We start from the raw sequence: 72089 nt of genomic DNA, 5'->3' as shown, positions 1-72089 counted from the left end.
TAACAATGACCTATTTGTTCCATTATATAAATTTAACTTATTGTATGTTTCATAGTAGATAAATATATATTGAATTTCTTTTCTTTGGAGACAAGATTCTGCAGTTTAGACCACGCTTTCTTCAATTCCTAATTCTCAGGTTTCAGGTTCCTGAGAAGTTCAAACAGTCAAGGGAAGACTGGAGTATGAGTTATTATCTCAAGAGTATTTAAGTTAGAGCGGTTGGACATTAAACGATTAAGACTTTGGAGACAAGATGGATGTCTGTGCTATGGTTGTAATGACTATTGCTCCCTTACGCTCTCTAACAAAAAGGGATTTAATTATCATTATGTATACAAACAATACGTCATGTTAATAGTTGTAACCACAAGCTAGATTGATGCCTTAGTTTGTGGACATACCTGTAGGCACTGATCACCTCCCAACCCTGTAGTAGAATGAAAATAATGCATGTTAAGCAGGATTTTGGGATCCAGAACCTGGCAAAGAGGCTATGGGTCCTCTGGTGTCTTCTTTCCTATCACTTCCTGTGATTTCTCAGATTTTTGGCCAGGTATCCCATCATCTTTGCTGTTCCATGGTTGTTGTTAGTTACAGTATTGATATTCTGAACACCTCAAAACAAACTATGGAAAAACACCTCCTTGAACAAGATTCAGAAGTGTATAGGAGCACCTCGGAAGATCCCAAACATCAGCAGTCATCCTGTGATTTTCTAGCAAGAAAGTACAATTCAGATGTATCTTTATTTTTGATAATATAAAGAGATGGATAATTGTCTTTTTGTATATTTTGTACTTGATAGTGCATAAATTTTCAGAAAAATATATACATTGTGAAATAATGTTATTTTTTCCATGAGTCAGAAAACCTCGTAACTGAAGTAATGACCCTAATGTCTTATCTCAGTTGACTGAATCAGATTTAGATGAGTATGAATTGCCTAATTATGAACATTTCTGCATGAAACTCAACAACATAGAACGAAGTGTGAAGGTCAGGCCATTCTATACCTCTAAGGATTTTACATATGTTAGACTAATATACACCCACACTGCTCAGCACTAATGGCACATTGTTGTGTCATAATTGTCTTTATATCAGAAATACGCTAGAGCTTAAAGTAGAATGATGGGCTGTACATTTTCAAAGCAAGAGTGATGATCACCCCCTGCAATTACTCTCAGTGTTGAATCCTTCCTATACATTTTACTGACTTAGCTTCTATTCTGTGCTTTACTATTATCAGGGAGGGTCACACTGTATCAAGCTACAATACTGCGGCAACCTTAGCTGCCTTTGAATTTTACCTCCAATCTTGATCCCAAGGTGAACTCTGCAACTCTAATCACATGGTTAGTGGACACCCGAACTTTTCAAGCCTGGTTAAAATTTCAGCTATCATTGCTCATTGCCAGGGTTAAAGATCTCACTACTTTAGATTTGTTGTTTATCTTCTTGTAGTTCCAACACTGCCTTTGAAGTTGATTTTTGAAGTAGATCTTTTAGTTTGCATTTGATTTATGGAGGTGATAGTGATGCCAGTTGAACTGCATATATTATAATGTAAGTAATTTGATGTTTTCATATATGAATTTAATTTTGGCATTTGAGGAATTGAATACACATCACTCACAAAACTTTATTTATGTGTATTTGTATTTCTTTATTGTGAGCTTCCTAAAAGCCAGTCATGGGAGAACATGTCCCTAATCACATCACTTCTGTCACTGAGACAAGGTTTGCAATGTCCAGACCACTTGGCACTTCATAGTGAGAACCTTGCTACAAAGAAGGGGAGATAATAGCAAAAAGAGAAAATGAATCTTCCATCGGTTTTGTTATATGTGCTTTACACTTAGCCATTAAGACCACCATAATACTATTTTTTATGACTTCTTACCTACTCTTTTCCTGTTCTGAGCTGTTTTATTTATGGATCTCTAAGAAATCATGTAAGAATCATATAAAAAATCTATATGTCATATAATAAATCATAAAAAATAGATTGTTAGGATTATATAATCCAAAAGGAATAATTTAGGCAAAACTACTTCAGTGTAAAAGCCACAGGACAGCCCTAACATTACTTTCATTTTTTCATATGAAGAAAAGACTTTTTTAAATAAAGACAAATTTTCACAGATATTAATATCAATTGGGTATATATTTCTTAATGCCTTCAGGAAGTATGCTGTGACCATGCTGATGGAAGCTGACTTCTCTGTGCAGACACCATTCCAAGCACTGCACCTGCATTAGGGTAATTAGTGCTTATGACAGTCCTTCAAGTTAGGAAATTAATTATTTTTTATTTTTTATTATTACCTTTTAGTCAGTTGTGGAACCGAAACTCTGGGTGCTGTCCCTCAGCTCTTCAGCTCAATGCTAGCACTCTACCACTAGAGCCACAGCACCATTTCCAGCTTTTTCTGTTTATGTGGTGCTGAGGAATTGAACCCATAGCCTCATGCATGCAAGGCAAGCACTCTACCACTGAGCCACCTACCCAGCCCTAAGTATTTTATTAAAAGCAGAAGTAGGCAACAAGGCCAAACAAATTTCCCAAGTACCTAAGAGTGACCAGTTGTAGACCCATAATTCAAATCCAGGTTTTTACCAGGCATATCTGAGAATATTCTGACCTTTCAAGAGCTATTGAGTAGATGATCTCACATTTTCTTCCTAATTATGGTTATAACGGCAATAACATTGCTACAGAATATAAGTATTTTAAATGAAAAGGGTCTGGGTAATGACATTGTAAGTGATTTTTATTCCAAATGAAATAACAATGAACATCATTCAGTTTCCACTGTTTATTATTCCAGGAGTAATTGCTTAAGGAGAACAAATCCATGTCAAAGACTCCTGTGCTGATGAACACAGGCTTTTATTATTCAGTACCTTGAATACACAAGGAATAGTTTGTTATGGATATATAATACAAAATGAATAATTTTTGTGACTAGTTTCTTCCTTGTTGTACCAAAGAAAATTTATTCCCTATTCTAAAATATATATCAATTTAATGGATATTAGTGTTATCAGTATAAAATTGGTGTGCATAATATATGCAATATATTACATAACATAAAAATGATATATATATAATATATGAATAATTACTGATATTTTATAACTACTATAAAAATACATGTATAAACTGGTTTTAGTATTATACTGTGAAGGATACAAGAAATGACATCTTTATTTAAATACATATATTTGCATGTTTTAGTCACATAATTTATTTTTGTACCAGTACTGAGGCTTGAACTATGGTCTGGATGTTGTCCCTGAGCCATTTCACTCAGAGTGGCTTCACATATCTGTCCTCAGATCTTGGCCCCTAAGTAGCTGGGATTACAGACATGACTGATGTTATATTTTTTAATTCCATCCGTGACATGTTCTTACATAATTATTTTTGAATGTTCAATTATATTGCAATATTCCATTTCTAAACCAATTGAGGAACAAATTAATTATTGGGTTAAACTATATGTTACATAAAATTGTAAGGACCATACTTTGCTATCAATTTTCAAAGATATTCCTAGTTTAATTCCTGGACAGACAAGTAGAAAAATTAAATTATGTGTGCATAATGTATGTATTGTTATATTACATAACATATGAATGATATATTTGTAATATTTGCATAATTAGTGATATTCTATAATTACTATAAATAATATTTGTATAAAACTGGTTTTAATTTAATACTGTGAAAGATACAAGGAATGTCAACATCCCTATCTTGTCTCTTTTTCAGCAGTATACAAACTATGCTACAAACATATATCTTCAAGGAAGCTCACCTTTGTAATCACATATGCACCTTCAAATATTCTCCTCATCGCTATAAACATCCTCTAAGATTGGCTATACTTATCCACTAGAGTCATCCTACGACAGCAAACACTGTTATACTTTCTGGATAAAGTTGCTCCTCCTCATCTTCATCAACTTCCAGTAACTTCAGTAAAGAGCATTTTCTCCTGCTTTGCCTTAGACGATAGCATCCTTTTTTATTTCCCAGCAAAGAAATTGTGGCTTGCAGGCTTGAGCATTTGTACATTCAGAGCTTCTTTGGTTGTGAATTTTTCCTTTCCTTTCTTGGTAAGATAGCTAGAATAACAAAAAGCATTTAAGGCAATGTGTTTTAGTGTAAATGAAAACATACTGATGTGAAAATATTAGAAATATTCGTTCCTTTTTTATTGTGAAAATACTGTACAGAGGGGTTATAATTAGATGGTAAGATAACGAGTACATTTCTAATCAAGCATTGTAGCCTCCTCCTTTGTTTCCCCTTTCCATCCCTTCCCAGCCTCCTCCAGCCCCCCACCTAATGCTCCCCCCCATAAAAGATGTAAAGTTCGTTTTCGACATGACAACTTGTACTTCTCATTGTTGCAACGGGTCCACCTTTATCCTTATTTAAACGACTTGTTTTTCCCCTTTCCCTCCACAAATTATATCGATATCAAATACAGTGAAAGCAGGGGATATACTGTGGGGGATGGACATACAAAGCAACAAAGAAATAATCTTATAAATGCGTTAGAAACAAATGCATGAAAGAAAAAAAAAACATTTGAATACATAGCTTAGAATTCATTTTCCTAACATCACCTTATCTTACCTTTTCTGCTTGACTCATACATATACTAGATATTGCAAATAAGGGAAACCATGGGATGCCCCTCAGTAGATTAATGGATCAAGAAAATATGGTAATTATACACAATGAAATTCTATGCCTCCATCAGAAAGAATGGCATTGCCTCATTTATTAGGAAATGGAAAGACTTGGAAAATAATTATATTAAGTGAAGTAAGCCAACTCCAATGAAACATAGGTCTCATGAAATATTCATTCTTTAAATTTATTTTTCATTCAAATATAATAGGGGTGGTTTTAGTGGTGCATGCCTTTAAATCTAGCTATTTAGAAGGCTGAAAACAGAGGATCATATTTTCAAGCTAGACTAGTTAAATGGACCACGACACACTTATCTTCAACTAAGAACCAAAAAGCCAAAAGTTGAGCTGTGGTTCAAATGGAAGCCTGCCAGCCTGAGCAAAAAAAAAAAAAGTAAAAGAACCTAGGCTCTGAATTTAACTCATAGTACTAGCACACATATTTTATGTATGTATTTATGGTTCATAAAATATTCCGTGAGTTAATTTGTTGAAACCTGGTCATTGATTAAATATGAGGAGTGGAAAGTATGTAAGTCTGAAATGACTGCCAGGTATTTTGACAAGACTAGAAGAATTATCACTTAATTAAATAGTAATGAGGACTAGGTATGTATATAAAGATCGAAGCTCACTTTGGGATCTTTTTAGTTTGTTAAAATCAGTAGCTAGTTGTCAGTAGACAGGATGCTATTAAGGACTTGAATTAAAGAAAAAAACAGAGCTGGAGAGAAAAAAAAAGAAATAATTACATGTACTCAGTGATAACAACCATAAGAATGAACATTACAGAACTAACCCCTGGGATATTCAAATATGTATAACATGACAAATGAAGAAAAACAGTAATAAGTATGTAATGCAGACTTATATGGATAGGTATTTTTAATGTTTAAGGGCTACGAAGTGAGTATGTGATGACCTAAAATTTAAGAAATTGGTAAGGTCAATTATCCCTTGGGCCAAACATAGCTAATAAGTTTAGGTAAAACAGGGCCACAATATTGTGTCTTGATTTACCAAAGTAAAAACAGGTCAATATTTGGAAAATTATTTTTTGGACATGTGGTTGGAGTGACAATTACTGACGTTTGTTTGTTCAAGTGTCAGTAGAAGGATACAGTTTTAGCACAATGATAGAAATCTTTCAGGGATCTGGTAATTTGCCCTCTGTTTTCAATTTCCTTTTTTTCTGAGAATTAAAATATCATTACTGGAACCCAGTCCCAAATTGTGCCTTTTCCAATTTATCAGATATTGTCTATCACATGCCCAAATAATAGAGAATGGGAATAGGTCTATATTGAGCACTCACAGTAGACAGGTCTCTGGACTTTCTCAGGAAGAGCTTTCTGCCATTGTGGGATGGATAGGGCTGGATAATATACAAAAGAGACATCATAGATTGAAAGTATTGTGCTAAGTTGACACCTGAGATATAGGATGTTTTAACTGCATAGTATTGTTTTTCATGTATCAGTTAATCAGATTCTTTACACAATATGATATTACTAGACTGTGGAATGCATGTTTTTTGCATTTACTTTGTATTACATATTTTGGAATTTGGTATAAATCGTTCATCTTTTTTTTTTTGATATGGATTACTCCTAGTTGTCAATAGTGAGAAAATGCCCTGGAACTTTGTAACTTGAAGTCTTGTGTTGCCATGTGTCATATCCTATTTTCCTTTTACAGGGTTAATAAACAATTATATGTAATTTATTTTTTATTTTATTTCTTATCTATTACAGAATTTGAACTCAGAGCCTGGCCATGCTCCTGATGTCTTTTGCTCAAGGTTAGCTCTCTACAACTTCGAGCCACAGAATCAATTTTAGTTTTCAATGATTAATTGGTGATAAGTGTCCCGCGGGAACTATTCTCAACCTGGCTTTGAACTGTGATCCTCATATTCCAGCCTCCAGATTAGCAAATATTACAGGCATGAGCTACCTCCACCTGGTTATACATAATTTAAACTGTAGTTTTCTGAAATGTTTCATCCTGCACTGAATATTTTTTCTTACAAGTATTCTAATAAATATGTAATCTATTCAATTTTGAAAAGTACTGTGTACCTCCCACTTATTTGTGGCATTTCTGAAATCCAAGTTTCTCTGTGTGACAGGGTGGATACTTTTGCCTGTAACAAGTATGTTGAACATATAACATCTGGGTACTTACAGAACAAAGCATGTGAAGCTAGAGTAGCCAGATAAAGAACTTCCAGGACAATTCAATGGCAACTCATATACTCTCTCTGTAGGTGAATAGGCAGCATAGAAAAGAAATTCTTATATTTGAAAGTGATTGAGTGTGTGTGCACATAGGTGTTCACTTATTTATCTGTTATTATAGTTTTAGATATATTCACTATTATAAAACAATATTTCAGATAGATAGATAGATAGATAGATAGATAGATAGATAGATAGATAGATAGATAGATAGATAGATAGATATGCAATAACAGTTTCCAAAATCCAGGGAACCACCTCCATGGGCATCGCTTTCCTATGTTGCTCTTTGGGTAATAAGAATGAAACTTGGAATTGTCCTGTGGTAGAGAAATTACTCAGAGATTCAAGCAATTTTCCTTTTAATATGTTGCTTGTTCCTAACTCTAAAATTAGGAAATCTGTTAATATATATGTTATATTATAATATATTTAATATATTATATATAATGTATAATCTATTGTTTATTATAAAATATATTTCATATAATACCTGAGAATATTATATATTTATGAGGAAAAATACAACAAACGTATCAGTCCATACTTTCCTAGCGATGATTAGCTTCAGTAGAGTTAGAAACATTATATCTCAACAGGAAAATTCTACTGAAGTTCTGATCACCTTGAGCTAGATAAGAAGAGTTCCTGTAAAAAAAGCCTCTCCTCAATTATGAGTAAAGATATGTTTGGAAGTTTAGTTTAGTTTTTTTTGTTTTGTTTTGTTTTGTTTTGTTTGGCCAGTCATGGGGCCTGAACTCTGGGCCTGGGCACTGACCCTCACCACTTCAGCTCAAGGTTAGTGCTCTACCACTTGAGCCATAGCTCCACTTCTGGCTTTTTAAGCTTATGTGTGTTAGGTTTTTAAAAAGAGGTGGCCGAGTAAGAACTGCACCACGCACGTGGTATTCAGGTAAGGGGTAGGTTTATTCAGTGGACCTGCTGGTACCAGGCAAGGTTGGCACTCCACGCGGCTGGCAAAAGGAAAAGAGGGCGGTCTGGCCGCGGTTTAGGCCTTATATAGGGTAGGGGGTGGGGAAGGGTGTGTCCAGGTAAAGGGAAGTGGGATCAGGTGGGAGAAAGGTGTGGCCACATCAGGTTAAGATGTGACCTCAGCGGATGCGGATGTGACCTCTTCCAGGTATCCCAGTTGCCTAGGTAACGCAGGTACTGGGTGAGGTCTGTTCGCCGTCCAGGAATGGACCTTACATTCCAGCCTTTTGATAATTATGAAAAAGGGCGAAGACTCTCTCTGGCTACTTCCTGCTGGCAAAGGGCGTCGTAGGGGTAAAAGGCTGGGATGTGGTCCATGCTGGGAGAAGGCAGCAGGCTGCAGCTGTCACTTGGGTGTTGAGTCCTTCGATGAAGTCTGGAGGAGGCAAGTCTCTTGGACGAAGTCTGGAGAAGTTTTATGAGGCATTGACGGAAACCTGAACAAATAGGAACTCTGACAATTTTTTTTTTTAAACCTAGAATGGCTAGCCTTTGAGAGGGAACCTAGAGGGGGGTCCCCGGGACCCAGCCTGCGTCGCACTCTTCAGGGCACAAGCCAAAAAGTTGTAGAGTCAGTCTGGTGAGTGAAGGAGAGCTTACCAGGCAGAAGCGGCGTCCCGACTTCCCCCAGAGCCCTCTAAAGAGAAATGGCCAAGCCCCCAAAGCCAAGCGTCCTCGGCTTCACAGGTGACCGGCCTTTCAGCTAAAGGCCGTAGGAGCTCTCTGGCGTGGCGCCACGTCTGGACAGAGACTGAGCAACAGAGAGCCGTAGAGTAGTTTCACTCACCAGAGTAGAGAAGTGGTGTGGACGTGGATGTGAAGGCCAGAAATGGTATCGGTGAAAAATCTCGCATAGTGTCAAGGGCAGTTCAGTTCACAAAAAAAAAGGGGTGGTTAGGAAATTAGCTGATGAAAAGAACACCATGCACTATTCAGGCAGGAAAAGAAGTTAATTTGACTGAACTGTTGCCCCCACCCAGCATGGTGGAGAAGCATGGCTGAAAAAGGAAAGGGGGGGGGGAGGAAGAGGGGTGACCTAGTAGAAGGTGACTGCTTCCAGGTCTGCCAGTTCCATGATGTCTGCAAGAAGCGAGTCTCTTAGATGAAGTCTGGAGGAAGTCTTCTCAGGCAGGGGGCTGAACAAAGATGAAAAGCAAATATATTACTGGAAAGAAAAGATTGGATGTCCATGGTTTGGAGGTGTCCTAAGGGATGAGATAGTGAGGTCTTTGGGGAGGAGAGCAGTTAGCTCAGTTTTACTCACCCGGATCTTCAGGGATGCGAGACAGCCTTACCTTGGTAGGCCTGAGGGGGGAACAGGTGTACCTGGAGGTCAGGGTTGGTATAGAAGGGGCAGGAACAGGAGCCCTTTTTATTCTTGACAGGTGAATCCACTGGGGCTGTCCCTTGAGCTTGACTGCGGTGGGGGTTGTCAGCAGAACCTGGTGAGGGCCTGTCCACTTAGGGTGTAAACCAGATGGATTAAGGGTCTTGAGAAACACTTGATCACCAGGCAAAATTGGGGGAGTGGGAAAGGGGCCTTGATGAGGCTGAGGGAGACACTGGTCAGCATGTTGGCGCAGCGTGTGCCTAAGAAAGGTTAGGACGGGAAGGTAGTCTATTAGTGGAGTCTTGGCATTGTCAGTAGGGAAATTACCTAGGAGAAAAGGTCTTCCATACATTAACTCAAAGGGGCTGAGGAAAGTAGGGCTGCGGGGAGAAGCACGTAAGCGGGAGAGCGCCAGGGGTAACAGTTCTGGCCAGGATTGCTGGAGCTCTAGAGAAAGTTTAGTAAGTTGTGTTTTGAGGAGCGCATTAGCTCTTTCAACCTTTCCAGAAGACTGAGGTCTATAAGGAATGTGAAGATTCCACTGGATGTTTAGAGAGGATGCCACCTGTTGGGTCACTTTGGAGATGAAAGCAGGTCCATTGTCAGACTGAAGTGACCTGGGTAAGCCAAACCTAGGAATAATTTCTTTAATAAGGACAGAGGCAACAGTGTCAGCAGTCTCCAACGTTGTGGGATAGGCTTCAATCCATCCTGAAAAGGTATCAACCATAGTTAGAAGGTATTTGAGCCGCTTACATCTGGGCATGTGAGTGAAGTCTATCTGCCAGTCTTCCCCTGGGGTATGTCCCCGAGCTTGGTGTGTGGGGAATGCAGCTGGTCGGAGACCACCCTGTGAGGAGGTAAGAGAACATGTGGGGCAGGTTTGGGTAATAGCCTTTAGTCGAGTAGTTAGGCTAGGGCAATGGATTAAAGGTTTAAGAAGGTGGGAGAGAGGCTTGTATCCAATGTGCAGCGCCTGGTGAACCTGGGAAAGAAAGCTGTCTGCTTGTGCCTCGGGAAGAACAACTCGTCCTTCCAGGGACCACCATCCCTGTGCTTCCTGGGAGGCTCCCTGGTGCGTAAGTTCCTCGAGCTCCTGTGGGGTATAAGAGGGTTGAATTGAAGGCAATACCAGTAGCAAGGGAGCTGGAAGTTGTCCCTGGAGTTGTCTCTGGGCTGCTAGCTTTGCCTCCCGGTCTGCTTTTGAATTGCCGACTGTAATGGCATTCAATCCTGTCTGGTGTCCTCTGCAGTGGATGACTGCTACCTGCTGGGGAAGGGAAGCAGCTTCTAATAGTTTAAGAATAAGTGAGGCATTAGTAATGGGAGTCCCTTTGGTGGTCAGGAAGCCACGCTCCTTCCAGATTGCTGCATGAGAATGGAGAATATGATAGGCATATTTTGAGTCTGTATAAATATTAATCTTCCGACCCTTTGCTAGAATTAAGGCCCTAGTTAAAGCTATAAGTTCTGCCTTTTGTGAGGTAGTGCTAGGGGGCAGAGGGCTGCTTTCAAGAATGGTAGAGTTATTAACGATGGCATAGCCTGCAACTCGGCTTCCTGAAGAGGTAGATATGGAACTGCCATCGATGTACCAGGTGTCTTCTGGGTCAGGAAGAGGAGTTTCCGAGATACCTGTAAAATGGGGTGTGAATTCCTCCAAGGTCTCTGTACAGGAATGGGAAAGAGGGTTAGAATTGGATGGAAGCAAGGTAGCTGGATTGAGCGGGGAGCAGCTTTCCAGTGAAAAGTCAGGGTTTTGAATAAAAGTAACATGAAACAGCTGTAGGCGGGAAGGGGAAAGGGAAGACAGGGATTTATGAGACAAAAGGTCCTTTAGTCTGTGGGGAGAGCGAATGGTAGTGGGTTGGCCAAAAGTGAGTTTTGTGCTCTCCTGTGCTAAGGTGGCTGCTGCTGCCAAAGCTCGAAGACATGCTGGCCAGCCTTTTACCGTTGGGTCTAGCTGTTTTGAGAGGTAGGCCACAGGTCTAAAGGAGGGGCCTGACATTTGTCCAAGAACCCCAAGGCCAATTCCCCACTTCTCAGTGACATAGAGTATAAAGGGTTCCTTGAGGTTGGGTAGAGCCAGTGCTGGAGCCCGAAGAAGCGCTTGCTTCAGAACTTTAAATGGGGTGTCAATGGGCTTTGTGGGGTCTGGCGGCTCCAATAGGGAACCTTTGGATGCCTCATAAAGAGCTTTGGCCAATGTGGCAAAACCGGGTATCCAAATACGAAGGAAGCCTGCAAGTCCCAGGAAAGACAGAATGTCCTCCTTGGTCTGTGGGACAGAGAGAGACTCAATGTAGGCTTTTCTATCAAGAGTAATTCTTCTCTCTGTAGGAGTTATGGACAAACCCAAGTATGTTACCTCTGACTTCGCTATCTGGGCCTTTGAAGGAGAGACTCTATATCCTTTTGTCAACAGGAAGTTGAGGAGGTCAGCTGTATGTTGGCGAGCCAACTCAAAGGAAGGGCTGCAAAGCAAAAGATCATCCACATACTGGAGAACAATGCTAGGAGACACCTGAAGAGAGAGGAGATCCTTTGCTAAAGCCTGTCCAAAGAAATGGGGACTGTCTCGGAACCCTTGAGGGAGGACCGTCCAGGTCAGCTGTTGTGCCCTTGAAGTGTCTGGGTCCACCCAAGTAAAAGCAAAGAAATCTTGGCAGTCGGGATGCAGGGGGATTGTGAAGAATGCATCCTTGAGGTCCAGCACTGAGAAGTGGGTGGTACCAGGAGGTATCTCTGAAAGGAGGGTATATGGGTTAGGCACAACAGGATGAATGGGAAGGACTGCAGCATTAATAGTGCGCAGGTCCTGGACTAGGCGGTAGGTCCCATCAGGTTTAACTACTGGCAGGATAGGGGTGTTAAAGGGGGATTTAGTGGGTCTGAGAAGTCCTTGTTTAATAAGGTGAAGGATGATGGGTTTTAAACCTTGCCTGTGCCTAAGGAAAATGGGGTATTGGGAAGTACCAGGAAAAAGGGGAGGGTTTTTAAGTTTAATCAGGACAGGAGTATGGTGTCTAGCCATAGTAGGAGTGGAAGTATCCCAGATAAGAGGGTTGACAAGATCTGGAGGTAAAGGGAAAGGATCTAGTTGGGAAGTTACAGGTGGAGGTTCATCTAAAGATAAAAGTAGAACAGGTGTAGGCTGTTTGGGGATATGGAATGAAAGGGAGACTTGAAATTTAGAGAGCAAGTCCCTTCCTAGGAGTGGGGTAGGACAGTGAGGTAGGATTAGGAAGGAGTGTGAAAAGGGAAAGTCTTCTATTTTACATGATACTGGTCCTGTAGTTGGGGGACAGGTAGGTAGGCCATCTACACCCACCACCGAGATCTGGGAGGGAAAAGTCTTGCCTGTATATTGACATAGCACCGAGTAAGTCGCTCCCGTATCCAAGAGAAAAGATATTAACTTACCGGCTACATAGAAACACACCCTGGGCTCCGTCATTGTGATGGTCTGGTTGTTGGGAGCAGGTGGCCCTGGGCACCTTCATTCTGTAGCCAAGCAGAAAATCTCCGACCTGTCTGGCTCCGCCTGCCTGGGTGGGCGGGGTGGGGGAGGGGCTGGCCTACCTTGTGGAGGTGAGGAGGGGCAATCGACTCCCCAATGTCCTTGCTGCCCACACCTTGGGCAGGGTCCAGGTGGAGGTCGTGGTGAAGGACAGAATTTCGCCCAGTGGCCCTCTTGCCCACACTTGAAGCATGCTCCAGGTGGTGTATGTTGGGTGCGTCTCCTCAGAGGAGGCCGGATGGCAGCAGCCAGGATTTGATAGTTCTCCCTCTCACGGGCAGTCTTATCGGCAATCTCCTGTTCCTCTCGATTATTGAAAACTTTAAATGCCATACTCACCAGATCTCGTTGAGGGGTCTGAGGACCGTTCTCAGCCTTTTTTAACTTTTTCCTAATATCAGGGGCTGATTGGGCAATAAAATGAGTATTGAGAACCACCTTAGCCTCTGGTGACTCTGGGTCCAGCCTTGTATAGCGCTGGAGCGCTACTGTAAGGCGCTCAAGAAATTCTGCCGGGTTTTCATTGGGCCTTTGAGTAATGTGGTTTAATTTGTCATAATTAACAGGGAGATAGGCTGCCTTTTGAAGGCCAGCCACTAAGCAAGTTATCATCCTATTTCTGCTTTCCCGCCCAGGAGCATTATGTTGATAATTCCAATTGGGCTCTTCCCTAGGCACAGCTGTTGCTCCCACTGGAAAGTTAATATCTAGGCGGTGAGCTTCATCGGCATGTGCCTGGGCTGCAGTCCACACCCTTTCTTTTTCCTCAGCAGTAAGGGTAGAGGATAGTATTAGATATATGTCCTGCCAAGTAAGGTCATAGGTCTGAGCCAGGTTCTTAAACTGCTTAACATAATTATTAGAATCTTGGGCATAAGATCCCAGCCTCTTCTCAATCTGAGCAATATCAAACATTGAGAATGGCGCATGCACCCTAATTACACCTTCAGCCCCTGCCACCTCTCGCAAAGGGCACATGGGGTCTGGTGGAGGTTGTGTGCCACCAGTGCGAGACCGGGTGTGAGCTGCAGGGGGGGAAGAGAGAGAGGGTGAAGGAGAGGAGAGTGAAGAAGGTGGGGAAGGCACCAGATGCTCAGCAGGAAGAGGGGCAGAGTCAAAAAGAGGGTCAGCCACATCAGGCTCCGGATGGGGCCCTGCGCTATCAGAGCTGGGTTCTCCACGTGCCAGGAGGAGTGGAAAGGCCGGGCATGATTGGCATAGGGCAGGGTTGTCCCGGAGAGCAAAGAATGGCTGAATATGAATGACCTCAGACCTTTTACCATTACGACGGCAAAAATCGTCTAAATCTCTGAGAATGACGTAGTCAAAAGTCCCGTCTTTGGGCCATCGAGAACGATTATCCAGTTGGTACTGTGGCCAAACTTGAGTGCAATAATAAATCAGTTGTTTCTTGTTGATGCAGTCAATAGACAAGACATCCAGGGAACACAGGAGGCATTTCAATGGAGTTTCCTCCTTTGGGCGTGACTTACAACCACCCATTGGAAATGTAAAAGAGAAAAACTTAATTGTTTTGTTGTTGTTGTATTTCTGATCCTGAAGCTTGAACTCATGGCCTATGCAGTGTCCCGGAGCTCAATGCTTGTGCTCTACCACTTGACCCATGTACCACTTCTGGCTTTTTCTGTATGGACATGCTTTGAATCATAATACTCAGATCTCAGCCTCCAGGGTAGCTAGGAACACAGGTGTGAGCCACCAGTGCCAAGCAAGTTCCTCTCTTTTAGATATTATTCTAAAAGCCTCCTATCCAATGTCACTCCTAAGATAGTAAATGGAACTATGCCAATAGTTTCTTCACACTCTCATCTCCTGTTATGGCTATGGTGTATCTTTTGCAAATTATATTGAAACTACTTCACTGTTCTCTTCCTAATCCATGATTCTACATGTGTTTGTAATAATTACTTAAATTTAGCGGCTATGAATCCTAAATCTCTCAATTATTAATTTCACTTAATTCTTTCAGTATGATTATTTTTCAATACAAATATGAGCTTATACTCACCTTCTTGAATTTACCCCTTGGCATGAGCAGTGCCTGGGCCTATTCTACCTCAAATGCAAGGGGTTGGCAAAAGAATAGCCTACAGTATTACTGCCTAAGAGTCAGGACAAGTAGTTGAGTGCCTAAAAGAAGAAATGCATTTCTGGCATGGGAAGGGGTGGGAGAGGCAACAGCCTAGAAAGCAACCTGGCAATCACAACATTTAACAACTTCTCCTTTGGGGAAAATGATCTCCTGCAAAGTGGCAGTGAGATAACTCACCAAATGAATTTTCATATATGAAGGAAGTTGTCATGTCTCACTACACAACTCACTTGGAGTCAAAGAGAGGGTCATACTTTTGTGTCCTCCTTAGGCCCAGTCTCATTTTATCTTCATCTTAGATTTGCCCAGACTCTATTCCTACCAGAAGGTCCCTGATGAGGAGGAATGTATGATCTCTTGGCTTTTGATTAGCCCTATGGGAACTGAGGCCACTTTTAATTTTGATCCTGTTCATTCTGACAAGGCTGTGGTGGGTGGTGGGAAAGCTCATTCTCTGAATTGTTCCCTATTACCAAATCTCTTCAAAGAAAGTCAAGGAATGACAGATTCTGCCTGAGGGAGTGAGTTTCTCCATTTCTAAAGAGGTTAATTAATATCTGATTATGAGGCCCACGTGGTGGTCCTTCCCCAGATCCTCCAAACAGGAGTGGATGTTACCTCAGACACCAGGCCATCCTCATATTTCTTCAGCTCTTTCTCATGAAACTAAAGGTCACAGGAGTTGAGTTGAGAAACAAGAAGAAATGAGAGTAGCAGAAGAATCATTGGCATGTGGAGAAATTAGAAACTCTGGGTGAAAAAAGGGCTCAGAAAATCTAGGATCACTCACATCATTTGGGAATCACATCCAAAGATTAGGGAATAAAAGTAATAAGTTACTACCTAAATTAGTAACTCCACTGCTCTGACTACATTACAAGTGTTCTCTCAAAAGGTAGCTGTCCTATTTTGATGAGGAAAAAGGAGAACATTCTTTCCTCACAAAGTTCTACTATCTTCTTCCATAACCCAGGTTGTTCTTACCCTGTACTTGTTGGTTACTTTCCTTTGCTGGATTCAATCAATGACACTTGAAAATGTTATCATCTTCAGACATGTAGTTACATTTTGTTTTAATCCATTTGTTATAAAATAAAACAAATTTTGGGGAAAATATGTCTATGCTGTATTTTCTTCCATGCCATATTTATTTGATGTTATTAAGTATTATTTTAACAGTTTCATATTTAAAACTTGAGGAAAATGTTTTGTTACTGTTAGCACTAATTAGTTGCACTTTTTTTCTATTTTTCCATATCTGTATATTTGTTATTAATCTTCTAACATTGTGTTTTCCCCCTACTATTATCTTCTTAAAATTGCCTCAAATTATAAACTCTATATGATGATCTGTATGTATTCATTGATATATTTAAATTTTATCTAATATGCACATTTTATATGATATTTTCATCCTATTGTAACTGCTCTGAAATCAATATGGAAGTCCTTCATTAAAGAAAAAACACTATACCACAAAACCCAGTGAAATTAGGATTAGGTATCTATCCAAAAATATTTAGCAATGATATAGTAGAAACGTCCACTTCTCTTATATACCAAAACATGTTTATAGCTTTGGAACATCCAGGTTGATTACACAGCTTGGTTGCTATGAACATTGCTGCCATGAACATGTATGTTCATATTGATTTACATTCTTTTTTTTGGGGGGGGTCCGGTCGTGGGGCCTGAACTCTGGGCCTGGGCGCTGTCCCTCAGTTCTTCAGCTCAAGGCTAGCATTCTACCGCTTGAGCCACAGTGCCACTTGCGGCTTTTTTCTTTTTGCTTATGTGGTGCTGAGGAATCGAACCCAGGGCCTCATGCATGCAAGGCAAGCGCTCTACCACTGAGCCACCTTCCCAGCCCTTGATTTATATTCTTTCAGTATGGATCCAATTTGCAATAATGATCTTCAAGATATGTGTATTTTTTGTATCGTGTAATCTTCCATCATGATCTCCATATGGGTTGCACTAGTTTACAATGCCACACCACCAAACACAATTCCTGATTTATTTCAACTTCTCCAGGAGTTTATTTGCATGGTGATAGCTATTCTGGTGTGTAAGATGGGATCTCAGTGACTTTACTATTTATTTTCCTATGTATATCCTATGTGGATAAGAATCTCAAACATTTCATTTATTTACTAAACACGTTGGTATTTCATTATTGATCAATGTCTTTCTTTTTCTTTTGGTATTTGATCAATTTTTAAGTTTTATAATATTTGATTTTTCCCATTCCAAATACTCACTTTAGTAACAAGATTTTTTTCATTACAGTGGTGTATTGCTTGGATATTTTGATCTTGTGAAGGCTAAGAGAATTTGATATTGTTCTCTAAGTCAAATTATAAGCATGTAAAAATGAAGTGAACCTGATTAAATGAAGTCCTTTCTGCACATTTTCTCCGGTACAGATTTCTCTGATTTAAGAAATGTATATTTTATGTCATACTGGATGCCTACCTAAGTCTGTGTGTGTGGATGATTCAGTAAGAATTGCAGAATTCGCCACATAGATTTTGGAGCAAAGGCTTACAGCTGGAAACAGGACAATGATTCAGAAGACAGCTGAGGCTGAAGCTGTGATCCCTTCTAACTGTGTTCAGCTCCCAATCTCTTGTAATACACCCCTCACTTCCCATGCGGTGGTTTCTTTTTCTATGCAAAATGTTTCTGGAGCTTCATGTTATTCTTGCCTCCTAGTATGCCAACATGAGGGGAGTGAAAGCAAACAAGGCAGATGTGGCAGAGAAATTTATTTTTTTTAATTGTGTAAATACCATACAGAGGGGTTACAATTACATGGGCAAGGTAAAAAGAGTACATATCTTATCAAGCATTGTGGCTGCCTCCTTTGATTCACCTTCCCATTCTTTCCCAACTCCCGGCCCCCACCCCGTGGCCCCTCCTCAGACCCCCCTCCCACCAAAGTTGTAAAGTTTGTTTTTCAACATAACGCCTTGCACATCTCATTGTTGCACTGGATCCACCTGTATCCCAATTTAAATAATTTGTTTTTTTTCACTTCCCCTGCACAAAGTATGCCAACATCAAGTGCAGTGAAAACATGGGGCATGCCGTGGGGGAGGGACATACAAAGCAACAAAGAAATCATCTTATAAATATGATAGAAACAATCACAAGAAAGAAAAAAATATTGAATTCTTATCTTGGGGTTCATTTCGCCTAACATCAACTTATCTGACAGTTTCTCAGACATGTACTAATTATTGAAAATAAGAGAAACCATGGGACCTATGCTTCTTTGGGCCTGGCTTACTTTGGTCGGTTTTGGGGCTTGAAATCTGGGCATGGGCACTGTCCCTCAACTCTTCAGTTCAAGGCTAGCACTATCCCACTTGAGCCACAGTGTCACTTCCAACTTTTACTGCTTATGTGGGGCTGAGGAATCGAACCTAGAGCCTCATGCTTGCAAAGCAAGCACTCTACCACTGTGCCACGTTCTCAGCCCTGGCAGAGGGTTTTTATCTGAAGATCCATCACACTTGGGAGCTTCTGGCTGAAAACTCCAGAAAGACAAAAGTGAAGAAATACTTAAGAGAAAATGTAAAACAGAAAGCCACAATGTTTAACCCTGAAACCAGTTTCTAGGATAAGGAGACTCAAGAATTTGTGTCTCCTGAGGAGAAAGAGGAAATATTCAGGAAGAATGAGAAGGAAGTGGGAGGAAATAGGGAGAAAGAGACCTAGACTACCTAGAGCTGAGACCTCAATGTGAGCTTAATTTTACTGTGGGAAACCAACCCCAAGGATGCAATACCTTACAATTTTGATTACTCTCTCTCATGCCACAAAGCCTACTCCAGATCAACTTCCACTCAGCATGGTGTCCATTCTGGGATCCAGACTGACTGCTGGAGGTTCCCAGGGGATGCAAAGAGTGAAAACCACAGTGCTAAAGCTTAGAAAAGACACATGCCATCACTTCTCACATGTCATTTGTCAAGTAAGTTCTACAACCAAGCCTGGTATCAATGGGGATGGGAATAGATATTGAGAGCATTATAATAATATCTACTATTATTATCATATAATAATCTAACATCTATTGTTTCATCAAAGGGAGAGAGATAGCATTTCTCCCTTTTTAGGAGTATGGGACAGGGCATTCTATAGAATGTTCTTCAATTGGGGGCTCTCTGAATCTTTTCTCCCAAGATTGTAGTTTCGGGAAGGAGAATGGCAGTGGAAAAGTGAGTTCTCAAGCTGGGTACTGATGGGTGACACCTATATTCCGAGCCTGAGATCTGAGGATTATGATTTAAAGTCAGTCTGGGCAGGAAAATCCATTGGACTCATCTCCAATTAAACAAAAAGAGCCAGAATTGGATCTGTGTCTCAAATGTTAGAGCATTAGCTATGAGTGGGTGGAGGGGACAGAATCTTGGCCCTGAATTTAAACCCAGGATTGGGGGATGGGAGGAAATGTGTTCTCATTGCATGAAATCAAGGGTGTGTGGTCAACATCACTATTGATGTTAATGTTGGGGTAGAGTTGATCAGTTTTATTCTGGAAATGATTTGTTCCACTCTTCTCTGTCCTGTATTCTTTAAAAGAAACAGCTTTGAGAAATCTATACCTAAGATGTGTGGATTGCACTGAAGAACTGGTTTCATTTTTTTCTACGTACAAAATGATACATAAGTAGTGTACAAAGAAGTTTTAATTTAATATGTCGGTTTGTGAATACATCTTGATCGATGTCATCAATTTGATCATTCTTCTCTATCTCACCCAACCCCCCCCCCTCCATTTACGTGGTCACATTTTCACACATGTACATTGAATATTATGACGGGATTCTCCCACTGCACCAGTTTGGCAAAGAAATTTCTTCATTGTACAGGCAAGGAAGATGAAGCTGAGGACTACAAGCCCAAGACAGCATAGCTATTACTTTGCATCAAGATTATTTGACTTACAAAATCTTCACCAAAAAAGAATTATAAAAAAGAACATGGCTAGGAACTAGAAGCATCTATCTTTGTGCGTGTGCTGGTTTTGGGGCCTGAGTGCTGTCCCTGAGCTGCTTTGCTAAAGGTTAGCACTCTACCACTTGAGCCACAGTACCACTTCCAGCTTTATGTTAGTTAATTGGAGGTAAGAATCTCATGGATTTTCTATCTTGGGCTCATTATAAACCACAATCTTCAGACCTCAGTCTCCGGAGTATCTAGGATTGCTGGTGTGAGCCACTGGCAGCTAACAAAAAATCTATTAGTTGTCCCAATTAAACATGTGGAGCAATAGGTCATTTGATATTGGTGACACTCAGATAATGATTCCTCTACTTGTTCCTTTCTGGTGTTATGACTAGTGTGATAATGCTTGCTCAGGTTTATATCACTGTGCAATCATTGCTCCATTTTGTTCAGTAAAAAGCTTTTCAGGACAGGAGAACTGTGAGAGGAGAATATGCGATAAAAATTTTATCTGTACTTCTGGTGGCCTGGCAAAAGCTTCTCAGAATGTTTGCAATCAGAAATAAGAGTCCATTTCGGCCGAATAAAATGAAAGACACACACCTGACACAGAAGCAGTGCCACAGAAGGACAAATGGGAAAACTCATCCAGGCTCAGAACGAATCAACAGTATGAGTTGTTCAGGTGCGTGAAAATTTGTGAAGATTGTCTTTCTAACCATGGAGAGATCATTAAATGCTGGACTCATATCTGTTTAGGTCTGTTTCCTCTGAATCATCTTTGATAAAGACAGAAATGAGAATGTAACAATGGAACCTAGTTATGTTTTCTGAATGAGATTTCATCTCTTTCACAAATCAAGTAAGGGTTGTAATGAATGACTTGTATTTCCTGAGAGAAATTCATGTTTGATTCCTTGTTTCTATTAAGCTTATCAAGTGAATAACTTTAAATTTGTAAGCTGTTATTATAACAAATATGAAATGATTTTTTTTATGTTTCTAGGAGGCACCCAGTTTCCTTTTAGATAGAAAATATTTATCTGGCTTCCAACCAAAATCTTTACATCTCAGCCTCCAGAGTACCTAGGATTCCAGGCATCAGTCACCTCTCCTAGCTGAGACGAATATTTTTGGTATAGAAAAATCACTATGATATAGAACATGAGGAATGAATAGTTTAGATTAACAAGGAATATTTTGAAAACATTAACAAATCTGAAGTTATCACAAACTTGCCTGCTTCAGTGAGGAGAAAAATGAGAAAGAAGTTACAGAGGTAGAGAATTGGAGACTAAAGAGAAGTGAGTGAATAGTTCTTTGTTAGCAGAGCTACTGAAGATTTCTTTTTAAGAAAATTCAGCTTGATATAGTGGTACATGTCAATAATTCTAACTACTTATGAGCTAGACTCTGGAAGGTATAGGAGGTTTGCAGTTGGTATGGTAAAAGTATAATACTGGGACTTCAATATTTAAAACACACTGGTGCCACATGGTGATAAGAGAGGCAGAAGTAGGAGGGTCATGGTTTGAGACCAGACTAGGCAGTTAATAAGAAACTATCTGAAAATCAATCTAAAGCTAAACAAAGTGCTAGGTGTATGGATCAAGAGCAATTTTCCAGCAAGTTTGAGGCCCTGAGTTCAATCCCTTCTCCTGAGAAAAAGAGACAATAAAAAGGAAGAAAGATTATAATACAATTTTCAAAATATTTCCTGTGCAACTTTCTGCAATAATTTCCTTCTTCGATTGCCTTAAAATGTTTATGAAGTCACTTACACAAATGACTACCATCATTTGGGGAAATCACAGAAAAGTCTTTGCAACCAGCTTTGTAACAGAACAATTTTGTCAAGCAGATTTCAATGAGCAGAAAATGAGAGATAATGGGCTCATGAAATTGCACTTCATAGCTATGTGTCAGAATGTGAGGAGCTCATAAAGAGGATTTATTTCTTAAGAGAAAAGGAGTATTGAGTTGATTTATCAACTTGAAAAATTACGGTAAATTCTGTTGGTATTTGGGATACACTTTCAAGCAAGATGTTAAGCCAATAAAATTATGGTTGAGATTTTTTAAATATTTTTATTGTTAGTGGTTGAGATTTTTATAAAAGCTGTAAGATAATTTTTTCATAGATTTTTATACAAGCTATTCAACAATTGTTGGATAAATCACAATAATGCAAATATGTGTGCTGTGTCATCTGATGGTGTTACCTATCCCATCATCTAGGGTTGGAAGAATGTTATCTTCATTTTAAAAATGCAGAAATGGAGGCACGAGGAGAGTTGGTGTGTTTCTGAAGGCTGATGTGTAAATTACTGCCCCAGCCCACAGGGTCGGTCAACAAGGGCAGGAAAAGGAACTGACCTGAATGAGAGACAAACCAGACACAAGGAAGGAGACCAAGACAGGGTACTGATCAAGGTCTCAAACTTTATTTTTTATACACAGCAGTATATATATAACACGCTGAACAGGGTAATTAGGATCAGCAGGTCAATAGGGTTGCTAGGTACCAAAACTGCAAAGTATATCTTGCAAAAGGTCATAGGTGGGGAATCTTCAGAAGGCGCCAAGCAATGTTATCAAAGTTGTAAGGCTTAATGACTCTTATGCAAAGTGGTGGCAGTTCTTATGCAAAGTGGTGGCTCCAAGCAATGTTGTCAAACAGGGTATCAATAGGCTCCAAGGCTTAACAGCTCTTATCGAAGGTAGTAGCTGTATTTTCTAGCAAACAACACTTGGTTCCAGGCATCTCCTCCCTTTTTATTTAATTAAATGGGCCAATTATTTACAGGGAATGGGTGACAAGATCTTGAACCGAGTCTTGCAGAGGTCTGGTAGTATAAGGGCCTTTACCAGTGGAAGGAAGTAGAGACCCATCCCCCTAGAACGTTTTAACGATCCTTTTTGAGGGGAGAGGATTACAGATGGATCCAAGCTCTATGAAGATGTGTTTGCTTCTATGAGCCCGAATGGCGAGTTTTTGGTCGCCCTCGTCGGCGGATACCACTAGGTTCCACCCTTCCATAGGTGCCCATGGCATGTGTGTCTAGCCGATTCGGGTTTTGGCTGCCAAGAGGCCTAAGCTCTGCCATTTGACTTGCCTGTATAGCAAGAGGCAGTGGCTCCACAAAAGTCAGTCACCCCGTTCCTGATCGGCCAAATCTAGCCTGTGGTAATGAATTTGCAGGGATTTGGATGTCAGGGAGTCAATTTACTGTCTTACGAAATGAATTATCCTGTAAAAAATACATGATCCCACAATAACAATTAGCAGGATTGCACTAAGGGGTCCAAGTAGAGGAAGAACATAGGGGAGTATGCTGTCAGTCCCCCACCATCGGGTGGATGAGTCACCTTGCCATCTTCTTTTTTCTAAGTTTTCTTGAAGTTGTCTAACTTGATCGCGAACCATGCCACTCTGGATAACATAAAAGCAACATTCCTCTTGTAAGAAAACACAGAGACCATCCTGCCTGGCAGTAAGAAGGTCGAGGCCTCGCCTATTTTGAAGCACCACTTGTGCAAGGAGTTTAGCTGTTCTTGAATGGTCAAGACAATTCGAGTTACTGCTTGAATGTCATTAACCAATTGGTTTTGTAAGGAGTTATGAATTGAAATGGAAGTGGCAATGCCAGCAGCACCTGCAGCCATGCCAGCGTTGACTCCCAAGCCTATGATAAAGGGAATAAATGAGGGCATTATTTTCCTGCGTGCAAACTCAGTCAAATAAATGGGAACGGGTTCTGACCTGGGAAGAATATCAATATGGGGGGAACAAAAAAACAATTATACAGGCTTTAGTCCAATTTCCTCTAAAAAAGAGATATAAGCCATCGTGGCATAAAAAGGAGGTTTTTTTTGGGGGGGAGACAATATGTCTTTTCCTTCTGTAGGCCAGAAGTGTTAAAAAATCTTCAGCAATCTAAAAAATATTTGGTTTGATTAAAGGTAATATAGTTAATGCATGTGGAATTTTCTGGTAGAACCTCCAGCAGAACCTGGGGAGAATACATATACTGGGAGGCATGGCAAGAGGTGATAACTTCTAACAATTTAGCATTGGGGGGGCCAAATACTCAGCCACATCTAAAGGTATCTCATGGGTGGGACCCATACACAGCCAGGAGCCTTGTGAAAATTCCGGGCGTGTGGTATTTAGCAGCAAAAAGGACCTCTTAAGGATGTCTAGTATTAAGGAGAAGGTCCAAGAATGCACCGGATCCAATTGGGCAACAATAGAGGAAAAAACTTGGGAGGAATTAACAACCTGTTGAATAAGAACTTCAGCGGGGGAGGCAGTGGGTTTGGGTATCCAAACCTTTTAATTTGTACGAACCCATAAGGGTCTCGCCCTCGGCCATCCACCCATATTCCTGCTGTTAATCCTGATATCCACTTGGGATTCAATGGGTCAGTAATTGTATACTTGACCGGGTTACAGCCACCTGTAAAACATTTTTTGCCCGTAGGATGCAACAACTCCAAATTAGAGCTGAGGGACCCGGAATGTTCATGTGGGAAGGACCAATAAGGGCAATACAATTGCCTGCTTGACTGGCCAGATGCTTCCAGCAAATATATTTATGATTTGTGACGTACCTCTGTTCTCAGCTGCCACAAGTTCCCCAAATATATTGAACAGTGGGTTTTCAGGCATCCAAGTATAATTCTACTTGGCTATTTTTAAAACAGGTCTTATTCAACAGTTGTGGGAGGTCAAACTCTATTGCAAAAACTTGAAATTCCCAATGACCGGAGTCAGCTTCAATAATGGCATCTGGAACCAGCATCAGCAGGTGGAGGATCATCAAATTTTTCAGTGGCAACAGCATGTGAAACAACCAAGGGTGGATTCTCAGGGTTCTCTTTTCCCCTGGAAGATGGAGGGTTAGTTAGTCTTGTTATCAACTGGTTTAACAAGGCTTTCTGGAAGCCATCTAGCTGCGCCCTCTTTATTGTCAAATATATAGGCAGACCCGCGGCCCCAAATTAGTATGGGGTCAGGACCTTTCCATTGATGGGTTAGGGGATCTTTCCAAAAAACAAACAGTAGCATAATTTTGACTTGTTTGTGGATGCCAGAGCCGATCAGCTGCAGATTTTCTGTAAATGTCCAAGCTTAGGAAATTAATAACAAACAAGGCATGATGAAGGATGTTTTCTGGAGCTCTTTTTATAGGGTAAAGGTTCCCCGTTTTTAATTTTTGAAGTGTATTTTTTAAAGTTTGGTGAGCCGGTTCAACAATGTCCTGACCTTGAGGGCTATAAGGGATCCCAGTAATATGTTTAATTTGTAACTGGTGGCAAAATTGTTGAAAGTTATTTCCAGTATATCCAGGGCCATTATTGGTCTTAATAACGTTGGGTTTTACCATAACAGTTAAGCAGGCAAGTACGTGGGCAATAACATTTTTAAGGGCTTCCCCGGTGTGAAGGCTGGCAAAAATAAAGCCACTAGATGTATCAATGGTAACATGAAGATATTTAAGACTGCCAAAAGGTGGAATATGTGTAACATCCATTTGCCAAATTTCATTGGGCACCAAACCCCTAGGGTTAACACCTAAATGGGGAATATGCAAAAAGGTGACACAATTATGATATTGTTTTACAATTTGCCTCGCCTGTTCTCTGGAAATATTATAAAGAAGGTGCAGTGTTTGAGCATTAAGGTGCTGTAAAGAGTGAGCCTCTTTTGCCTGAGATACAGGATCATGTTCCACCAGAAAAACAAGCTGAGTTGCTTGATCCATTACATTATTGCCTTTTGTTAAAAGTCCAGGGAGGCCTGAATGAGCACAAATGTGTCCAATAAAAAAGGGGCAAAGTCTGGCTAAAATATACTGTTGAATCAAAGAAAACAGTGGGGTGGCATTAGTGGTTGGTTTAATATAAGGAACTGTTTCTAGAAAGGGGATGGAATGAGCAATATAGTAACTATCAGTATACAGGTTAAAAGGAACAGTAGATAGTTGAATAAACACTTGTAAAACTGCAAAAAGCTCAACCGATTGTGCCAAATGGTAAGGGGACTGAAGGGAAACAGTCTGAGAATCAATGGTAAAAGCTGCTATACCATTGGGGGAACCATCAGTAAAAGCCAGGAAAGCATGAGATAAGGGTTGAGGGGAAGTTTGTGTGGGGAAAACAAAGGACTGATATCTTAAAAACTGGAGAAGTTTGTTAGCAGGGTAATGATTATCAAGGGTTCCTTGAAGGGAAATGGAAGACACAGCCCAATCATCATCATTTTGTATCAACCACTGAATTTGAGTGGGAGAATAAGGCAGTATTATTTTATCAGGATCTTTGCCAAACATTTTTTTTTACTATGTTCTCTTCCCATTTTGATTAATTCTGTTACCCAGAAGGTGCATGGTGTAAGGACCTTAGGAGGAGAGGCAGGCAAATGTACCCAAAACAAAGGTCCCTCTTGCCAAAAAACTCCAGTGGGTGTAAAGCTGGTGGCACATATAATGTACTGAAGGGGTTTATTATAGGAAATAAAAGTAATTTGTTGATTTGTAATGGCTGTTTCTACCAATCTCAACGCTTCTAGGGCTTGGGGGTTTAATGATCGGCTGGAGGTCGGATTTGGGTCCCCTTTAAGGATATCAAATAGAGGTTTAAGTTCACCAGTAGTTAGTTTAAGGTATGGCTGGAGCCAGTTAATGTCTCCAAGAAGCCTCCGAAAATCATTTAAAGTTTGTAAATGGGCTGTTCTAAGTTGAATTTTTTGTGAAAAAATCCTCTTATAAAAAAGCTCAAAGCCCAGAAATGTATAGGGAGGAGCCAGCTGGATCTTATCTGGAGCAATTTGAAGGCCAGCGTCAGTAAGGGCTTTAGAAAGTCTTTGGGAGCAGTAAAGAAGCTGATCAGGGTCAGGGCCCGCTAAAAGTAAATCATCCATATAGTGAATTAAATATATGGAGGGCCCCTGTTGCCTAAATGGATCCACCACCTGGGCTACAAACTTTTGGCATAATGTGGGACTATTTGCCATGCCCTGGGGTAAAAACCTTCCACTGAAATCATGGCATAGGGCCTTTAAAATTAGTTACTGGTAAACTAAATACAAAATATTCACGGTCCTCAGGATGTAAAGGAATAGTAAAACAGCAATCCTTTAAATCAATAACAATCTTATGCTACCCCGTGGGAATAGCCACGGGTGTGGGAAGTCAGGGTTGAAGGGCTCCTATGGACACCATGGCCTTATTTACTTCTCTAAGATCCTGAAGTAATCTCCATTTTCCTGATTTCTTTTTAATTACAAAAATGGGAGTGTTCCACGGAGATGTGGTGGGTTCAATGTGGCCTGCAGCAAGCTGTTCCTGTACTGTAGCTGTAGTACCTGTACCTGTAGTAGCCGTAGCCAGTTTTTCAGAGGACAAAGGCCATTGATCAACCCATACAGGCTCAGTCCTTTTCCAGGATATTTTGTCTGCATGGAGTACAGGCATGTCAACGGCCCTAGGATAAATTTTTATAGCCCATACGGAAAGGAATGATTTTTACCTCCACCTGAATGGGTTCTTTAGGGCCTTGAGAATGTTTTCCTAAGCCTTGTCCAGGGCGAAAGCCCTGGTTAAGCATCTGTTGAGTAACCAATTCATTTGGACTATACATTATAAGCTTCATTTGGGATAAAATATCACGTCCCCACAAGTTAACCAGGAGGGTCTCAACCACGTACAGCTGGACTGTGCCCTTATTTTTTGCTCCACCTTCCGAGGTTAAAATTTTGGAGCTCTGTAATGGGTTAGAGGTTTGTCCAATACCTTTAAGGTGAGTCATGGAAGGGGTAAGGGGCCAGGATGGGGACCAGTCTCTTTTAGAAATAATTGTAGCATCAGCACCCATATCCATAAGGCCTTCAAATTTTTCCCCATCTAATTTTAGCTTGAAGAGAGGCCGGTCCTGAGTAATCTCCTGGACCCAGTAAGCATCTGAAGACCTAAAGCCTCTGGATCCTCTCTTTTGTGTAAGGCTAGGGTTTGTCTTATCAAGGGGAAGCAATATTAATTGAGCAATTCTTTGTCCAGGAAAAACTTTTGACTGGCCCCTGAGAAGCAGTAGCCAGTAACTTAATCTCTCCCTCATAGTCCTTGTCAATAACCCCAGGGGAAATACTAAGGCCCTGAAAAACAGCACTACCACACCCCAGAATGAGACCAAAGGTGTTTGGGGGCGGTGGACCAAACACTCCTGTGGAAAGAATCTGATTTCCTAACTCGGGGGTCAATATTGTGTGGGAGGAGGCACAGAGGTCCAATCCTGCACTTCCTGTGGTTGCCCATATGAGGGCGCTGATGGTTCGTGAGGGGTCACTTGGGGGACGAACCTGACAGCTCCAGGGTTCTGTCCTGTTTTGATTTTGCGGCCCTGGGGCAGACCCCAGACAAAGTTTCCCTGTTTGGGTGGTAGGGGATTGCCCTGGATATTGGTTTTGGAGCGACATTCGGAGGCCCAATGTATGACCCGTTTGCACGTTGGGCATAAAGACAGAGGGGGTGGTTTTTCAGGCTTGGGGGTCGTACAGTCCTTTGAAAAATGGCCAGGCTGTTTACAATTAAAGCAGGTTTTAGGTTTTTGGCTCTGAGTAAAATCCTTAAGGGCAGCGCCTATGGCCAGGCCGATGTTGCGCGAGGCGGGGTCAACATTAGAGCAAAGTCTGATAAAGTCAGTAATGGTTTTGTCACGGCGGTGGGGACATAAAGCCGTTTGGCAAGCAGAATTGGCATTTTCAAAAGCAAGATGTTTAATAAGCTCATTATCAGTTTCTTCCTTTCCCATAAGGCACTCGGCAGCCTCTGTAAGGTGTCCAATGAACTCACTGTAAGATTCATGGGGTCCCTGTAGAACTTTGGCCAAGGAGGTAACAGCGGACCCTTGAGAAGGGAGGTTTTTCCAGGCCCTAAGGGCAGCGTGTTGAATCTGAACAAGCAATCCTGGGGGAAATTTAGCCTGTTTTTCATTAGTATCAAATGGCTTATTGCCCATCAATTTTTCTATGGTCCAGGACTTAGAGTGACAACCAGCAGATGTGTTACAACGAGCTATATCCTGGCACCTTTCATCATAATCAGCCTTCCATAAAAGAAAAGCTCCTCGTGTTAAAGTAGCCTTGGTTAGCATGGCCCAGTCATTTACTGTAAGCCAGTCCTCGCTCAATGATTCCAAAAGAGAAATGGTAAAAGGAGCGGTAGGGCTGTACAAGGAAACAGCATTTTTTAATTCTTTAATATGTCTAAATTTAAGGTGATGGTATTTTTGAGCTCTAATAACCAGATGCTCTCCTCCTTTCTCTTCCCCATTTGAGTCATCACACTTGGGCCCTCCCTCCCGCTCTTCCTCTCTGTCATCTGCCTCAGTCTCTTGATCATCAGATTCTCCTTTTAGATTTTCCGAAATGGCTCATTTGAGACAGAGTGACTGGAAAAGCATGAAGGATCTTTTTCTTTTTTGTCATTAATTTTTGTAAATTTGTGTTCCTAATTTCTAGGTCCAGTTTATATAGTTGTAATAGTTGGGCCTTTTCTTTCTTGGCCTGAAGTAGGGCCCTTAAGGACTGGGCTTCCCGGGAAAGATTAACTGTGGCTTGTCTGGTGACCTCCTCAAGATCTGTTGAAGAGGCCAAGGCAGGGGCACAGAAGGGAGGGGCTGTTTTATAGGGAGAAGGTTGCATGCCCAAGGGGTTTAGAGGGGGCCAGTCTGAGGCATGGTATCTAGCAGCCTCCTCTTCTAAAGTGGCCTAGTCCTCCGGGGGACGGACAGCATCATTGGGCCTTTGGGATCTGAGGTTAGAAAGAACCGTGTATATAGCTTTTGGTTTTTGTAATTGTGAGTCACTGTTAGCGTCAGGCATTGGTTTGGAAACCGAGGGACAATGAGACGCGACTGAGGGGGGATAGGAGAAGGGTTTTGGGGCAAGGGAGGCCTGACTCCCTGTAAATTTAATTTTTAAAAATTCTTCACCTTCCTTAACCACTCTACATATTATATTTCTTCAATGAAATATAACTAGAAAAAATTTAGTCCCTGAAAGCAATTAATCCTGATTAAAACATTGTCATGTACTAGAAATCCTAAATGCCTGAAGCAGTTCTGGCACTATCACTTTTTATATATTCTGAATACAATCTTCTCTTTTCAAGAGCATTTGGTTGTTATTATTTTGGAATTATCATTAATATTTATTTGACTGCTATTTTTAAAGAATGCATCACCCAATACTGGTTTTCTTTTTCTAACTTTTTTGGGTCTAATCTATTTTTGAAAGAAAGGCAGCCATTTGAATTACATGAACTGCTTATTGAAGTTGAATCAGCATGGAGAGGAAAAGAAGAAAGTAGATGACTTTGTGGGTATATCATATTAAAAATATATCTACAAGCGATTTATCTTAAAATCGTCTATTTTTCATTATGTTTAGATTCTGATATAATTTAGTCTCTCAACTCACACATTGTTAATGCAGTCTTATTTCATGCCTCCCAAAAACAAACAACAAATTACTATTTATTTTTAAATTATCATTTATTTAAAAAACTATATTTTAAAAAATTAGTCGAGGGAAATGGTTTATTAGATATTTAGAGTCATGTTCATACTCTAAGGTGGAAGCCAGAAAGGGGAAAAAAAATCCTGTTTTTATTCTTCCTTGAGCCACTCTGATTTAATTCATCTGTTTCTGAAAGAATGAAATTCTTGATTTGAAGCCTTTTGGTTGAAATACACAATGTGTCATTCTTCCTTTATTAATAGAATTTGGAGAAAGGATGAGAATTCACACTAGAAATAGGAGAAGAGGAAAAGAGAAGAAGAAATCTAGATATTTTATTCATCCTCATCACAATCACAAGGTCTGGATAATGATAATAGATATTAGATACAGTGCTCTAGAGTGATTAAACCCATCTATAGAAAAGATAACCCTACAAGTGATCACATAGAGAATGCTTATTTATAAAATATTGTAATAATTTCCAACAGGAAATTTTATCTATTTGTTAAGTTCTTGGTTAGGATTTGTTAAATTCTGGTGTGCTATAGTCAACTATCATAATGGTATACAAGGATGGTAAGAAACTAACATCTTAATATCACATTCTAATATTAGCTTAATTCTGCCTGTGTTATATGTATAAGGCTGAATTTGAGTTTTGCTTCAATTTCACATGCTATCTTCTTCCAGTATATAAATTGAAGGAAGACTCACTCTGAAATATGCTATTATTATGGCTAAGGGAAAACAAGTCAGCTTTTAGACACAGACAATGAGATAGAAATCTTCACCTAGAAATAGTCTTTCTCCAATTCTGGTTCACTTTTGTAAACTGAAGAAAGTCACATAACCCATTTTGACATTGCAGGTAGAGGTAAATCTCACCTACAGAAGCTGATGCAAGACATAGAGTAATATACCAAGATATGCAACACTTGAGATAAAGAGAACTATAATACAATCAATCATACTTGTGCTCACATGTCTCTGCAGGAAGGAAGGTATTATGTACCCTTGTTTCTAAAACTACTGAGATCTTCAAATCATGTCTTTTATGCTTGGATGTTACAGGAATTAGAGAACATTTTGATACTGAGACAGCATAAAATCTCAAAGAAAGCTGGACTAATCATTTCAATACTACCTTTTGTTCTCTAAGAAAATAAACCATTTTATAGACAATATTTTATAATTTCTTACCTAGTATCTTTTCTTTTCCAGAATTGATTTTGTTAATATATGTGACTATCCACCAGAATAAATATCTTCATTTATATGCATCTTGTGCAGACAGCAAGTCAATTAGATGTAAGTGTGAATTCATCAGTAGCACTTTTTAAAACTGCAAAAAATCGTTTAAATAGGCATACAAGTGGACCAATTGCAACAATGTACAAGTCGATATGTCAAAAAATGAACTTTACAACTTTGGTGGGGGAGGTAGCGAGGAGGATTGGGTTGGGGTGCGGAGGGAGGATGGGAAGGGATGGGAAGGGGAATCAAAGGAGGAGGCTACAATGCTTGATAAGAAATGTACTCATTATCTTGCCCATGTAATTGTAACCCTTCTGTAAAGTATTTTCACAATAAAAAAATAATATAAAGAAGAAAAATAAATAAATAAAACTGCAAAAAATTTGTACACGAGCTAATATACATATTTTTCCATCATCACCTACCAAATCCTCCTTCTTCCTTCCTAGGAAACATACCCAATTAATAAAAAGTCATAGATATTTGGCTTTTGACCTTGAAAATGGAAGCAGAATGTTATAGATGTCTGAGATGAGCGTTAATAGTGTTTTACATAGTAATGTCACATGCAACAACCCTATGAGTCCTGCAGGTCTTAACACTACTTCCTTAGTGATGTAATAGGAATGTCAGCTTCATTGGATGTAGTATTGTTTTCCACTTCCTTTCCTACCAACTGACCTACATTATAATACATATTATGAATGTGTTCTCTTCTTTTTCTGATAAGATTTGCTAAGCGTCTGTCAATTTCGTTGATTTTTTCGAAGAACCAACTCTTTGTTGTGTTGATACTTTCTGTGTTTTTTTTTTTAATTCTAATTCATTTAATTCTGATTTAATTTTAATTATTTGTTTCCATCTACTGGATTGGGGTTTTTTTTACTGCCCTTTTACAAGGAGGCTCAGATGTCTCATTCAATTGTTGGTTTCAGATCTCTCCAATTTGTTGATGTAAGAACTGAGAGCTATAAACTTGCCTCTGAGTACTGCTGTTGCTGTTTCACAGAGGAGCTGGTATTTTGTGTGCTCATTTTTGTTGAATAATATGAACACTTGAATTTCCATTCTAATCTCTTCCATTAACCAATCGTGATTCAGCAGTGTGTTTATCCGGCTCTTTGCGTTGTTACAGGACCCTCTTTGGTGGTTTTTAGTGTTGAGTTCTAATTTTATTCCCTTGTGTTCCTAGAGAATGCAAGGTATAAATTCAATGTATCTGAATGTGGACAAGTTTGCTTTGTGGCCTAAAATGCCGTCTATTTTGGAAAATGTTCCATGTGCTGCTGAGAAAACCATGTATTCTGATGTTGCTGATTGAAATATTTGGTAGGTGTGTGTTAAAGCTAATTGATTTATGCAGTTGTTTAGGTCTGCAGTTTCCCTTTTGAGTTTTTGCCGAGTTGATCTATCTAGTGGGGAAAGTGGTGTGTTAACGTCCCCTACAATTAATGTCCTTCGATCTATGTGGGATTTGAGGGAAAATAGTGTTTCTTGGATAAATTTGGGTGCTCCGTTGTTTGGCGAAAAGATATTTAGAATTGTAATATCCTCCAGAAGGAGATTTCCCTTTATTAGTGTGTAGTGACCTTCTTTATCTCTTCTCACTAGTTTTAATTTGAAGTCTATTTTATCTGATATTAGTATTGCAACTCCCATTTGATAATGGGGGCTGTTTGCTAGGTAGATTTTGTTCCAGACTTTCATATTGAAAATGTTTTTGTTTTTATGGGCAAGAAATGAATCCTGAGGGCAGCAGATGGAAGGATCTTGCTTTTTAATCGAACTAGACAGTCTATGTCGCTTAATTGGAGAGTTAAGTTCAGTAATGTTGAGATATAGGACTGAGAGGTATTAGTGAGTTCCTGCCATTTTATCCACCTTGTTGGGGGCTAAGGCAACTGAGTTCTTCCTATGCTTCTTGGATTCTCAGTTTGGATTTAGTTTCTTAGCCTTTATTGTGGTCTTGTTGGTTTTCTATGTGTAGGACATCTTTAAGAATCTTTTGTAGGGCTGGTTTAGTGGAGATAAATTATTTCAATTTTTCTTTGCTATGGAAGGACTTTCTTTGACCTTGGGTTATGAAGGAGAGTTTAGCTGGGTATATTATTCTTGGTTGATATTTGTTTGTCATTAGGGCATGGCATACATCATTCCAAGATCTTCTTGCTTTAATTGTCTCTGCTGAGAAATCTGAGGTGATTCTAATTGGTTTCCCTTTATAGGTGATTGATCTTTTCTCCTTGACAGCTTTAAGGATGTTTTCCTTGGTCTGAATTGATCCTGCAAGGATTATACTGTGAGAGTGGGATGTCCTGTTTTGGCCAGGTCTATTTGTATTTTTAAAAGCTTCTTGTATCTTAATAGGTCTATCTTTTTGCATTTTGGGGAAGTTCTATGCTAGGATCCTGTTAACCAAATTTCCTAGACCATTAACTTCTATTTCTAGGTGCTCCTCTACACCCATTATCCTCAGATTAGGCCTTCTGATGGTGTCTTCCATGTGTTGAATAGATCTAGCATATTTCTTGGATTTTTCTTGAATGGTTGTATGTTCTTTCTCTATAATATCTACGCTGTCTTCACTCCCCGAGATTCAATCTACTATCAAGACTTTCAACTTTGTTATTTATTTCTTTTCCTTCTAGTTGGTTGGCTTTGATGGCTTCCAATTCTTTGTTGGAGGTTTGTTTTAGATCTTGTATTAACTTCTTTACTTCCTTAATTTAGTGTTCAGAGTTTATTCTCGTCTCTTAATTGATTGGTTATGGTTTCCTTGGACTATCATTCCTTCTGTTGGGTTCCAGTTAGCATTCCCTTTGTGGACTTCCTGACTTCTTTCAGCTCTCTATTTATGGATTCCATGGATGCCTTTAGTGATCTTTGTGTATTCTCATCCCGTTCTCTCAATTTCTGTATCACTCGATTAGCTTCATTATGTTCACTCAATTCCTGTAGTTCTTTTTGAGTGTTCTCAGCCTCCTAACACCATTCATGACTTTCTCTTTGTCTCTTCTATGCCAGCTCCCACAATTCATGTCTATCTCTTTGACTGATAGCCTGCTCACACCATTGTTTTATTTCTTTTTGAGTGTTCTCAAGCTGCTCATACAATTCCTGTATCAATCTGTGAGTAGCTTCCTCAGGCTCATGATATTCCTGTATTGACCTTTGGTATGTCTTCTCTCACTCTCTCCCTATCACGCTCACACAAAGTCTTTGCAGGTTTTCAATCTTTTCATTTACCATGATTACCAGTAGTGTTTGTAGAGCTTTTTGGAAACTCTCCTCTGGATTATTCATTTCCTGTTCTGTCCCCTGATTACCATGAGTGGGAGTTGAGATACCCAGACTTACCATTTTTCTTGGGTTTTTCAGGTTTATTCTGCCCATTTGGGTTGAATGTAACACCAGTTTTGCGCTAGAACACTATCTTAAGGCAAGCATCAACCAAAGTCTGCAGTTGCACAGTAAAAAGTCTGCAGATACAATCTAGTTCAACAGATATATCTATTCAACATCAAACAACTATGTATAAGTGTGCTGCGAACTGCAAAGAAGTATTTGGCAAAGCAGACATTATTAGGTTAAGGGAGATATGTGGGTAAAAATAGGAATAGAGGGATGTGGAAATGTAGAGGGAGAGTTAACTTGAATAAATCCTAATATCAAATTGGGCAATACGTTGGATAGAATGATAGTAGAGAGAGAGAAAAAAGAGAAAAAAAGGGGCAAGAAAAAATAGAAACAAAAATTAAAAATTAAAAGTGAAACACTTATAAATTATGCAAATTAACAATGTAATATTCAGAGAAGAATGGGGATAGGATAAGAGAAGAGGAGGGATAGAATGAGATGTGAAAATCTTAAAAATAAAAATGTTTAAAATATTATATAGGTATATAGAGGTAATACTGCTATTAAGGAACTTAAGTCTAAGAGGTATTGAACTGAGTAATAAATTTCTGGATTAAGTGTGTACAAAATGGGGGATAAGGTCTAATAATCGACTGTGGGTATATCTGAGGGTGAGCAGAACAGCAATTAAGTCACACAAAGAAGAACGAAAGAGAAGAAAAAGTGAAAGAATGAGAAACAAAGAAAGAAAGAAAGAAGGAAAGAAAGAAAGAAGGAAAGAAAGAAAGAAAAAGAAAGAAAGAAAAGGATCAAAAGTCTGTAGAGCTAAACAAAAAAATGAATAAAAAGCAAAAAAAGAAAAAAATCACACACACACATAAACCCTTAAAATGAAAAGTATAAGAGGAAGAAAAAAAGAGTTAATAAAAAAAAATTTTAAAGATAAAAATTAAAAAGTTTAAAAAAATTATAAAATGTACAAGAAAAGAATTCTTTGATATTTTTGGGGTGGATGGGTAGATCCTGTATCTCCCTTGTGTCTGTAACTGTCTCTTGTTGAGTCTCTGGTCTGCTTGTGGTGTTTGATTTTCCTGTGGCTTGGTTGGTTTCTTAAGTCAGTTTGTTTGAGCAGGCAGAAAAATGCTCTGCTCTACCCAGAATTTTGTGATCCTCCTCCCAGGCTAGTTCAACGAGAAAGAGATCTGCTTTGAGTTTCACAAAAGAGGGAGATGGTTATTTCTTCTAGTTTGGAGATGCTGTGATGAGGCTAGTTTCTGGTGGGGTGTAGGACTTTTAGAAAACAGTAGCTTTTCCCTGAGGGGCTAGCTTCTGAGACACTGACAGAGCCCAGCTTGGAGCCGTTCTCAGGGTTTATGTTTACTGAATGTCAATTGATTGTCAAGGTTACTATAGGGAGGGGCAGCCTCTGACTCTGTTTACCCAGTGAAGAAAGCCACTCCTGGGGCTGGTGGAGCTTGCTCAGCTGTGCTGGGTGACTTTTCACTGAGTGTAGCTGAGCTTGGAATGTCAGCATAGGTTCCTGTGACCTGCTAAATGACTCTTGTTTTCTTTCAAAGCCTGAGTTGGAGCTAGCTGCACAGTCAGGCCTTTGTCAGTATCAAAGATGGAGATCTCTGGTATTGGGGTGGGGAGGGGTGGTCTTATTCCTCTGCTCTCTGAGAAGGAGGGAGGATGTCAGGCTTCTACTCATGCCAGAGTCTTGGTTCTTGGGTCATCTCTGGTCTGCAGTCTGCAGGATGAAGATGTCTGCTCCTTATCAGTTCTTGCTGGTGTTGAGTAGAATCCACTCACCTGCTGCATTTGGCGTCGTTGTCCTGGACTCTCTGTGTTGCAGGTATGGTGGCTACGGCCGCCGCGTGTGGCTACTGACAAGTGTGCAGATCTGTTTCCTTGCCTGGATTTTCCCTCTTTGGCCTAACTCTCTGTACTGGGATGGCACACTTGGTGTGATTCTCTGGCTTAGGACTGTTCACTGGAGCACTAAAACTGCTTTCTATGCGAGAGCTTGTTTAGCCTCCAGCTTCTCCTCTGCCATCTTCCCGGAACTCCTGTATTTATTTTTATTTTGTCAAGCCCTGAGCTTGAACTTAGATAGTGGCAGTTCTGCCCCAGGTTTGATCACTCTAGGCAGGGGTGCAGCCACTGGACCCACAGCCAAACCTGGGTTCCTGGGTCCATTGGGACCAGCCATTGGGCTGACAGGAAAAAAAATTTAATGCAAAACAGAAAAAACACTAGCAATTTGCAGATGGCTGCCAATTTTACATTTTTTTCTTTGCTAGGTGACCATCCTGGGTCTGAATGACATGGTTGAAAAATGTTGGTAACCTGGCATTGCTGAAAGCTGGCAGGCTACCAGGGAAACCATAGGCCAACACAGCAACATAGACCCTGTGTTTGAAGCCTGGTCCTGACCCCTAAGAGATCCAAAGAGTCTCCTTCATAGTCATAGGAATACCGATGGAAGATTATGAATGGCAAGGTTGAATTAGTTATTTCTGAATACTACTATACAATTAGAGTGATTTTAGGAGGCCAATTGATTTTAATGTATGCTTTTGACACATTCAAAGAATACTATTAATTACATGTATGCTATAGTTTCAGGACAATGGTTGATTTAATTAATAATTCATTAAGGCTGAAAACAATAATATTAATTACATGAAGGCATAATAAATACCCAAGAATTGGCAGCAATGTAGCCTATATAGCTGAATAATGTGTAGACATTTCCGGCACTCTATAATGATCTATATTTAATTGTGTACTACAATCGCATGTCAATGTGTTTTTATTTTGTCAACTCCTAAATCTCAGGTGATGGAAATGCTAGTCAGCTCAATATGCTCCAGGCTGGCATGCTGACACTTACCCATTAATGAATTGGGCCTTGTAGACTGTGAGTTCAGATGCCAGCACTAACAAATTTGAATCATAGAGTAAGAAGCCCATGGTGATACGTTTTCCTTTTCTGTGAAAGTCCTGAGTGTCAGGTGTGAAGTTTCATACATAGGCAAAACTATATCCTATGTAATAAATGTAATAAATATTTCATGTGTAATAAGTCAATAAATAAGTGGTAAATAAGTGAATAAAGCAAAAAATGAGTAACTACAATAAGTGCAATATGTGGTCAACATACGGGGCTCAATCTCAGGGCGTAAGAACTTCCTGGCAGCTGAATTGGCTAGAGGCTGCTGTGCTGACAGTCACCCATTCACGAACTGATCCTTCTAGGCCCTGAGTTTAGATCCCAGAACTGCCAAACATGTAATTGTGGAATGAGAAGCCGAGCGTGAAACATGTTTTCTTTTTCTTTGAAAGTGCTCGGTGACAGGTAGGGTGTATAATTCAGATGCAAATCTATATGCTATGTAATAGGATGTAATAATGTAAAAAATGTCATAAGTAGAAGAATTGTCATTACAATAAATGAAAAACAGATTGAATTAGTAGGGAATCATTCTAGGATGAAATTAGACACAAAAATTATAGGACGTGGATTAAGTTTAATATTTTATTAAGCATTAACAGAATAAAAAATTTCATGGAAACATAAATATCTAATAATTAGTAGCAATACATGATGCATAATTTAATAATATATAGGTATCTGTCTCCATTCTGTAAAGTACATAATTAGATGTAGGTATGTACATACATATGTGATAAACAATAACAGGATATTGAGTAATTTTAATTAATGCTTTATTAATTGTTAACTGGGACACATCATTAAATGGAGACATAATTTAATACCGTAATAATTGGTAGTAATACTATCTATAATTTAATAATATCCAGACATCTCTCTTTTTGTGTATATAATTTTTTATATACAACAATCTCTGTCTATTTATATCTCATTCACTCCTGTGGCTCAATGGTTGAATGCTCACCTAGGAAGCAAGAAGCACTGGGTTGATTCCTCAGTATCACATAAATAGAAAACCCAGAAGTTCTGCTGTGTTTCATTCAATTGTGTGCTAGCCTTGAGCACAAACCCTTAGGAACAGGGTCAAAGCCCATACTCAAGCTCCAGGACTGCCGCCAAAAAAGTAGAATGTTCTAACTGCAACTATAGAAGGGCAAGAAGGACAGGACTTCAAAGACCTCATCACAAGGCAATCTAGGAGTCTGGTGCTGACAGCTGCCACCTAACCTGACTTAGCCAGATGTAAACTGCTGCAACCCAGATCCATGGATTATCCCCGTCATCCTGGTTACCCTGGCTTATCCCCACATCCTGGGTGCTCAGGGGCTTTAAAACATGGCAGGAAGTCTGCTAGAATCTTTGAAATATGGCTTGAAGTGGTAGAGCTCTAGCCTTGAGCAAAAGTTATTAGAATAGTATCCTCATGTTTAGAGTTCAAGCCCCATGGCTAACCCTCCCCGCCCCCCAAAAAATAAAAACACCACACTAAACCATTAGATGTGAACTTGTGTGGTTTGTGGAATGTTCCTCAAAAAATGGTGATACTGATGAGAAGCACCCTAATTCTAATGAAAGCTTGTGGAATAGAGCTAGGTGCCGAGTCCATCACAGGGGTGCAGTTTGCTGCATCCTGCATTGGGTGCTGTGTGCTGAGTCTTTCAAAGGATGCTGTGTGCTGAGTCATGCAAAGAGTGCAATGTGCTGTGTCCTTCACAGGGTGCATTCTTTCTTTGGGTCCTTGTAACATCTCCACAACTGAGATGATTATGCAGACAAGAATATGGAGGCTCATTTATGTCCCCATGGCAGGGACAAAGATGTATTACTGAGGACTAGTAAGTTGTCTCCTGCAGACAATTGTTTTGTTTTGTTTTTTCTCATTCATGAACCTTGAACTCAGGGTCTAGGTGCTGGCCCTTACCTCTTGGGCTTATAACTAGCACTCCAACACGTGGAGACAAGGATCCCCTTGTAGCAGAGGCTACAGCCTAGGGGTCTATAGCTGAGGTCTGTCATCCTGCCTTCTCAGGAAGCTGAGATCTGAGGATCTGGGTTCCAAACGATCCCAGACAAAAAAGCCTATTATCTTCAATTATCTCCATGAGCCTATTATTTCCAATTCACCACTAAGAAACCCGAAGTGGAATCTGGGTGCTTGTTGTTCATGTCTGTCATCCTACCTACCCAGGAGGATGAGATCTGAGGATCATGGTTCAAAGCTAGCCTGGGCAGGAAAGACCTTGAGACACTTAGCTCCGATTGACCCCCCAAAAAGCTGAAGTGTTGTTTGGCTCAAGTGGTAGAGCACAAGACTTGAGGAGAAGAGCTCAAGGACAGTACCCAGGTCCAGCTTTCAACTCCTACAACAATAAAGAAAAGATAGAAACAAACTAACAAACCTGAAGTAGAGGGCTGGGAATGTGTAGCGTGTAGAGTGTTTTGCATATATGAAACCCTGGGTTTGATTTCTCAGGACCATATCACTAAAAAGAAGCCTGAAGTGTCTCTGTGGCTCAAGTGGGACAGGGGTATCCTTATACAAGAGAAAATAGGTACAGTGCTCAGGACCTGAGTTCAAATTCCAGGAATGGTGTATGTGAATGTGCACACGCGGGCTCACACACACACACACACACACACACACACACACTCACAGACTAGAAGTGATGCTGTTAGACAAAATGGTTAAAGCACTGGGCTTCTACACTGAGCTCATGGTCAGCACCCCAGCCCTGCTTTCAACCCCAAAACCTAGCCAGCCAGGGCCCAACTAGGAGAGGTCAAATGTTTCAAAACCTGAAGAGCTTTACGAGCCCTAGATGACAGGAAGCTTTGTGATATCAGGTATGTGCTTGGATTTCCCAAGCTTCCAGAAACCTAGGAGAGGCATCATAGGCCCATCGTCATCCTCAATGAAACCTTTCATGAGTTTCAGTGCCCTAGTTGTCTGCCAGAAGGGACTGCTGAATTATATTGAGCACTGTATCTGAACACGGGAATATAGTCTCACAATGGCAGGATAAGTGCACAGGACTTGGCCTGCCACGGGAGTGGGCACAAATGGCTTCCTGTCAAACCAGAGCACTGGGGAAAGAAATAGATTGGGCTAAAAATAGACCTTTTATCCTGAACTTCAGAGCCCACCCACACTCATTCTCACTATCTGACACAGATGGAGTTGTTTGTTACACTGCTGTACAGAACTTAGGCCTTTTGTCTGCCTGTCCAGACAATGAGAGAGACTTCTTCCAGCAGGCCTGGGATGCAGAGAAACCCTCAGGCTATACTGGGAACAGTGAGGGGAGTCGCAGAACATGCACTGTCATGAAATCAGTCTCTGTTATGAAATCATTTTATTGGATACAAATTTTCTAGATTGGTGCCATTCATCATACCTACTCTGGAGCTTCACCTATAGGAATAATACATACATACACAAAGATATGGAAGTACAGGTTCTTTTTGAGGGGGCAGGTCCTGGTGTTGAACTATGAGCCTAAGTATTGTTCCTGAGATCCTTTTGCTCAAGGGTAGTGCATTAATCTTGAATCAAAATCCCACTTCTGGGTTTTTCTGTGATCTCTTAGAAATAACAGTGTCATAGACATTCCTACGCTGGCTGGATTCAAACTCAGATTCTCTACATCTCAGCCTACTAAGGAGCTGAGATTACAATGAGAAGCCACTGGCACCTTCTTTCTTTTCTTCTTCATTTTTTAATCTGGAAACCTGACTTCTTAACAGGGTCATACCAGTGTTATGAATTTATAAGTTAACTACCCAATGTCCTTTATAGCTGCTTTCTCTAATAAAGATTTTCTCTCCTCCTCTTACCATCTGTTCATAGGTTTGAAACCAAAAGTGAGAAATGAGTGTCACAGGATTTGGGAGCAAATGTCCACAGGACATGCCAGCTCTGCCAGTTAGCATTGAGCTACAACAATTTACTGTCTCAAGATGGGCGGACCAAAAGCTAGAGCGATCCTTATACTGTCTGCATTGCTTCTTTTGCCTACAAAATGATCTAATAATTAGGAGTGTTGTGTGTCTCCAACCTTAAGTATCTAGAATACACTAGAAGCATCTTCATGCATCACTTTTCTCTAGTGCCTCTTGAGATTTAGACTACAGGTTTTGTGTGGAGGGGCTCCTTGGTGAGTCCCTGAGGAAAGCCGCTTGAAACCTTTTTGGGAGATCACCCTTCAAAGTCGGCCTTAGCAGGAAGTCTGTGAGACTCTTATGTCCAATAAACCACCAGAAAACCAGAAGTGGAGCAGTGGCCCAGAAGGTAGGGACCGAGCTTTGAGAGAGAAAGTTGAGCAGGAGAAACAGGCTAGACCAGGCAGGAAAGCCTGGGAGGCACTTATGTCCGATTCACCACCAGATGGCTGGTAGTGGAGCTGTGGCAGTGGTAAAGCCGCAGCCTTGGGAAAAACAGCTGAGGAACGCATCAGACCCTGAGTTTAAGCCACGGGATAGCCTCAAAAAATTTTTCAAAAAGAGAAGGCCACGTTTATGGATCAGTGCCCTACTTATTTATGTGTGTATATTACCTCCCTGAGTTCAAACACACTGTATGCAATGATGCTTCTTTTATTTATTTATTTATTTTTCAGATATAATCCTTGCGCCTACTGCATCATCCTCTTCATATCAGGACCATTGCTTTCTCTTCCAGGGTTCCAGGCCTGTGTCTTTATATGATGCACACTGAAGATCTCAGCAGTCTTTATTAGCATTTTATTATGAGGACAATGCAGGAACAGTCACAAATCAGGCAGGGGAACAGAAAATAGGATTTTTTAGAAGTAACCAGTCTTCAGAAAATTAAACTTGGGGACATAAAATGGTAGCATACTTACGTAAAAACTACCATTAAGAAAAATATGAGGGGTCTGGGAATGTGGATTAGTGAGAGAGTGCTTGCCTAGCATGCAAGAAGCCCTGGGTACGATTCTTCAGAAGCACATACACAGAAAAGGCCAGAATTGGTGTTGAGGCTCAAGTAGTAGAGTGCTACAGACAGTGCCCAGGCCTTAAGTTCAACCCAAGACCTGGCAAAGAGATACCTAGGTAGTTAGGTAGATAGATAGATAGGAAGAGAGAAAGAAAGAAAGAAAGAAAGAAAGAAAGAAAGAAAGAAAGAAAGAAAGAAAGAAAGAAAGAAAGAAAGAAAGAAAGAAAGAGAAGAAAGAAAGAAAGAAAGAAAGAAAGAAAGAAGGAAAGAAAGAAGGAAGGAAGGAAGGAAGGAAGGAAGGAAGGAAGGAAGGAAGGAAGGAAGGAAGGAAGGAAGGAAGGAAGGAAGATGATAGATTAATGTTTGGACGTCAGGAGAAAAGAAGGGAACACTTCCCAGTCAGGAGGCCTTTTGCAGTGTGCCTTCACATAACCCCAGAGCAGGATGACTGTCTCTTTCCCACTTCTCAGGCAACCAAGAGCCCCAGAGTCAAGAGGGCAGAGCTAGGTTCTAACTCATGTGCTTGGAGACAAAATAGAAACAGTCCTGCCTTTAGTTAGTCTGGGGATTTGCATTAATTATGTGGAGAATGAAGGAAGGAGAATGGACTGGCAGAGACACAAGGGTCTTCAAATCTGATAGATGGAGAGTCAAAAACCCACTCCCTAATACCAGCGAGCAGGGTTTTGTTTACTCTATTCCTCCCCTCTCCCTCACTAAACTGGCTCTCTATTGGTAACCTAACGGTAGCCTGAGGCTCCCTTCACATGAGGGAGGAAGGTTAATTAGTCATTGTTTGAAGAGGCTGAGTAAAGCCTGACCCTGGTGTAACTTTATCAAATGTTGCAGGTTTTCCCCATTGCTGCTTGTGCCTGGAATAAATGAAGTGGTTTTGCAGCTCACTTCCCTGTTGAGTGTGTACATTCTGCCTCCTAATCCTGTAGGCCTGGTCTCTGCACCTAGCCTGGCTTTTGAAACTGTTTTCTGTCCTTCAATTACAGAGTTACACTGGAGTTCTTCCTGCTATCAGAGCTAGGGCTTGGATCCTGAGAACTTCATTTGAATCCAGGACAGGTCAATAATGTTTCTTTCCTTCTTCTATAGCTCGAGAACTCTAAGAACATTTAATGTGCAAGTAAATTCTCATCACCAAGGGAAACACAAGAAGCTCTTGAACATCTGACCTTTCAGAAGTGGAAGTCATTTTGTCATAGATTTCTTCCTTTGGCTGGCTTCACCCTGTGATCCTGAGACCTCAACCTCCTGACCTAGGGTGATGGGCATGAGCTACTTGTGCTCTGCTAGGTTCAGAACTATAATGACATTGACAATACAATTCAACTGCTTATCACAAAGGGCTTGTGGAGCATAATAAGCCTTTTAACCTTGGACTTTTAAGAACCCTATAGGACACAATATTACAATGCTACAGTCTGAGAGGATGGGCATATGTATGTGCTACACTTGAACCTTGACTCCAATTCTGGTGTACATCAGTGTTCATCTTCCAAAGAATGTTCTCGTAATTAGCAAATAGGAAAAGTATTTTAATTAACCCTCACTTTTTTTCCAGTTGTGAGTCTCGAACTCTAGTCTGGGCACTGACCCTGAGCCCTTCAGCTCAAGGTGAACACTCTACCACTTAATCCAAAATGCTAGATGGGTTCTTTTGGTGGTTCACTGGAGATAAGAATCTAACAGGCTTTCCTTTGGACTGTGGTCTTCAGCTCTCAGCCTCAGGAGAAGCTACTGATCCATTTATGAGCCACTGGCATCTGGCTTATTGTTTTTGACAGTCCTGGGGCTTGATTTTAGGGCCTGGGTACTCTCTCTGAGCTTCTTTTTCTCAAGGCTAGCCACTTGAGCTACTCCACAGCTTCTGGCTTTTTCTGAGTATGTGGCACTGAGGATTCAAACCCTGGTATTCATGCATGCTGAGCAAGCAATTTACCACTAAGCCACATTTCTAGCCCCACCCACACAATTTTTTCCCTCACTTGCCTATCCTCAAGAAAAGGCTTCTGAGTATAAATCATCTAAAGAAAACCTGATAGGAAGGTTCCAAAGATAAATAAGACAAAGCTCATACTTGTGAGAGACTTTAATCATGTGAAGACTGTGACAAATGCTTCCATTTAATTATGTATTATGTTTCAACACTTAATAAAATATTAATGAAAATGAGTCAATGTCCTAAATTATTGGGTACAAATACAGTAATCAATAAATAAATGAATCAAAGAAAAATAAAATACAAAATCATTCTTTTTCTGGGGGGGGGGTCTGGTTGTGTGGCTTTAACTCTGGGCCTGGGTGCTGTCCCTCAGCTCTTCAGCTCAAGGCTAGCACTCTACCACTTGAGCCACAGCGCCACTTCTGGATTTTTTTCTTTTTGCTTATGAGGTGCTAAGGGATCGAACCCAGGGCCTCAGGCATGCAAGGCAAACGCTCTACCACTGATCCACCTTCATCATAATATGAAATTAACATACATATGTAAGTATACATATCATATAATACACATGTATAGAGATATTTTTTCTATTGCAGGGCCTTCATTCAGGCCCTGGGAACTCTAGCCTGAATTTCTTTCCTCATGGACAGTAAGCTTCGCCTTCACCCATGATGCAAAATAGTTACCTGGATGGTGAGCTCAAATCCTAGCAATGGCAGAAATACTGGCCCCAGTTCCAACACACTGACATAATTTTTAATGGAACCAGTTATGTTTATTCAGTTCCATACTGAATATTTTAAGAAGTGTAGAATTTTGTACAGCTATTCAGTCAGAAATCCTTCTCTTACCTCCAAAGTGCTTCTCTGAGAAGCTTCTACATTGTTTGTCTTTGTTCGTTTTTTATTGTAAAAATATTGTACAAGAGTAAGGTAATGAGTAAATTTCATATTGAGCATTGTTACCTCCTCCTTTGTTTTCCCCCTACCATACCTTCCTTCCCATATCCACAACTACCTTCCCCTGCTTAGGTCAGTGAGTTAGTTTTTCGTTTTTGTTTGGCACAAGGTTTGAACTCAAGTAGTAGCAAGTCTTCCCTGACATTGCTACAGATTTACCAAAACCCTGAGTTCAAATACCAGGCTAGGAAATAAAACTAGCTGAAATTCCAAACTAGGGAGCTTTATTTTTTTAATTTAGTTAAATATTTCTTTTTTTTTTGGCCAACCATGGGGCTTGAACTCAGGTCATGGAAACTCTGCCTCAGCTTGGATCTCCCTAGGCTCGGGTGCAGCCTCCGGAACCATAGCTGATCCTAAGATCCTAGGCCCAGGGGGCTTTCTGGAAGAAAAAAAAAACTGGAAAGCAGAAAAAGTGGCAACCTTCAGGGGGCTGGGGTTTTATTATTTTTTTCTTTGCACAGTGACCATCCTGGGTTTGAGTGACATGGCTGCAAAGTAGATATGACCTGCCATTGCTGATGGCTTGTGGGCTATCAGTGAAGCCATAGGACAACCTGTGAACATAGGCCCTGGGTTCAAATCCCAGTCCTGACACCAATGGCAGGATATCACAAGAGACTCATTCCTATGCATGGGAATATCCATTGAATGAGTAGTTCATGCATCCGTCTAGTCTAAAATTGGATGCAATAGTCCTAGAATGTTGATTGAGCTTAACGTATAGTTTATTAAGCATGAAAAGAATATTATTCCTTCAATGGTAGTATAATAAATACCTAAGAGTTGGTAGGAACGCAGTAGGCGTCATTCAATCATAGATAGACGGCGCTGGCACTCTTTAACAATATATATTACTTTATATACCACCGTCTGCCTATCCATGTATCGCTGTTTTGGCCAAACCTGGGGGTCGATCTCAGTGCCTGGGAACCACTTGACAGCTTCATTGGCTAGAGGCTGCCATGCTCAAACTCACCCATTCATGAATTGGGCCTGCTAGGCCCTGAGTTCAGATCTTAGCACTGCCAGGCATGATGGAGAACACATCTAAAATCTAGATTCTATGTGATAGGATGTAAACAATGTAATAAATGGTATAAGTGTCATAAGAGTCAATACAACAAATGGGAAATAAATTAATAAAACAAGAAATAAAATGAATAAACGCACCAAACACAATATGGACTGAACATCTGAACGGAAGTATAAATCCTTTTGTTAAAATGTATATAAGGAGTAACTTTTCCAGGACTGAGGCTTGAATTCAGTCCCCCTAAGAGGAGGGAGTGGCAGGAGATCCTGAGATACTTGTTTCTGGACCTAGGAAGAGTCATGGCATGCGATCAATCTCATCCTTGAATGAGTAGTTTGTGCATGATGAGAGTAGGAAATGATATGCAAGACTTATGTGGTATAAATTATTTGTAAAGAAGAGTTAATGAAGCATGACAATAATCATCACAGACATGAAATTAATGCATCAGAAAAGATCAAAATATAGGTACTCACAGATTGGATTTCATCACAGGTCACCATCAATCCTACTCTATACAAATATGTACTTATTTGCTTTCTACCTTCAACTTATGAATGGATGACTATTATGCTCCCCACTCTCCCCACAAGGGGGCTCAAATTCAGGTTCTGGGAACGATGAGCTCCTTTGTCGCTCACAGGCTGGTGTGCACATCTGGACCCATTCACCAATTGGGCCTGCTAGGCCCCGAGTTCAGATCCCAGTCCTGCCAAAAGATTCATCTTCACATCAGAAGCCAATGGTTGCATCTGTTTTCCTTTCCTGTGCAAGTCTTGGGTCTCAGCAAGGATGGAGAATGCATGGGCCACCTTGTGGTCATGGGAATAAGTTGTTATCCATGTCAGCCCAGTTATAACTGTCATCATATACATAAGAAAATACACAATACATCCATGAGTAGCATACAAAATAAACACAATAAGTACACTCAATGCACGATGCAGTCCACACACGGATGTGAATATACATCCCATATTTAAATGATGCATTGAGAACTATTTTGGCCTCCCTGTGGCTCGATCTCAGTTCCTGGGAAGAGCCCATCCCCTTACTGGCTCAAAGTCTGGTGTGATCACGTGGACCGATTGGGCAGTTGGGCCTCCTAGGCCCCGAGTTTGAAGCCCAACACTGCCAAAAATTCACCCTGATGTGAGAAGCCAGTCATTGCACCTGTTTTCCTGTGCTGTGCAAATTCTGAGTCTCAGCCAGGATGGAGAATATATAGGAAACTGATGTCAGCTTATATTTCCATAATTCATTCATCTGCAATAACAATTTGCAAGACTGGAGATGTGAAGAACTTAGACATGATTTTATTCTCGTTCATTTGGAAGATTAATCTTTAGTCAACAGGAAAGTTTAAAAATGGCTTAGAATTTATTCCTAACTACCTGTTTTTATAAATGGCTTTGTACAATGGTATGTGATTATTTTATTTTACAAAGGATAATTTTTTCTACTACCTATAAGTTTTGGAATGAGAAGAAAACTAAAATTTACTACTTAGAGGAATGTGATAGAAATAGAAGACAGATTTTATGTTTGTCACATTTCTCATCAGTATCCATATTCAAGACTTAAAGTCATATTTATTACTATGTTAGACAGATAGGGAAAATATATAATAAGGCAACACATGATAAGGCAACTATTAGTGACTTTTTAGAATGTACCTTCTTATGTGATGAAATTTACTTTATTAGCTAATATTTGGATTTGGAATATGGGAGGCTGATCTATTTAAAACATTTCTGAAAGGCACCTACTGAACAACACAAATGGTGGGGGGGTACTATTTCTACACTTTAATGAATGGTTGAACTTGTTTGGTATTAGTGCTGAGTACGTAAATCAACTCTATTGTAACTTGCTCGCTACACTTGAAAACCTTTTAATGTCACTATCATCTACTTGTCAAGTGTTATTTTGGTGAATATGATTTGAAAAAGTTTATTTGAAAAGGAATATACTTTCAGGAGATTAAATGTAGGTTATCATTGGTTTGAGAATGACAACATTTTTAAACTACAGAACCAAGTTTTACTGAAGTACCAGTGTTTTGAAGCACTAAGGGTCTTCTCAATTAATGTTTTTCTAAATTATATTTGACCTCTAAATCAAGTTTTCCTAGTCTTGGTAGACCAATTATGGATCTATGATTCCAGAAATTATATTTTTGGCTGCACTGAAATCTTTCATTAATCATTAGGAGAGGGGTATTAAAAATAACCTTGTTCATTTGTGATTTTGTTCACTCATATGGGCTGGTCATCTGTAAATTGAAAGTTTGAATTACAGTACTTTCATTCAAATTTTGTGATCTCATCTTTCATTTTAACTTGCCTTGAATTTCACAATTGATTACTGCTAATTCTTGTAAAGAATTGGGGCCCTGAAATATTATAGGAAATGAGAAATTGAGATGAGTCTTCAATTATTTTCTGTTGATATGTTGCATGGGCCTATGTGAGAAGTCATGCCCTTGTTATCTGATGACGCAGATAACTGGGACCTGGTATCCTAGGACCCGTGGGTCCTGCAGAAAAATAATAGCTTTTAGACATCATATCAGCAAAATTTGGGTATAATCAGTAAGAATGCTTCAGAAATATGGAGAAAAACACTTTGCGACCAGCGAGTTAAAACAATAAACAGAGCATCAGAATAAAATCCCTTATATATTAGCAGAAAACAATACTGTTATTTTACCATGTGAATTCAGAAGACCATGAACACTTAGAAGGTATCACAAATTTATACCGAAGATATTGCATTAATACTTTTTATATTCTAATATATATTCTAAACCTAATTATTTATATTCCAATTTATTTATGGGAATAAATGTCAATATATTTGTCAAATTATCAATTCTAGTAAGATTCACTTTATGAAATTTAAAATCAGCACATATAAATATATAAGTATATATAATATAAAAATTGTTTTGCATTGTTGTGTTGTGTTTAGGGAATCAAAGGCAACTCTGTTTTAAAGTATTATTCCATTACCTCTACCTCAGTTTTTGGTAGAGTTAGACTTAAAGCTTTACCATTTGTAGATTTACGGCCTAGAGGCAAGAGGAAACACTGTGATTAAAACATTACCAATTTAAGGCCTAATATCGAGGAGAAACATGTGGACTTCTCCAGGAGCTATGGAAATATTTGGTGATAGAATGTCAGAAGTGTAAGTTCCTGCTTGGTTGGATGATAGACAGGCCAGGACAGTAGGTAATCATGCATATGAACAATTTTTTTCACTTTCTTGGCTTTAGCTACTTTTGAAATGATAAGTATAATTAACAATTATGTTTTGATAAAATACCTTCCATTCTGAACAATTCTGTCTGAACTGTTCATCTCTCTATGATCCCTTGTAACTAAGATTAGCTTTGTTCCAGTAAGACAATCTATGCTGTCAGGGTAAGATATTCTGGTTGGTCTGTTCCTACATGGAAGAAGGGTAAAGGTTTAGGTAGATATTTGTACCAGGAAGACCTCATTTGGGAAATTTTAAGCTGCAGAAAGTTAGAAGTAGCTCTTAAGCAAGGCTTACTTTGAGTCCATTAGCTCCACAAAGCTAACTCAGTTGATAAATAAGTACTTGAAAAGCCACCACCTTTGGACTTATCTGTAAAGGTTTCAAAGTATGATCAAATTTAAAATGAAAATGACAAAATAGTCATTGACAAAAAAATTGTAAATGTGAGAAATCAAACAAACTATATAAGTTTTTTCCAGTATACACAGATTTTTAGAGAAATGAGATCAATAGCATTTTTAGGAACAATAAGGGTTCCTTGTTACAAAAAGGCAACTATGGATACATGCCTTTATAAAGATTATATCATTACGTACTTAAATTTAGAGTATACTACATGCTTCAGCAGCAGGTCTACCCAAATTACAACAATACAGAGATTAACATGGCACTTGCACAAGGATGATATGAAAATTTGTGAAGTATTCCATATTTTTCATTCTTCTGATGCAAGAAATGAAAAAAAGTTATTAAAAAGTTGATTACAAAAATACAAGTGTAACATACATGTAATTCATAGAATTAAAGGTTAGTTTGACATCAGTGTATTAAATTTTCACCTTAGAAAGGTAACCTTTACAAAACTTGAAATTAGATAACATTGCCATTTTATCCCAAAGAAATAAATTAAGAACCTAGTAAAAAAAGGAATCTTAAATTCCTTCTATATGGAATGCAATTTGAAAGGTCACATTTATTAATGAATCTATACATGATATAACAATGTAGAATTCAAAGTATTATATCTAGGATGAATGAAATAGATTATGGACATTATACAAACATAGATATACTTTTTTCAGAAATGCACTCGGAACATCTTTAGTTTCTATACTATTCATTCCAACAGATAAGTTAAAATTATTTCTGATTAAAAAAATCACAAACTCTGCAGGAATCATTATAGATGTATACAAACAACTCTTGAATACATTTTGATATCAAAGTCATGCAATTCACTTGGAAGAATACCATGGAATACATGAATTTTTATATTAAGATATTGCTGATGCTTTGTATTGTGAAAAAACAATTTGTAGGGACACAAAAGATGGACTGGCATTTTTGAAATTTAAGAAACTTAACCAAACCATAACGACTTAGGAGAACAATTTGTACAGCCTTTGATAACTTCAAAGAGGTAGTGATACATACTTATCCATTTGGCAATATCAAATACAGTTTCTTCCAAGTTGTTCTCCAGACCTTGTTTGATATAATGGTTCAACAGAAGGAGATACAGAGTATCTTTGCTATTTCTATTCCCGCAGCAAGATGCAAGGGGGTCAAGAGCCCTCTAGTTTGGGGATTGGTATCTGCATCATGATGAAATAAAAAAGAAGCCACTCTGGTATTATTCCACATATAAGCACTGTGCAGGGGTGTCCAGCCATTCAGAGTTATTGCATGAATATCTGCCTTGAGCTACCAACTCATGGACAATGTCTAAGTGTCCACTCTAGGCTTACCGATGAAGAGGGGTATACTCATCCTCATCCCTAGTATTCATCTGGGTGGCCTTTTTGGAAAGTAGTCTCCGCACCATAGAAAGCCGATAAATTTTGGCATCCCAAAGAAGAAATTTGCTTGGATCCTACTCCATTTTTTTCTTGCAATTCACTCACTTTTTCATCTTGTTCCTTGTCTTCATCAGAATTTGAGTGTCAGTGGGAATGAGATGTCCATGTATTTCCCCAATAGTTCACATTGGTTGAACTAGTCAGAAAAAACTGGTGAATTTTTTGCATATGTATTTTCACCATGATTTATTTTCTCTTTTTCCATTTTTACTATTCTAAATTATTCTAACTGGAGAGTAGTGAATGGATAGAGAGCAGAGGAAAGATTTTCCTCAGTATTCAAAGGCACAGAGTGAAAATGAGGACCAGTGGTGTCTTCATGTGCAGCTTATTCTAGGAATGAGAAAATAGGAAACAATGCCTTCTATGTAAATGATTTGGGAAATACCATGTTATAGTGTAAGAGAACTCACTATTCAACATATGGTCTTTAAGAGCTTTCTAGTAGCTTTCTAATGTTGGTATTCAACATTATAAAAAATGTATAATGCAGTAGTAAAATAGAAGTCCTTTGTATGACTACCTAAATTCTTGTTTTTTAAAGACACTTGTTTTCATATAAAAATAGGCCTATCTATTGTCTGCAGGTGATTTTGATGATTGAAGATGCTTAATGAGAAGTCAAAATGTATTTGTAGTCCTTTGCTGCCAATTAAATTTCACTTTTTCTTCTTGGAGAATATAATGATCAAAGCAATAGTTCAGAATCAGCAAGCAATAGTTCAGAATCATGCTTCAAGCGCAAGTGAATCACCAGTAAGTAATCCTCGATTCCATTTTCCACAAAGTTTTGTCACAGATACATTCTGGCTGCCTTCTCTAGCAGCTTTCCTAGCCTGGACCTGTTCCTTCATTGTACAGGAAAAGTGTGATTCAACTGATTTCAGTCAGATCTGTTAGTAGAATTATCAAGTATTTAGATTCTTTTTTTTTTTTTTAATTATTTGTGGGGCCTGACCTCTGGGCCTGGGCACTGTCCTTGAGCTCTTCAAATCAAGGCAAGCGTTGTACCACTTGAACCACAGCACCACTTCTGGATTTTTCTGTTTATGTGGTGCTGTTTTGGGAAATGGCAGAGCAGAAAGTGAAATGATGCAATCAAAAATATAAAAGCAAAATAAATTAGGATAATTATGGAGCAATCATGAAAGAGAGAGAGGAAAAGAGACACAGATGTGCAATGACCTAGCTAGCCACAAAATCCATGCTTCTAATCAATTACAGAGCAAACAATTTTTTATTTTTTAAAAGAGATGGAAATAGAATTTATGTATTTACTTGAAATTAGTAAATACATTTTTAGTCGCCTACATAAAGAGACATAGCTTTGACCAAATTACAGACAAGAATCTTAATCCTTGGGCTGGGAAGGTGGCTCAGTGTAGAGTGCTTGCCTTGCAGCTTACTACAGTGCAGACACTACTTTCCAAAAAGGCCACTCATATGAATACTAGGGATGAGGATGAGTATACCCCTCTTCATCGGGAAGCCTAGAGTGGACACCTAGACCTTGTCCATGAGTTGGTATCTCAAGGCAGATATTCATCCAATAACTGTGAATGTCTGGACACCCCTGAACAGTGCTTATATGTGGAACATATTGCAACAGCACACACACACACACACACACACACACACACATACACACACCCCATTAGATTTCTTCTTAAATATTTTTGTGTATGGTCTTAAGAAGAAATTTACATTACTAACTTGAATTTCTGACAGGACAATATCATCACTGTACATCTTGCTTCTGTGCTTTCAGTTTTAAATTACTATATAAGTATGTGCATTACATAAGTATAGGAAAAAGTAGGAGCCACACGGGTGGCTCAGGTCTTTAATCCTACCTAATCAGAAAGATGAAATCTGATGATTGTGCTTTGAAACCAGACCAAGAAAAAAAAGTCCATTAGATTATGAATTGAAAGTAACCACAGAAGCTTGAAATGGAGTTGTATTATAAGCAGTAAAATGCTAGCCTTGAGAAAACTAAAACAAAATAAATAACAAATTCTGAGACAGAGCCAGGCCCTGAGTTCAAGCTCTAGTATTAGCACCAAACTAATGAATGAGTGAATGAACTAAAAATAAATTAAATGGTCACATGTGAAGAGACAGGTAAAATGTAACAACCATGGTGACTGGATTATGTATTATTTTGTAAAAAGGCAAATTATTACTTTTCCTAATCACTAATATTTTACTTGAACTTTTTTGTACAATAAACCCCGAATTTGACATGCATGTATATGTGTGTGTACATGTGCGCACATGTGTATGTATGTGTGTGTGTGTGTGTTTGTGTGTTCGTTTGCAATGTTGCTTGCCAATGAGGACAGAGTGAGGCTGAAAAGAGCTGTGTTGCAATGTTGTTATTTATCAGTGTTCCGTCCTGTCATTTCAGTGGAACCACCCTTTTTTACATTTTATTTGTCAAATAATAACATCATCATAATCAAAGTATTTACAACATTAAGTTAGATAAAAGAGATCACTTTCAGCTCTTTGTATATGTTAGGCAATAAGATACACATATATTTGGATAGTAAGTTATTGCTGTAAGATGACTGTCAGTACAAAATATGTATTTGACCTCTTAAATTGGTTATACTTTTAAGATATACTCATGGAGTGAGTTTGACTGACTTGACCAAAGAGGTATTACTCTCTGGTTATTCCTGTGAAACTCAAGGTGGATAAACTCTTTCCGGATTTCTGTTGAAAATAACTTTCTTTGTAAGATCATATCTATTCACACTAAGATAATAAATCCCGTATTTTTTAGGTTTGAATATCCCATCATATTGACTGAAAATCAGTATTGTGGATATGTTTGTTAGATACACATTGCAAAAAAAAAAAGCATGTGTCACCTCCAGATTGTGGATGCATTTGAAGTTGTATTTTACATACAAAGGTTTCTTCATTAATAGTTCTTTTGTGGGAGTAACTATCACAACTTTAACAATTAAGGCTTTTTGAATATCTTTTCCAATAGAAATAACATTCCAGAGCGAGTCTTGCAATTTCTGAAAATGTTGAATATTTTAGTGTTATTTCAGTTCATTGACTACACAGCTAAAGACATTTCTGAAATAAACATTGTTAAAATCTGAAAATGTAAGTGGGGATATAGGTTTTTTTTATGCATCATTTTATGAAAAGACAGTTCTTATGAAACTGAAAGATATAGAATAAAAGAATGGAAGTGAATTGGGTGAGCTAATTATTAGTATAACTTTGTTTTCTATTAGCGTAGTCCTTTGAATGTACATGATGAATTTAAATTATGTCCTTTGTGACACTATGATTCAGTTATTTTTAGAATCTTTGTAGTTATAAGAGTAAATTTGTAGTGTAAATAAATGTCTTTGGAAATGATTAGGATTAATCTAATGATTAGGATTAATCTTGTGTTTTGTTTCCTACTCCCAAGAAAATGAGTTATTTTCAACTGTTAACAGTTTACAATTGAATCTTCAGCATCATGTCTTTTTTGGGGGAGGAGGGGGTCTGGTAGTGGGGCCTGAACTCTGGGCCTGGGCACTGTCCCTGAGCTCTTCAGCTCAAGGATAGTGCTCTTCGACTTGAGCCACAGTGCCACTTGCGGCTTTTTTCTTTTTGCTTATGTGGTGCTGAGGAATCAAACCCAGGGCTTCACGCATGCAAGGCAAGCGCTCTACCACTGAGCCACCTTCCCAGCCCTTTATGTCTTTTAAAACCAATTGTATTCACAAGTTGGAGAGGCTTTAATTCATACTTAGGTCTTGGTGTCTATGATTTTTATCCTCTCATTCCTAACATTAATGATTGGTCAGACTGCATTTTTGGGTACATGAAAGGTAAAATATTTATCCAGAGTCAAAGGTGATTTTTATATGTCTTATTTTAATAGCATTTTAAAGTAGTACCTTTCTCTCAAAATGTTGGGTAGGCTGGGCGCTGGTGGCTCACGCCTGTAATCCTAGCTACTCAGGAGGCTGAGATCTGAGGATCGCGGTTCAAAGCCAGCCCGGGCAGGAAAGACCGTGAGACTCCTATCTCCAATAAACCACCAGAAAACCGGAAGTCGTGCTGTAGCTCAAGTGGTAGAGCGCTCGCCTTGAGCTGAAGAGCTAAGGGACAGCGCCCAGGCCCAGAGTTCAAGCCCCAGGACAGACAAAAAAAAAAAAAAAATGTTGGGTATAAAAAGCAATTAAAATACTTCTAATGGTAAACAACTTAATTGAGCTACAATGTGGAAATGATTGGTCCATAAGACCTGCAGTCTGTTTCCATCAGGAATTGGGGAGGTCATTCTTTCAGTAAGACAGTGTTAAACAAAGATAGGGTCCCCAGGCAGTCAGTGTTGAGTGAAGGGATAGAATATGATTTCTGCTATTTTTACCTAGAAACCAAGAATGTTATACTTTAGCAGTTCTTTTCACCAGGGAGGTATTCATTGATTATGAACTTTGAGTATTCATATTACAGTTCCCTATTTTCTAACAAAGATAAAGTGAAATATTATGAGTGTACACAATAATTCTGGGAAATTTTCCTAGAATTAGTAGACTAAGTGCTGGTATTTTTGTCATAAAATAGAATGAGGTTAATTGATACAGTGTGAGATGAACCTCAGGCTAACACTTACCATGTGTGCAATGTTGTACTAGTAATTCCAACTCTGAGGACTTCAATATCATCGTCTGAGAATTAAAAATGTAAGTAGTTCCACTTTATGGAATTATTGTGAGGATTAAATTAGATACCATAGGTAAAGTACTTGGAAAAACAATCAATTAGCATTTGGCAAATTCTACCTGTTATTTTATCATGTGGTTAATTCTAACATCTTTTACTGTGATTTTTATTGTGTTTCTTTATGATGTGCAATGTGATGGTTTTCCCAAACTGATTCTCACAATTCACATTCCATTCAACAAAAAGAAATGTATAACAATTCCGTTTGTTTTGCTCCTTATTAACATTTGTTTCCATTTTATTTTATAATGAAATATTATTTCATAAATCTACTGCAGATGCAAAAATATGTTAATATATTTCTAACTGTATGTCTTGTTCTATACATATACACATATAATACACAGGTTACAATGATTATTTATAACTTCTGTAACTATACAATTTACTAAATTATTAAAAACATCGACGGCTCATGCCTGGAATCCTGGTGACTCAGGAGGCTGAGATCTGACTATCATGGTTTGAAGCCAACCTGGGCAGGAATGTCCATGAGACTCTTATCTCCAAACAACCAACAGAAAATCAGAATTGGAACTGTGGATCAAAGTATTAGAGTGGTAGCCTTGAGAGAAAAAGCTCATGGACATCACCCAGGCTCTTAGTTCAAGAACTACAATCTACCCCCAAAAAATCTATTTAATTTACACCTGTGTAAGTAGAGTATTTCCATCACCCAAATGCACTTCCATGCTCATTTGCAAGGTAACTCTGTTTTGCCTAAAGTACCACTAAACATTATCACTAAAGGACCATTGGAATGTGGTTTCATTCTATCTCTCTAATGGATTTTCCCCACTCAAATACTCAAGTGTTACAATTGTTCTAATTATTAAAATCATAGCTTTTTCTTTAATAACCCTATTATTAGAGTTTGAATTGAGTGTTTTGTTCCCCTTAAATAGGTGTTCTTACCACTTTGTCATGCCCCCAGCCCTAAGTAATCCTGATTATTTTTCAGCTAGAAAATGGCTTCCTACTTGTGTATGAACTTGGCCTCAGTCCACTTGATGTTATTCTACCTGGAATTTAGAATAACAGGTGCATGGCATTGTGTACAGAACTTTCTGTTCCGTCTGGGCTTTTGCCACTATCCTCACAACATTGCACTCCCAAGTAGTCACGAATTTCATAAGCTTGTCATACCTGATTTTTTTTCTAAATCTTTCATTTCCTGCAGGTTCTTGAGTAATGAATTAATTTGTGTTTTCTTGGGTTGTTTATTTCATTTGAATCTATGTGTTGAGTTGTTCCTCACTTTTCCTTTTGTTTCTTTCCCTCAAGTTCTTACCTAAAGTGCTGAGAAACCAATTCTTCTTTCTCAAGATAGTCAGGGTGAACATTATTTATTCCAAAGCAATTTCATTATCTATGAATGGTATACACATGCTAACCGCTGAGAAGGGTGTTTATATTTTCATGGCAGTCTTTGGCATACACAGACAGATCATGAAATATATGAAGAAAATAAAACTACAGATGAATGCCAAGAGGAGAATAAGCTATTATTAATTGTTTGACAGAGGTTTCTCTTCTAGTGAAAGAAATATATTGCTTGATGCAGGATTTCACAAAATCATATTGCTAGGAGGAACCTAAAAAATCATCTAATACTATAGACTTGAAAGTGATGAATTGACTTCCTGAATAATTTACTTTTGTGTCAAATAAAAGCAGGCTTCCAAAAAGAGAGTTGATTTTAGAAAAACATGATGAATTTTATGTAAATATGTCCTTAGCTGATTTTGTTAATTTGTGAACTAATACAGGGAAATAAAGTACAGCAAGATAAAAAAATATAAACTTCACATTGAAATACTCATTTGTGTTTTGGTATGTGTGCATGCATGTGCGAGTACACACACGCACATGTGCATGTGTTGCAGAGCTTCTGCAAGGCAAAGGACATAGCTAGCAAGATCAATAGAAAGCCCACGGATTGGGAGATGATCTTCATTAGCCATATAATGGACAAGGGTCTCATTTAAAATATACCTGGAACTCAAAAAATTAAATCCCCCAACAACAAATCCTCAGAGAAACAACTGCCCAATAAATAAGTGGGCTAAAGACTTAAAGGGAAACTCTGAAGAGGAAAGAAGGATGGCTGATAGACATATGAAGAAATGCTCAACCTCTCTAGCTATAAAAGAAATGCAAATCAACCCAACATTGAGATACCACCTCAGCCCAGTTAGAATGGCTATAATCAAGAATTCTAATAACAACAGATACTGGAGGACATGGGGACAGAAGGGAATCTTAGCGCATTGTTAGTGGGAGTGTAAACTTGTTCAACCACTTTGGAAAGTAGTATGGAGGTTCCTCAAAAGACTCCACATAGAGCTCCCCTATTTCCCAGCAATCCCACTTTTGGTCATTTACCCAAATTATCACAAACAAGACCATACTAAAGTTTCCAGCACAACTATGTTTATGGAAACATTATTTATAATAGGTAAGATATGGAACCAACCCAGATGCCTCTCATTAGATGAATGGATCTAGAAAATGTGGTAGATATACACAATGAAATTCTTTGCCTGTATCAGAAAGAATAACATTGCCCCATTTGTTAGGAAATGGAAAGACTTGGAAAAAATTAAGTGAAGTAAGCCAGGCCCAAAAATATAGGTCCCCCATGGTTTCCCTTATTTGCAAAAACTAGTATATTTTTGAGACAAGCAGAAAAGGTAAGATAAGTTCATGTTAGGTGAAATGAACCCCAAGATAATTATTGAAATGTTTTTTTCTTTCTTGCAATTGTTTCTAACATATTTGTAAGATTATTTCTTTGTTGCTTTGTATGTCCCTACCCCATGGTATAAACCCCTACTTCCATTTTATTTGATATTGTTATAATTTGTGGAGGGAATGGGCAAAACCCAACCTTTAAATACGGATACATCGGACCCATTGCAACAATGAGCTATACAAGTCATTATGTCCAATAAGGAACTTTACAACTTTTTCTGTTGGGGGGGGGGTGGAGAGGGGAGATGGGAAGGGATGAGAAGTGGAAACAGGAGGAGGCAACAATGCTTGGTAAGAAATGTACTCATTACCTTACCCATGTAATTGAAACCCCTCTGTATGGTATTTTGAAAAAAAAAAAATTTAAGTTTGTCAGAATAATGTCAAAAATTTTTGACAGAATAATCATTAGTTTCTCGCCTAGAATCTGGATATGGTTAGTAACTCTAGAGGATTTTCTCATGCTTTCAAAATTTTCGTAAACATATACAATAGAAGTCAAATGAGGTGGTTTATACCTATAATCCTAGCTACTCTGAAAATAGAAATGTCGATAGTTGCAGTTCAAGGTCAAGTTGGAAAACATAAAAGAGACCTCCAGCTCAATCAATAAAAGCTAGATGTGCCAATGAGTGGCTGTCATGCTACCTATGTTGAACATAAACTAGGAAATTCACTATCGAGGTAGCTTAGGAATAAACAAATACAAGATTCTATCTCAAAAATAATCAAAGAAAAATTACTGGATGTGACATGGTTCAAGTGGTCAGAGGCCTGCCTGGCAAATGCAAGGCTCTGAATTTGAATCCAAGTATTTACCTCAAAAAATTAAAAGTAAACAATATGAATTATTTCTCTAAATCACTTCTCAGTGCAATTATTGTATGTATTCTTCAAATAATCTGGTAGTGAAGGCAGAGAATTGATTAAACCAGATCAATATAATAGGTGAAATGAACCCCAAGTTAAGAATTGAAATGTATTTTTTTCTTTCTTGCAATTGTTTCTAACATATTTATCAGATTATTTCTTTGTACTGGCAATTCCTAGTTTCTTCATGGCTCACTCTTCATGGTGTGCTCATGTGGAACTATTCACCAATTAGGCCTTCTAGGCCCCGAGTTCAGATCCCAGCCCTGCCAAAAGATTCATCTTGATGTCAGAAGCAAATTGTTGCCCCTGTTTTCCTTTCCTGTGCAACTCCTGGGTCTCAGCTAGGATGGAGAATGCATGGGCCACCCTGTGGTCATGGGAATAAGTTGTTATACATGTCAGCTGAGTTATACCTGTCATCATATACTCAAAAAATACACAATACATCCATGAATACCATACAAAACCAAGACAAGAACTACACTTAATATACGATGCAGTATACACACGGATGTAAATATACATCCCATGTTTCAATGATGCATTGAGGACTATTTTGTCCTCTCTGGGACTCAATCTCAGTTACTGGTAAAAGCCCAGCTCCTTCTTGGCTCACAGTCTGGTGTGTTCACGTGGACCCATTGGGAATTTGGGCCTCCTAGGCCTTGAGTTCGAATCCCAGCACTGCCAAAAATTCACCTTGATGTGAGAAGCCAGTCGTTGCACCTGTTTTCATGTGCTGTGCAAATTCTGGTTCTCAGCTAGGATAGAGAAGGTATTAGCAACTCTATACTCATGGGAATAGGTTGTCTTCCAGATCACCACAGTGATATCTGTCAACCTATACTCAAGAAAATACACAATACTTTTCATCATAGAGGTCCTTCACTTCTTTGATTAAGTTAATTCCTAGGTATTTTATTTTTTGTGGGGTTATTACAAATGGAGTTGCTTTCCTAATTTCATCCACACTTTTCTCATTGTTGGCATACAGAAAAGTCATTGATTTTGTGGGGTTAATTTTATACCCTGCTACTTTGTCAAAGTTTTGAAACAGCTTGAGTAATTTGGGAGTGGAGTCTATGGGATTATTTAAATACAAGATCATGTCATCTGCAAAGAGGGAGAGTTTTATTTCTTTTTCCCTATTTGGATCCCCTTTATGTATGCATCTTGTCTTATTGCTGTAGCTAAGCATTCTAATACTAGATTGAAGAGAAGTGAAAGCTTTAAAAACTTGAAAAAGTATATCAAAACAGAACTTAGAAAATGGCAAAACCTTCCATGCTCCTGGATTGGAAAGATTAACATCGCGAAAATGGCAATGCTTCCCAAAGCTATCTACAAATTCCATGCAATACCTCTCAAAATTCCAACCTCATTCTTCAAGGAAATAGAAGAGGCAATCCAAAAATTCATATGGAACAATAAAAGACCCCGAATAGCAAAAACAATCCTCAACGCAAAGAACACTGCTGGAGGAATATCAATACCAAATTTCAAACTCTACTATAAAGCCATAGTAATCAAAACAGCTTGGTACTGGCACAAGAACAGACCTCAGGACCAATGGAATAGAATTGAAAACCCAGAAATGAACCTACAGACCTATAGACATCGAATGATAAGGGAGCTAAAAAAATAGAATGGAAGGAAGACAGCCTATTCAGTAAATGGTGCTGTCAAATTGGTTAACTACTTGTAGAAAACTAAAACTAGATCGTTAAATATCACCTTGCACTAGAATCAACTCCAAATGGATCAAAGACCTCAGAGTCAAAGCAGACACTCCGGAAACATTACAGGAGAAACCCTAGGTCTCCTTGGTGCAGGCCGAAATTTTCTTAATAGAGACCCAGAAACACAACAAATCAAAGAAAGGTTGGACAAATGGGATTGCATGAAGTTGCAGAGCTTCTGCATGGCAAAGGACATAGCTAGCAAGATCAATAGAAAGCCCACAGATTGAGAGAAGATCTTCACTAGCCATACAACGGACAAGGGTCTCATATCTAAAATATACTTCTAATTCAAAAAATTAAATCCTCCAACAAGAAATCCTCAAAGAAAGAACTGCCCAATAAATAAGTGGGCTAAAGACTTAAAGAGAAACTTCTCTGAAGAAGAAAGAAGGATGGCCAATAGACACATGAAGAAATGCTCAACCTCCCTAGCCATCAAATAAATGCAAATCAAAACAACATTGAGATACCAGCTCACCCCAGATAGAATGGCAAAAATCAAGAACTCTAATAACAACAGGTGCTGGATGGGATGTGGACAGAAGGGAATCTTACTTCATTGTTGGTGGGAGTGTAAACTTGTTCAAACCCGTTAGAAAGCAGTATGGAGGTTTCTCAAAAGACTCCACATAGAGCTCCCCTATGACCCAGCAATCCCACTTTTGGGCATTTACCCAAATGTTTACAAACAAGACCACACTAAAGCTTCCAGCACAACTATGTTTATTGCAGCATTATTTGCCATAGCTAAGATATGGAACCAAACCAGATGCCCCTCAGTAGATGAATGGATCAAGAAAATGTGGTATATATACACAATGGAATTCTATGCCTCCATCAGAAAGAATGACATTGCCCAATTTGTTAGGAAATGTAAAGACTTGGAAAAAATTATTTTAAGTGAAGTAAGCCAAGTCCAAAGAAACATAGATCCCATGGTTTCGCTTATTTGCAATATCTAGTATATGTCTGAGTCAAGCAGAAAATGTCAGATAAGGTGATGTTAGAGAAATGAACCCTAAGATATGTATTCAAATGTTTTTTTCTTTCATGCAATTGTTTCTAATTCATTTATAATATTATTTCTTTGTTGCTTTGTATGTCCTTCCCCTACAGTATAAACCCTGCTTTCACTGTATTTGCTGTCAGTACAATTTTTGGAGGAGAAGGGGAAAAACAAGTCGTTTAAGGATAACTGTGGACCCGTTACAACAATGAGAAGTACAAGTTTTCATGTCGAAAACGAACTTTACATCTTTGGTGTGTGGGTGGGGAGGATAGGGTCGGGGAGGGGGGAGGCTGGGAAGACATGTGAAGGGTAGACAAAGGAGGAGGCTGCAATGCTTGATAAGAAATGTACTCATTATCTTGTCCATGTAATTGTAACCCCTCTGTACAGTATGTTCACAATAAAAAATAAAAATTAAAAAAAAGAGAATACACAATACATCAATGAATAAGACACAATATAAAGAGAATGACTACACCAAATGCAAGATGTCGCCCACCCATATTTGGAAATATATATCCTTTGTTTAATTATGAATTTATGACTATACTGGCCCCCACCAGGACTCCATCTCAGGTCCCAGAAATGGTTTAACTCCTTAGTGGCTCATAGGCTGGTGTGCTCACCATGATCCATTCAACAATTGGACCTGCTAGGCCTTAAGTTCAAATTCCAGCACTGCCAAAGATTCATTCTGATGTGAAAAGCCTAGGGTTGCACACGTTTTCCTGTCCTGTGAATGTCCTGGGTCTCATTGAGGATGGAAAATGCTATATAAGCAACTCAATAGCCATGGGAATAGGTTGTCATCCATGTAAGCACAGTTATATCTGTCAACATATTCAATAAAATGCACAATACATCCGTGAATAAGATAAATAAAAAATTAATAAAAAGTATAAATACACTGAATGCAAGATGCATAACACACCTGTAGGTTAAAGAGAGATCCTATGTTTAAAAAAGGTGGGCTTGCTATTTTGTTCAGTGCTGGGGCTTCAAATCAGGTCCTGGACCAGGCCTGACATTCTAGTCTTCAAGGATGGTGGGCTTCCCCTTCCTCCTCAGTGCTACAGTGCTATCCAAACCTGAGTTTAAATCCCAGCATTCACAAAAGATTCATCCTGTTGTCAGAAGCCAGTTGTTGTAAACGTTTTCCTCTCCTGTGTAAGTCCTGAGTCTCAACTAGGAAGGGGAATTCATAGGCAGCCCTATAACCATGGGAACAGGTTGTCATCCATGTCAGCACAGTTAAACCTGTCACCTTACTTAGTCAAATACAAAATACCTCCATGAAGTAGAGACAAAATAAGGAGAAGTTCACCAAACTTCTACAAGATGCTGTACACACATGTTTGTCAATATAGATCGTATGTTTAAAGTATGAATTCATGACTATAGTGGACCACCCTGGTGATCAATGTCAGATCCTGGGAATGGCCTAGCTCATTAGTTGCTCACAGGTTAGTGTGTTCACCTTGACTTATTGGCCAGTTGGCCCTACTAGGCCCTGAGTTAAGATCCCAGCACTACCAACAAGTGAATCGTGGAGTAAGAAGCCAAGTGTGAAACTTGGTTTCCTTTTCTCTGAATATCCTTGGTAATCCTGAGAATCCTGGCATGATGGAGAACATTTCTATAAATCTAGATGCTCTATGAAAGGATGTCATCAATGTAATACATGGAAGGGGTTTCATCATAGTACAATCAATGGTAAATAAATTAATAAACAAAAAATACAAAAACAACCACACCAAACATGTATGGACTGAACATCTATAGGTAAGTATCAATCCTATCTTTACAACGTGTATAAATAGTATATTTCCGGGGCTGTTGCTTGAATTCAGGACTAGTGAGCAGGCCTGACTTTCTTATCTTCATCCCCATTGATGTAGGTTCACCCAGATCCTGAGTTCAAATCCAAAGCCTGGAAGAATAAACAGCGTGAATTGCAAGCCAGGGAGCTAAATTTTTTTAATTTTACTTTTCTCAATACGGTGCTTGAACTCAGGTCGTGGCAACTCTGCCTCAGTTTTGATCACCCTAGGCTGAGGTACAGCCACTAGATCTGCAGCTCCTCCTGGGACCCTAGACCCCCAGGCCTTGCAGGGAAAGCAATGCACAGAAAAAATATGGCCATTTTATATTTTCTTCCTTTGTATGGTGACCCTCATTGGTCTGAGTGACACTGTTGCAAAGGGTACTTCAACTTGCATTGCTGAAGGCTGCCAGACTATCAGGATTAACAATGGAATGTTGTCAATGTCACGGTTGAATGAATTGATCATGGAAGATGCTCTATAAAATTAAATTAAAATTTCAGGAGGCTGATTGATTTGATTTAATATTTATGAAGCATTGAAAGAATATAATTACTTAAAGGAATGCAATAATTTCAGGACACTGATTTCATTAATAGTTTACGGATGAAAACAATTTATTAATTACATTGAGGCAGAATTAATACCCAGGAATTGGTAAGAATGTAGTCTATATAAGTGAATAATGTGTAGACATCTTTGACACTCTATAAAGATATATATTTATTAGCATACTGCCATCTGCATGTTAATCTTTTCTTATTTTGGTAACCCCTGGGGCTTGACCTGAGGTCCTGGGAACACTCTGTCAGCTCAATTTGCCACAGGATGGCATGCTAACACTCAACCATTCATGAATTGGGCCTTGTAGGCTTGTAGGCCTTGAATTCAGATGCCAGCATTACCAAAAATGAATCGTGGAGTAAGAAGATAATGGTGACACATGTTTTCCTTTTCTGTGAAAGTCCTGGGTGTCAGGGATGAAGACCTATATCCTGTATAATCAATGTAATCAATGTTTTATGTTCCATAATAGTAAATAAAATAAATGGTCAATACATGAATAAAACAAAAAAATAAAATAACTACTGAATGCAATATGGAGTCAACTTATGTATATAAATATAAATCATATATGTAAATTGTACATGAACAGGATGTTTTCTAGTGGTGGGGATCTGTTTTAGGCATGAGGAACAGACCTGAATTTCTTGACTTCAAGGAGGCCAGCTTCCCATTCCCACACAGTGCAACAGAGTTACCAAGACCATGAGTTTCAATCCCAGCCCTGGCAGAAAAATGGCACCTTTGCAGTATGTGAGGCCCAATTCTTATGTATTTTATTATGCCTAAATTTTATGAATGTGATTGTTTAAATGTTTAATAAAGAATTAACAAAAATCGGTCAGTATCCTATAATATAATTGTGTATAATTTTATCCTAGAATCATTCAAGAACTGCCCATTCAATCATGAAATACATCACATTCCATTGGTATTCATATGGATAGGATGAGTTCCTTAGGATCTCCTGCCATTTGGAGGTGGCAGGACCAGGATTCCAACTGTGGGCTCCAACTCCCACCACTTCAACTTGGGGATAGGGTACTCACCGTTCTGTCCAAGAATATCAGCAAGACCAATGATTAGGCAGGCACCAGTGGCTCTCAGCAGTCCTCCTTGATACTTACAAGGCTGTGATGGGAGGAGCATGGTCAAAGTCATCCTAGGCAGGAAAGTCCTTGAGACCTCTCTCCAACTTCAGTTCCAACAAAGCCAGAAACCCAGGGCTCCAGTGTGGAAGGCGAGCCTTGAGCAAAAGCAGCTCACAGACTGTTCCCAGATCCTGAGTTCAAGGTCCGGGTCTGGTAACAAACAGACATACACAATAATCTGTGCAGCCATCCAGCTAAAGAAGGTCATCCTCTTTTCTCCAACTAAATTGGTCCCTGAGAAAAGAGCTGGGGGTGCTGCTGTCTTCTTGACTCCACCCATGCTGCTTGCATCACAGAATTCTAGCCACATCCCCATTATTTCATGGTTCTTTCTAACCTATGGGATACAAGAATGGTGGCCACGCCCACATTCCATGCTGCCCAGTAGCACCTGGATTCCCTCTGTTAGTTTCCAATACTACCAGCAATTGAGGAAGGTAGAGGTGGCTGAGTGGTGAGGAAGAGACTCAAGCGACTTTGGAGTATAGTAAGAAATGGAGATGCCAGCCCACACCCCGGCTCCCTCCCCCCTTCCCAAGGTGCAGGATTTCAAACCTCAGGTAATGGTGCACTGCCAGCCCACCTAAAGCCCTGACCTGGTCCCTGGCCCTGGTTCTCTGCTCTTGGCCCATCTGTTTCCTGGGTCAGACACTCCTCTGGGGGCACCATGACCCCCTGCTTATTTCCTCACCCTGGCTCTGAAGTGCCACCTTTCTGTCTTGGGCATTTCTGAAACAGAGACTCAATATATGCTCTGGTTGGTCTGGATTGAGGTCCTCCTATCTGGGACAGGTATGCTCCACCAGGCTTGGTCCTCTGTAGTTGGGATGGTAGACATGTAGCGCCATGCTCAGTCATCGATTTAGATGGATTATCCCAAACTTTTAGTCCACAGCAGCCGATTCTTGACCACAGGTGAAGTTCTGGGTAGGGCCAAAACCATCAGACCTCATTCTCCTCACAGGACAGTTTTGAGGAAACAAGGGATTTATACAGAGGGAATCTCTTGAGCATGGCTTGGCATGGAGGGAGTGGCCTTTAGAGAAGGTTCTCGGCAATTCTGTGAGCAAATGACAGGAAGATACCAGCAAAGGGCTCAGGTGGGGTCAGTTATTAATCATGCAACAGGTGGGGATTTTGAAACAAAACATGGCTCTCTTTCATCATTACCCTATCCCCATGAGGAAGGGGATCCTTCACTGCGTTGAGTTTTGCATCTGGGGAAACCAAGGCACAGAGAAGTCAGGTGATCTCCTTATGACTTCAGCTTCACAGGAAGCTCGGCCTCACTTCACTACCATGCTCTCAAGGACAATGGGTGCTATTCAATCCACTTCTTGTGGTAGGAAGTCCACTTCTTGTCAGTTGTGGGGCTTGAACCCTAGACATGGGCGCTGTTCCTGAGCTCCTCAGCAAAAGGCTAGTGCTCTACCACTTGAGCCCACAGCACCACTTCTGGTTTTCTGGTGTTTCTTTGGAAATAAGAGTCTCAGAGACGTTCCTGCTGGGGCTGGCTAAGAACCATGATCCTCATATCTCAGCCTCCTATGTAGTTAGGATTAGATTTCTGAGCCACCGGCACCCGACTTAATTGTAATTCTGACTTTTCTCTTCTCTCTTTCACAAAAACTGGTTGAATGGGTGCTGGAGGAGGGGGTCCAGCATCCCCATGTGGCTGGAATCTAAGGTGATCATCTCATTCTGGAGGTGGGCTGTGGGTCAGGAGCTATCTTGCTTAGCCTGTTGAAACAGCTCCCTGAGGTAAGACCCACTGTGCCCTGGCTAGACTGTGAAATTCGTTGTCCATCCAATTGTAATTGTTTTACTTTCTACATCATTTTCTAGCACCTGGACAAACTTCTGATGCATAGTTACAGAATGAAAATGTAATGCCTTCTTATGAAAGTCATTTAGGGCTCTGAAAATGTGGCTTCAAGGTATGGTAATTGCCTAGCATGCATGAAACCCTGGGTTCAATTCATCAGTAACACATAAAAAAGAAAAACACTGGAAGGAATGCTGTGCCTCAAGTGGTAGAGTGCTAGCCTTGAGCAAAAAAAAAAAAAGCTCAGGAATAATTCCCTACCCCTGAGTTTAAGCCCTGGACTGGCAAAAAAAATAGTAAATGGAAAATAAATAATCCATACTTGAAATATATAATTGCTCCATCCATACTGACACCTGACAATAGTCCCTAATTCATGTATTTACTTATGTTAGGATACTGTGTTGAAAAAAGTTCTGTTCATTAAGTCACAGCAATTAATGCCAGGAATGGGCTTAGATGTTAGGTGAAGATTAATTCTGGAAATTCAATGATTCCAGGATTTTGTGTCATCACTGCTAATCACAAAGTGAAAATAGTTTAAGTGTGATTTTGAAACCTTTTTGGTCAGTTTTGGCACCAAAAATGCAGAGGCTAATTAATAGTTGTGACAGAAAATAAGGAATAACTCCAGATGGAAAAAAAATGATAGTAACTAAGTTTACCAGAAACTGGTCTAGAGAACCATTTTTGGTTATTGAAGAACTAGTTGTCAAGTAGGCTTTTCCTCATTGCCTTTAGCATTCTAAATCTCTTAGGCTAGTTCTTAATTGCTGCATGATAAATGTATCTCCTTCTATGCTGTTCTTTCATACCTTATCTCCTTTGTTTTCTAAAAATCTCATTCCTTCTAGATTTCTCTATGAACATTTCCTGATACTAAATATACCTATACAGATGTCACAGGATGCTAATGTAAGGGTCCCATAGCTCATGAGTCATTAATGTAACAAAATGGAAAAGGAGGACATATTTACTGCTACCTCAATTTTTCTGAAAAGCTGCTATGTTATCCTTTGGTTAAAAATTCCATTCTTTGTCTACACAGTGTCATTCAGTGCATGTATTTGCAAATATGAGATGGGTGTTGATGGTTTACACCTGTAATCCTCTGGTTGAGACCAGAGGATTGTGGTTCAAAGCCAGTCTTGTCAGGAAAGTCCATGAGACCATAATCTTCAATTAACCACCAGAAACCCGGAAGTGGTGCTGTAGCTAAAGTAGTAGTGCGCTCAACTTGAACTGCAGAGCTGAGGGACAGTGCCCAGGATCAGAATTCAAGCTGCACAACCAACAAAAAAGTGAAATATGACTTTAAGTTTTCCCAAAAGGAACAACAAGATCAATAATCTTCCCAAGCAAAAAATTAATTCCAAAATGATTCAGTGCACCTACTTTTGCTGAGTTATGTTGTGGATTCTTTGCTGGACATATTCTCTAAAAACAAATCATTTAGGGATACAGGTGGACCCATTGCAATAATGAGATGTACAAGTCGTTATGTTGAAAAACGAACTTTACAACTTTGGTGTGGGGGAGTGTGGGGTGGGGATAAGGGGGGAGTATGGGAAGGATGGGAAGGGGAAACAAAGAAGAGGCAACAATGCTTGATAAGTAATGTGCTTGTTATCTTGCCCATGTAATTGTAACTCCTCTGTACGGTATTCTCACAATAAAAAAAAAAGAAAAAAATGTCAAATATTAACTTTACAATAAACATCTAATATTTCTTCTTTGAAAAGAGATGTCTATACAGTTGATGTCACTTAGTATTACTCCTACGTGGAACACGAAGTATGAGGCCACTCCCTTTCTAAACCATGCTTGCTAATCACGCAACTTTGTAGAATGGAAGCACAATTCTGTTTCCAATGCAAATCAGATATAAGAGCATGAACTTAATTGGAAAAAAGTCCATCCTGAGAGAGCAGGGATTATACTAGCCATGAAGTGGTGGATAAGATCACATTTTCTTTCCTTTACTTATATATTTTTTGTTGGTGGTGGTCTTGGCATTTGAACACTGGGCCTGGGAGCTGTCCCTCTGCTATTCAGCTCAAGGCTAATGCTCTATACTTGAGCCACAGTGCCACTTTCAGTTTTCTTGTAGTTAATTGGAAAAAGAGTCTCCAGGACTTTCCTGCCCGGTCTGGCTTTGAACCCTATCCGAAGATCTCACCACCACCCAGCTTAGGATCACATTTCTAACAGTGTACATTCAGCATATGTAATGTGCATGTTCATCTATCTTTATATGAATTCTTGAGTTAAAAATCTAGGCTACAGCTTAGCCTTTACACTCACAAAATGTTTGTAATTTTAAAGTTGATACTACTGGAGAAATAAAACCTAAGAATGTAAAGGTGTCTGGGAAGTTCAGTTTGCATCCAGCCTGGGAAGAACAGTTTTGAGAAACTATATATAATTAACCAGCCAAAATCTGGATTGAAAGAATGGCTCAATTATTGGAATACCAGACATGAGCAAGATTGCTGAATAAGATGTTGAGACTTTTGCATACATACATGCAATCATACACATATATACAGAGGCACTTATATATGCACAAGTACACATATTAAGCAACTCTCAGAATATGTGGAAAAGTTAGAAAACAATAGAAAATATGTCCTGAGTAAGACTAGAATCAAGTGATAATTTTTAATGTTAGAAAGTTCTCAAGTGAACTTTCTTCAAAAAAGTTTAAGAATATTACATAGATAGGGACCAGAGATAGTAATAGAGTCAAGTAATCATTATTAAAGAGATCGGATCCATGGAGGAATGAATCAGAGACCCTTGCAGGTGCATCTGAAAATGTTCATATCCTGTGTCAAATGTTATAACATCTTTGAAAAGAGTACATGAACACTCTGAGCAGTGCAATGGATAATATTACTGGATTAGTTCAGAATTGATAGTCTGTATCTAGATTAAATAAACCAAGAAACTATGGAAGGGCAATGTGATACAAGGCTAGAATTCTAGCACTCAGACTAAGATAGGAGATTAGATAGTGGAATTACACAGTGATACCTTCCCTGGACCAGGTAGTATAATTTTGTCTTAATAAAACAAACCAAACAAGAAAGGAATACAAAGTTGGGCGTTTGGGCTAATTATGTCATTATGTTTTGAGAACTCAAGTTTCCTATTGAAATGCAACTCATATATAATCCTCAGTTGTGTTTTAAATGCTCTCTTCATTACAGAACATTCTTAGATGCAAAATAGCTCATGATTCCCATCCAAAATTTGAAAAAGTAAGTAATCACCACTCTGTTAGATTCCAAGGAAAGGATGAAGGATTACAAAAACTTAAGCCTGGAGAAAGAGCAAAGTTAATCTAATGAAAGACTATGTGGAACTTGCTAAATTAGAGTTCAGATTTAAAATAAATATTTTGGTTTTGCTTGTAATTTCATATTCTATAGGATACTTACAAAATTCTTTTAAGTAGACAAATTTACAAATGTTTCTTGCATTCTATTTGCCTAGAATATTCTTTCATGAGAGTTATAATTAGAACTCAGGTAATAGATAACTCCAACACTTCATGTATAAAATGTTAATGTGAATAATGTACACAGAGTTGCCAACAAATGGATGA

At 39.2% G+C, this 72089-nt stretch overlaps 1 protein-coding gene and 1 pseudogene across 1 annotated transcript; one reads left to right on the top strand and one right to left on the bottom strand.

Moving 5' to 3' along the window:
• Positions 1-27353: 27353 nt before the first annotated feature.
• LOC122123399 (endogenous retrovirus group K member 6 Pro protein-like) lies at positions 27354-27983 on the bottom strand. Its single transcript, XM_042697739.1, has one exon. It carries the CDS (start codon positions 27981-27983, stop codon positions 27354-27356), a length of 630 nt encoding a protein of 209 aa, XP_042553673.1.
• Positions 27984-50746: 22763 nt separating this feature from the next.
• Positions 50747-50846, top strand: LOC122123436 (annotated as a pseudogene).
• The last annotated feature ends 21243 nt before the right edge of the window (positions 50847-72089 follow it).

The sequence above is a fragment of the Dipodomys spectabilis genome, unplaced genomic scaffold, assembly GCF_019054845.1.
Source record: "Dipodomys spectabilis isolate Male_0828 unplaced genomic scaffold, ASM1905484v1 ptg000228l, whole genome shotgun sequence".
Taxonomy (NCBI): Eukaryota; Metazoa; Chordata; class Mammalia; order Rodentia; family Heteromyidae; genus Dipodomys; species Dipodomys spectabilis.
Note: the sequence above shows the minus strand (reverse complement) of the source record. Positions and strands in the feature narration are given on the sequence as shown.

What these genes read in the sequence shown, in the direction of transcription:
- LOC122123399 (XM_042697739.1), bottom strand. Translation starts at nt 27,983, where the DNA reads ATGAGGGAGAGATTAAGTTACTGGCTACTGCTTCTCAGGGGCCAGTCA.